The sequence below is a fragment of the Lepidochelys kempii genome, chromosome 24, assembly GCF_965140265.1.
Source record: "Lepidochelys kempii isolate rLepKem1 chromosome 24, rLepKem1.hap2, whole genome shotgun sequence".
Lineage (NCBI taxonomy): Eukaryota > Metazoa > Chordata > Testudines > Cheloniidae > Lepidochelys > Lepidochelys kempii.
The window spans coordinates 13852848-13918039 of NC_133279.1; the positions used below are offsets into that span (position 1 = coordinate 13852848).

Sequence of the window (65192 nt, forward strand, 5' to 3'; positions counted from 1 at the left end):
CCTGGGGGCAGATCCCCCAGACAGTGCACGTCCCCGTTAGAACCCCCAGGTTAAACCCCCCTCCTGGAGGGCGGTGTCCCCCCTGTTAGACCTCCCCAGGGTTAGACCCCCTAGTTAGACCCCCTGTGGTCAGAGCCCACTTTTTAAGCCCGCCCCCCTCCCGGTAAAACCCACTCCCTGGGGGGCACAGAACCCCTGTTAGACCCTTCCCCCATGGTTAGACCCCCCCCGTGGTTAGACCCTTCCCTGGGGGGCAGAGACCCCCTCTCCCGTTGCCCAGATCTCAGCCGATCCGCCCCCTTCCCCCCACAGGACTTTCCCTCCTCCCCCTGCCGCGTCTCCCCCGGGCCCCCCGGCCGCCCCTTACCCCGCTCCCCTCGCAGCTGTCAGCCCGGCCGAACGCAGAGTGCGGGACCGGACAGCGGGGAGCGCCCGGCCCGGAGAGGGGCGGGGGCGGGGTGGGACTGAGGGAATGGGGGAGGGGACGCGGCAGTGGGTGGGGGTGGGTCTGGAGGAAGGGGGCGGGGGGTGTCAATTCAGGCAGAATTTCGTAACTGCCCCCCCATGGCGGGATCTGGGTGGGGTGGGGCGAAGCAGCCCCCTGGAGGGCGGGTGTGGTTCTGTCCGTGGGTTGGTGCCCCCGTGTCAGTGTGTCCATGTGGCTGTGTGGCGGGTGATGGTGTGTGGGTGGGGCTGTGTGGGACTTGGCTATAGGGACTTGGCTTGGTGTGTTGGAGTATCCGTGTGGCTGTCCGGGTGACTGTGTCAGTGTGTCAGGGTATCAATGTGGCTGTGTGTTGGGGTGACTGTCAGTGTGGCTGTCCGGGTGACTGTGTCAGTGTGTCGGGGTATCAGTGTGCCTGTGTGTTGGGGTGACTGTCAGTGTGGCTGTCCGGGTGACTGTGTCAGTGTGTCGGGGTATCAGTGTGGCTGTGTGTTGGGGTGACTGTCAGTGTGGCTGTCAGGGTGACTGTGTCAGTGTGTCGGGGTATCAGTGTGGCTGTGTGTTGGGGTGACTGTCAGTGTGGCTGTCCGGGTGACTGTGTCAGTGTGTCGGGGTATCAGTGTGGCTGTGTGTTGGGGTGACTGTCAGTGTGGCTGTCCGGGTGACTGTGTCAGTGTGTCGGGGTATCAGTGTGGCTGTGTGTTGGGGTGACTGTCAGTGTGGCTGTCCGGGTGACTGTGTCAGTGTGTCGGGGTATCAGTGTGGCTGTGTGTTGGGGTGACTGTCAGTGTGGCTGTCCGGGTGACTGTGTCAGTGTGTCGGGGTATCAGTGTGGCTGTGTGTTGGGGTGACTGTCAGTGTGGCTGTCAGGGTGACTGTGTCAGTGTGTCGGGGTATCAGTGTGGCTGTGTGTTGGGGTGACTGTCAGTGTGGCTGTCCGGGTGACTGTGTCAGTGTGTCAGGGTATCAATGTGGCTGTGTGTTGGGGTGACTGTCAGTGTGGCTGTCCGGGTGACTGTGTCAGTGTGTCGGGGTATCAGTGTCGCTGTGTGTTGGGGTGACTGTCAGGGTGACTGTGTCAGTGTGTCAGGGTATCAATGTGGCTGTGTGTTGGGGTGACTGTCAGTGTGGCTGTCAGGGTGACTGTGTCAGTGTGTCGGGGTATCAGTGTGGCTGTGTGTTGGGGTGACTGTCAGTGTGGCTGTCTGGGTGACTGTGTCAGTGTGTCAATGTATCAATGTGGCTGTCAGGGTGACAGCGTGTTAGTGTGTCAGGGTATTGGTGTGGCTGTCAGGTTGACGGTGTAGCTGTCAGGGGGACAGCAGTGTCAGGCTATTGGTGTGGCTGTCGGGGCAACAATGTGTCAGTGTGTAAGGGTATAGGTGTGGCTTTCAGGGTGACAGCATGTTAGTGGGTTGGAGTATCAGTGTGACTGTAAGGGTGACAGCATGTCAGTGTGTCAGGGTATTGCTATGGCTGTCAGGGTGTCAGTGTGGCTGTCAGGGTGATAGTGTATCTGATTGTCGGGGTATTGGTGTAGCTGTTGGGGTGACAGTGTATCCGGGTGTGACTGGGTGTCGGGGTGACGTGTCCCTGTGTATAGCCTGGCTGGGTGGATTCTGTTTCCTGGTTGCAGGTTGGCCAGGGGGGAGCTGGGGGTCATTAAACTGGGGCAGAGGGCTGGGGCGGGCCCTGGGGGAAGAAGGGGCTGCTGCAGGGCAGCTCCCTCTCTCTGGGTCCCACTGCTGCCCCCATGTGGAATTGAACTGTGGGTGGCCACTGGCCAGGATCGTCCCTCCTATTCCACGCACCCCCCTGCAGGGCTGGGACAGACGCTTCATGGCCAGTAAAGATCCCAAGGCCTGAAGGCAGTTTGATAGGCCAAGCTGGAGTGTGAACCCCAGTGTCTGGGCCAGAGCCCAGTTCAGACTGCCTCTGTTCTAGCTCCTGGTTGACACAGGTTGGTTAGGACTTCCTGTCCTAAATGGCTGTTCCCCAGCTGCCCCGACTCAGAGGTGGCTGCATCTCAGGGCGGACAAGCCATCCCCATGCAGTGTGATGTGCGTCTTTTCCCCAGCTGCCCTGCTCCAGAGGTGGCTGCGTATGTGGAATCATAAATCCACGCAAAGCACAGAATCCAGCAGATTCCAAAGAGGGGAGAGGTCGTGTTTCTGGGGCGGGGTGGGGCGGGGCAGGGAGGGGGATGATGTTATAATGTTAATGTCCTGGCACTTTGGGATCCTGAGCAGGAAGAAGAGGAGTCAGGTGGTCATTAAACCTAACAAGATTTCTGCTATTCCTTCACACACATACACAGTCACTGACTAGTGTAGCACAGCCAAGTTACAAGTGAGCTCAGACTCTGGGAGGGGAGTGGGGTCTAGTGGTTACAGCAGGGGGGCTGGGAGTCAGGACTCTTGGTTCCTGATCACAATTCTCACTCGGGAAGAAAGCACAGGGTGCCACCTCCCCCGCCCTCCCTCCAGCAGGGCTTGTCCCCTCCAGCAGGGGGCAGCAGGGACACACTCTCTCTCTCTCTCTCTCTGTTCTAGCCTTACTCCAGCTGCGGATCCCATTGTTAGGGCCCATCCCCCCCAGCCACACTCACACCTCCAAGCCCTCTGCCCAGCTGCAGCCTCCTTCCCCCTCACCCCCCAGTACCCCCGGCATCTCCCTGCAGGGAGTGTTTCCACCACCCAGATTCCCACCCCCCATCACAGGACAAAGGCCCCTGTGTGAGGGGAAATGCCAGCTCCGGGCTGGGATCCCACTCCCAGGGACTGGCGGGCAGCCAGACAGCTGGGCCCATTGTCCCCCAGCCCCCACAATCCACCCCTGGTCCTGAGCATCTGAGCAGGCATTTCTGGGTGAGGGGGCACAGCTGGGATAGCAGGAAGATTAGGAACCAGCCTGGGAGGGGGAAGGCAGAGTCGGGGAAAGAACCCAGGAGTCCTGACTCCCAGCCCCCCACCAAACACTAGACCCCACTCTCTTCCCAGAGCCAGGGATAGAACCCAGAAGTCCTGGCTCCCAGTACCACTCCCCGCTCTAACAACAAGCCCCAATTGCCCTCCTAAAGCTGGTGCCCCCTAGAGGGGAAAGGCTCATGTCCCATTTCCTGCCTGGAGCAGAGGGATGGGATGTGGGCAGGGGAGGTTAACTAGCCATAAGCCCTGCCCTCTCTGGGCAGACAGACACGGGCCCTGTCTACAGTAGGAGTTGCGACGATCCTGCACCCCCCCAGTTCCCGCCATCTATGAGGCTTTCTTTGTGTCTGGGGCAACTCCAGGGATCAAAGCAGGGGAGGCTGGGAGTCAGGATTCCTGGTTTCTCTCCCAGGCTCTGGGAGTGGGGTGGTGTCCTCTGGTCCCGGGAGTACAGGGTAACTCTGGTAACTGGCGGCAATGGCAGATCATTATCCTGCTCTGCGGCTAGCAGAGGGTTAACAGCAGGTGTAGGATGCGATCATGCAGTCCCAGCCCTTACTGGTCATCGAGCACATGGATGTTCACTCTGAACCCTACTGACACCACCTGTTAGCTCTTTGTAATGGCGGTGACCTGGGGTTGTGGGTGGGGCCTGCTTCTGTAAGTGGAGCTTGGTGATGCTGGGTGGGGTACATGGTTAGTTGGTGGGGGGAGGTGGAGCCAAGTTGCCCCACCAGCTAACTCCCCCCACCAGGGGTGGTGAGTTATATGGGCCCGTGGTGCCCGGGCTCCAGGAATATTCAAGGCCCGGCAGCCTGGCTCCACCAATGTTCAGGGCCGGGTATCTCCCCAGCCCTGCCTGCTGCCCCAGATGATTTTAAAGGGACTGGGGGCCCCTGCCGCCATCACCAGATGTGCAGCGGGCCTAAAGCAACTTCCTGCCTGCCCTTGCTTCGCACGGCACGCCACTCCCAGAAGCAGTTGGCACGTCCCTGCGGCCCCTGTGTCTCCATGCATGCCCCTGCCCTGAGCGCCGTGTCCGCCATTGGAACTGCGACCTTTGGGAGAAGCGGAGGTGATCCCTGCAGCCAGCGACATGCAGAGACCTCCCGGCCCCCCAGGTAGGAGCCACTGCCGTAGGGGCGTGCGGGTTGCTTTTGGGAGCCGCCTGAGGTATGTGCTGCACCCCTCACCCCCTCCTGTACCCCAACCCCCTGCCCCAGCCCAAAGCCCGCACCCAGCACCCACACTCCCTCCCAGAACCTGCACCCTGCACTTCCTCCTGCACCCCAACTCCTTCCCCTCCCTCCCAGAGCCCATCCCCCTCTTGCACCCCAACTCTCTCCCAGAGCCCGCCCCCTGCATTCTCTCCTGCACCCCAACCCCTGCCCCAGCACAGAGCCCACACCCAGCACCCATACTCCCTGCCAGAGCCCGCACCCCCTCCTGCACCCCAACTCCCTGCCCCCGCCCAGGGCCTGCACCCCACACCCAAACTCCCTCCCAGAGCCTTAGGCAGGTGGGGGGGCAGGACTTGGACCCGTTCTGGGCACCACCAAAAATTATATAACCCTGCTGCCCCCGCCCTCCCGTCACCCCAGGGTGACCCCCACCCCCTCACTCCAGCCACATGGTTTGCTTCCATGACACACAGAGCTTCACTTTTTGGCACAAACAGGGAATGGCCCAGGCAGCTGCTGAGCCCTCCCACGGCCAGGACAGAACCCAGGAGTCCTGGCTCTCAGCGCTCCCCAAGTCTAACCACCAGACCCCAGTGCCCCCCAGGGCTGAGGTAGAACCCAGGAGTCCGGGTGCCCGGCCCCTTCTCCCAGCCCCTGGGCTGAGCTGCCCCCCTCCTTTTCTTTACTTATGGCTCCGCCCCTGGTCAACACCCCCCTCCCCAAGGTTCCCCATCTCCGGCTCGCGATTGGCTGGCAGCACTGCCACTCACAGAGGAAGGGACGGCCACAAGAACTGCGGGACGGGGGAGCACCGACAAGCGGACTGACCGAGATCGCAGGGGGACAGCGGGACAGAACCGGGGATGGATGGAGAGACACAGGGTTAGACAGAAAAATAAAGGGACAGATACAGGGTAGATACAGGGGTGACTAGGGGGAGAGATACAGGGGTGGATAGAGGGAGAGATACAGGGGTGGATAGAGGGGTGGATACAGGGGTGGATAGAGGGAGAGATACAGGGTGGACGGAGAGATACAGGGGTGGATAGAGGGGTAGATACAGGGGTGGATAGAGGGGTGGATACAGGGGTGACTAGGGGGAGAGATACAGGGGTGGATAGAGGGAGAGATACAGGGTGGATGGAGGGAGAGATACAGGGGTGGATAGAGGGAGAGATACAGGGTGGATGGAGGGAGAGATACAGGGGTGGATAGAGGGAGAGATACAGGGGTGGATACAGGGGTGGATACAGGGGTGACTAGGGGGAGAGATACAGGGGTGGATAGAGGGGTGGATACAGGGGTGACTAGGGGGAGAGATACAGGGTGGACGGAGAGATACAGGGGTGGATAGAGGGGTGGATACAGGGGTGGATAGAGGGGTAGATACAGGGGTGACTAGGGGGAGAGATACAGGGGTGGATAGAGGGGTGGATACAGGGGTGACTAGGGGGAGAGATACAGGGTGGACGGAGAGATACAGGGGTGGATAGAGGGGTGGATACAGGGGTGGATAGAGGGGTAGATACAGGGGTGACTAGGGGGAGAGATACAGGGGTGGATAGAGGGGTGGATACAGGGGTGGCTAGGGGGAGAGATACAGGGGTGGCAGAGAGCTGCATAGCAAGAATCAGGAATTCAGGGATAGGTAGAAGGACCCCAGCGTGGAGGGGGTCCCAGGGTTGTATAGGGGGGAGCAGCCCAGGGCCCCTGGGCCAGACAATGGGCTGGGGGGGACCATGGGCCTGTGCCCCCCTGCTCATGCTACTGCTGCTGGCGGCTGGGGGGGGTGAGCGGCGCCGGGCCCCCCGGCGGAAATGCCCCATCGGCTGCAGCTGCACCCAGGACAACGCACTGTGTGACAGGACAGACGGGGTCCCCCAAGGACTGCCCCCCGACATCACCTCCCTGTAAGATCCCCCAGCAGCCCTCTGCCACCCCTGCACCCCCCTCCTCACGACCCTGCCCTGTCACACAATCCCTTGTTACTGGAAGCTGGAGCTGTGATTTGATTCTGGTTCTGATTCAATGGTGCTGGGTTTATCGGTCACTGGTGCCAGTTCTGTTGCTGTGGCTGGTTCTGGTCTATTTGCCGGCTGGGGTGGGTGACTGCGTTGTGTCTGGTGGGACACTGGTGTCAGCCCTGGTAGGGGGCCTGCTGAGAACCCGATTCTGGCACCGGTTCTGGTACTGGTTCAGTGTCACCGCTGGTCTTTGTGCCACTTGGATCTTTGTGCTAGTTCTGGTTTGACATTGATGCTGATTCTGGCATTGGTTCTGGTCCTCATTTGATATTGGTGCTGGTTCTGGTTCTGGTGCTGGGAGCAGCTCTGATTTGGGGCTGGTTCTGGTTCTGGGAGCAGCTCTGATTTGGTGCTGGTTCTGGTTCTGGTTCTGGGAGCAGCTCTGATTTGGGGCTGGTTCTGGTTCTGGGAGCAGCTCTGATTTGGGGCTGGTTCTGGTGCTGGGAGCAGCTCTGATTTGGGGCTGGTTCTGGTTCTGGGAGCAGCTCTGATTTGGGGCTGGTTCTGCTTCTGGTTCTGGGAGCAGCTCTGATCTGGGGCTGGTTCTGATGCTGGTGCTGGTCGGAGGTTGCTGGCTGTTCTGGTTAAGGTGCTGGTTCTGGTGCTGGGCCATTCACCAGCTCCACTACAGCTCTGCACCCGGGGTGGGCGTTGCGCGGGGGCTGGTTTGGGTTGGATGGTGCTGGCGGCCTTGCTCCCGGTGTCCCCTTGGGAAGGCTCTGGGGCTGGTTCTGGCAGTGGTACCAGTCGTGCTGTGATAGAGGTGCTGGCTCAGTGCCAGGGGGCGCCTGGTTCTGGCTTGAGTCCCAGGTTCCAAGGCAGGAGGGACTATTGTGCGCATCTCGTGGGACTCCCAGGTCGGAGAAGGGCCCAAGTCATCCCTAGAGCAGAGCTGTTCGACAATGTCCAACCATGGCTTAAACATTGCCAGTGAGGGAGCATCCCCGACCCTTGGCTAATTGCTCCCATGGTTAATGCTCTCGCCAGTAACAATTTACATCTTGTTTCTAGTCTGAAATTGTCTAATTTTGACTCCCAGCCCTTGGACCATGTTAGACTTTCCTCTGCTGGACTAACGCTCTGTTCTAGCCAGGATCACGTCACCCCTGGACCTGCGCTGTGCTCAGCTACAGCGATGGAGCTCCTGGACTTTTCTGGTCTTATAATCCTCCTCCTGGTTCTTCTCTGGCTCCTCTGCAATTTATCCGCCTCCTTCCTGAACTGGACACAGGAGTCCAGCTGTATACACACCAGGGCCGAGGAACCTCTCTGCCCCTACTCAAGACTCCTCTGTTTATGTGTCCCAGGAGCCCCTTGGGCCACGGAGAAAGATAAATTATGCTCTTCAACATTACCACCAACAATGTGGAGGGAAACATAAACCCACCCCCACTGATACTCACCACTCCCCTTCCTCCCATCCAGGCGCTGTATAGGTTGTAGAACCGCCCTCACGGCCCCTCTAAAGCGGGTTGGTTTTGGAACCAGCACGGCCTTCCTCCACCCAGTGACTGCCAGCGCTTTGGGGTCTCTCCGGGGCTCTGAAATGAGTCCAATTATCAGCCTCCTTTTCCTGATTAACATCGTCCTCCCAGCTGGTTTTAGCTTGGGCCTCCAGGCTGCCTCTCTCAATGGTGCTGTTGAACCTGGGTCTTGGCAGGAGGCTGGTGCTGGTTCTGGTTTATGGTCAGTTCTGGTTCTGTGTTGGCTCTGGTTCAGCTTTGGGTTTGCTATTGGGACTGGTTTGAAGTTGGTTCTGGTCTCATATTAGTGCTGGTTCTGTTCCTGATGGCGGTGCTGGTTGTGATCAGAAGGTGGTGCCGGTTCTGGACTGGTGGTGCTGGTCTGATGGTGCTGGTTCTGGTCTGGTTCTGGACTGCTGGGGCTGGTCTGATATTGATCTGATGGTGCTGGTTCTGGTCTGATGGTGCTGGTTCTGGTCTGGTGCTGGTCTGATGGTGCTGGTTCTGGTCTGATGTTGATCTGATGGTGCTGGTTCTGGATTGGTGGTGCTGGTCTGATGGTGCTGGTTCTGGTCTGGTTCTGGACTGCTGGCGCTGGTCTGATGTTGGTCTGATGGTGCTGGTTCTGGTCTGGTTCTGGACTGCTGGTGCTGGTCTGATGTTGGTGCTGGTTCTGGACTTGGTTCCTCTCCTGGCTCTGGAGCTGCCCGTGGTGCTGTGCCCTCTCTGTGGGAGTCCTGGTGATGGGTGCAGCACCGGTGCTGGTGCCGGTTCTGACCCGTACCCCCCTCACACCCCGTCTCCCCTCCCCAGGTCCCTGGTGCGATCCGGATTCACTGAGCTCCAAGAGGGAAGTTTCCTGCAGACGCCATCCCTGCAGCTGCTGTAAGGAGACCAATGCCCCCAACTCTCTAGTGTGCAAGGGGGAGCCATGTCTGTGCATGGTAGCCCATGGGGGCAGGGAGAGCATGAAAATGGGTGTGTGCTGGCCAGTGTGTATGGGGAGGCGAGTGTGCAAATGGGTGTGTGTCAGCCAGTGCATATGGGAAGGTGCATGTGCAAATGGATGTGTGCTGCTCAGAGGGAGCAGCTGAGGGGGCAGTCTTGTGGGGGGCAGGTGCTCACCGTTAGCCCAGGAATGCTCACAGCCCCGAGCCGGGTGCCGCCCAGGCACAGTGAGGGATGGGCCCTGCCCCACAGAGCTCACCATCTACACAGACACAGGGGGCAAGGGGAAACTAAGGCACGGAGCAGGGAAATGACTTGCCCAGATTTACCCAGCAGGTCTGTAGCAGAGCAAGCAAGGGAACCCAGGAGTCCTGGCTCCCAGTCCCCGCCCGCTCTAACCATAAGGCCCCACTCCCCTTCTGGAGCCAGGACAAGGCTGTCTGGGGGGAGCGGAGGCTGTGGACTGGGATTGAGGGAGGTCAAGAGTTCAGGGTCCCGGCAGGCACTGACTCCCCCTCTCTCCCCAGCTTGTTCACATCCAGCACCCTGGGGCTGATCAGGGGACGATGCCTTCGTGGGACTCCTGCACCTGGAGTATCTGTGAGTGTGCGAGGGGGTGGGGGTGCAAGGGGGAGTCTGCACAGGGGACTTTGTGGGGGCGGGAAGCAGGGGGCACACAGGGCGTGACCCACTGACAGAGGCCCCCCCCTTGCAGGTTCATCGAGAACAACAAAGTCGGCTCCATTTCCAAGAACGCACTGCGGGGCCTCAAGGGGCTTGTGCATCTGTGAGTGACACCCCCCCCCATGGCCTCTCGCCCCCCAGCACCAACAGACCCCAGTGACCCCCCTGGCCCCCGAAAACCGATGGACTCTGGGGACCTCACCAGCTCCCCAGCATCGACAGACCACGATGACCCCCCAGCACTCTAATACCAGACCCCAGGGACCCCTGTGACTGACCCCCTTGGCCCCCCAACACCCCCCACCCCAACACTGACAGACCCCCCCAAGAACCCCCTGACACCCAGCCCTGATATCCCCCTGCGATCCCTGACACCAGAGGTTCCTTGGCACTAACACCCTCCCAGGGACCCCAACATCAGCCTGATGTGACACCCCCCAAGGGGACCCCTCCCCCTGACACTCCTGTCACCCCTAAAATGAATCCCCCAATGGGGCAACCCCCAAGGGAACCTATCCCCACACTCCCCCCCGACCCGCGGACAGCCCGTACCAGTGGAACCCCCACCCCACCCCCCCCCACACACACTGGGACCCCTCTGTCCCCACGGGACCCTGCCCCCGCCCTGTGGCCAGATGGGAGCAAACACCCCACAGAGGGGAAGGGCGCCGGTGTCGAAGGGCCCTCCCCATCTGACGTCTCCCCCCGTCCAGGAGCCTGGCACACAACCAGCTGCAGACGCTGCCACGCCACCTGTTCCGGGGCCTGGATGCCCTCACCCACGTGTGAGTGGGGGGCAGAGGCGGGACTGGGGGGCAGGCGTGGGGGAGGGGATGCGGAGGAGCGGTGGGGGGTAGAGATGGGCAGAAAAGAGGAGGAGGAAGAAATGAAGGGTGAGGACGGGGCAGCAGTGGGGGGGAGGGGCAGAGGAGGGCCTTGCTGCCTGGCTCTGGCCCCCCTGCCCCATGTCCCCCGGCCCCACGCGGGGCGATTCTCCCACCAGGGACCTGCGGGGGAACCCCTTCCACTGCGACTGCCGGATCAAGTGGCTGGTGGAGTGGCTGAGCAGCACCAATGCCAGCGCCGAGCTGGGCGAGTGCCAGGGCCCGGCCGAGCTCAACGGCACCCGGCTGAGCCAGCTGCACCTTCAGGACTTTGACTGCATTACCACCGGTACGGAACCCCTGAGCCAGCTGCACCCAGCCTCGGGTAGCCGGCCCCATGCGGCGTTATGTGCGGCTGTTCCCCAGCTGCCCCGCCCCAGAGGTGGCTGCATCTCAGCCCCGGGTGAACCCATTCTTAGCTCATTGCCCTCGCTGCATCTCAACCCAATTCCTGGTGAGACACAAACTGCTCCAGAGCTGGCTGTGTGAGAAGCCTCAGGACTCCTGGGTTCTATCTCCAGACCCAGGAGGGGAGGGAGGTCCAGTGCAGGGGGCTGGGAGCCAGGACTCCTGGGTTCTATCTCCAGACCCAGGAGGGGAGGGAGGTCCAGTGCAGGGGGCTGGGAGCCAGGACTCCTGGGTTCTATTGTCTCAAGGCTGGCACAGGAAGCAGAAGAGAGCGCAGAGCTGGGGATGAACCCAGGCGCCCAGCTGCTCCCCAGCCCTGGTCTAACCTCCACCCCCACCAGCGCTGGTACTGTTCCAGTCGCTGCCCTTCCAGGCGCTGGCGGTGGAGCCGTTCTGGTACCAGGGGGAGCAGCACGTGGCCATCACCCAGCCCTTCGCAGGGCGCTGCAGCCTGCTTGAGTGGGACCACCTGGACGGGGCCTTCCGGGCCTACGCCTCCATCAACGGTGAGCGAGGGCCCCAGCCCGCCCGGCTACCCCCGAGTCCCCTTGTGCTCCGCCTCCCCACCATGTCCGCCAGTGCCCCCTGCACCCCACCTGCAGGGATACCCTCACAGCCCCCCTGAGCCCTGCCCCAGGGGTACCCCGGAGCAGCCCCCTCCCCTCCACGAGATCACCCACCCCCCCGGCACCCCTACCTTCAGCTGCCCCTTTTCTTCCCACCAGGCAGATCCCCTGACCCCCTTAACCCATCTCCCCACCCCAGGGACAGCCTTCCCCCCAAAACCTCCCCCTGTGCAGCCTTCCTGAACCCCTCTCCCTTCCTCCCTCTTTCTAACCTCTGCCCCCCTTGGGCAACCCCCCGATCCCTGCCCCCCTTGGGTAGCCTCCCAATCCCTGCCCCCTTGGGCAGCCCCCCGATCCCTGTCCCCTTGGGCAACCCCCCGATCCCTGACCCCTTGGGCAGCCCCCCTGACCCCTTGGGCAACCCCCCGATCCCTGTCCCCTTGGGCAGCACCCCGATCCCTGCCCCCCTTGGGCAACTCCCCGATCCCTGCCCCCTTGGGCAGCCCCCCTGACCCCTTGGGCAACCCCCCGATCCCTGACCCCTTGGGCAGCCCCCCTGACCCCTTGGGCAACCCCCCGATCCCTGTCCCCTTGGGCAACTCCCCGATCCCTGCCCCCCTTGGGCAACCCCCCGATCCCTGCCCCCTTGGGCAGCCCCCCTGACCCCTTGGGCAACCCCCTGATCCCTGCCCCCTTGGGCAACCCCCTGATCCCTGCCCCCCTTGGGCAGCCCCCCTGTCCCCTTGGGCAGCCCCCCTGACCCCTTGGGCAACCCCCCGATCCCTGCCCCCTTGGGCAGCCCCCCGATCCCTGCCCCCTTGGGTAGCCTCCCAATCCCTGCCCCCTTGGGCAGCCCCCCTGTCCCCTTGGGCAGCCCCCCTGACCCCTGCCCCCACAGGCTCGTCGCCCGTGGCCTGCAAGCCGCTGGTGGTGGAGGGGCGGCTGCTGGTGGTGCTGGCACAGCTGGCCGGGGGTTCCCATGTGTGGCGCCAGGAGGGGGCCTCGGGGCGCTTCGTGCGGCTGCAGGAGCTGGGCCCGCAGCGCATCCGCAAGCCCAACGCCCTGGCCAGTTTCCGGGTGGACGGCGACTGGTTCCTGGCCGTGGCCGACAGCTCCAAGGCGGGGGCCACCACGCTCTTCCGCTGGGGTGGGCGCGGCTTCTACGCCCACCAGGCCCTGCATGCCTGGCACCGCGACACCCACGTGGAGTTCCTGGAGCTCGCCGGCCGGCCCAGCCTCATCCTGGCCAGCAGCTCCCAGCGCCCCGTGGTCTACCAGTGGAGCCGGCCCGGCCGTGCCTTCCTGCGCCACACGGATATCCCCGACATGGACGACGTCTACGCCGTTAAGCACTTCCGCCTGCGCGGGGACGTCTACGTGTGCCTGACCCGCTTCATTGGTGACTCCAAGGTCAGCGCCTGGCGTGTCCCCAGCGTGCCCTGCGCCCAGCGTGCACCTCCCGTTCCCAGTGTGCCCCCAATGTGCCCTGTTCCCCGCCTGCCCAGCGCTTAGCGTGCCCCCCCGTGCCGGTGTGCCCTGTGCCTGGCGTGCACCTCCTGTTCTCAGCGTGCCCAGCGTGCCCTGTGCCTGGTGTGCACCTCCCTGCTCCCAGCATGCCCTGCATCCGGCATGCACCCCCCTGCTCCCAGCATGCCCTGCATCCGGCATGCACCCCCCTGCTCCCAGCATGCCCTGCATGCATCCAGCAACCCTGCAGTGTGCCCCCGCTGTACCCTGCTAACAGTGCTCCCAGAATGCTCTGCTCCCGGAATGCTCTGACTGGGCCAAGCATGCTCTGCTCCCATAATGCTCTCTGTCTCTGCTCAGCTTCTCCCACCATACTCTTGACTTTGCCTCTGCCCCCAATATGCTCCCATCTTGCTTTGCTCCCACTCAGCCACTCCCATCATTCTCTTCTCTCAGCATGCTTTCTGTCCCCCATGATGCCCTCTGCCTCCAGTCTGGCATTACCCATAGAATCAGAGAATATCAGGGTTGGAAGGGACCTCAGGAGGTCATCTAGTCCAAGCCCCTGCTCAAAGCAGGACCAACCCCAACTAAATCATCCCAGTCAAGCTTCTCATCCACTGTAATCTCCAGCCTCTCTGCCCTGCTGGCATTTCTGGCATAACCCACAGTCCTCTCTGCCTCTTCAGGTGATGCGCTGGGAGGGCTCCATGTTCCGGGACGTCCAGCACATGCCATCGCGCGGCTCCATGGTCTTCCAGCCGCTGGGAATTGGGAACCACCGCTATGCCGTGCTGGGCAACGACTACTCCTTCAGCCAGGTTTACCGCTACGATGCCCGCTCGGGCCTCTTTGTCCGCTTCCAGGAGCTGAACACCCAGGCGCCCCGCTCTTTTGCCCACCTGGCCGTCCACCAGCGGGACTTCGTCTTCGCTGCCAGCTTCAAGGGAGACACGCAGATCTACCGGCACATCACCATCGACCTGAGTGCCTGAGCCCCGCGCCGGGGCAGAGGGGGGCAGAACGGGCTTCAGACAATGTGGGGGAGCAGCACCAGCCTTAGTCACCGGGTGGCACAGAATGGGATGCAGACAATGGGGGTGCAGCACCGGCCACGGCCACCGAGGGCACAGAACAGGCTTCAGACAATGTGGGGGAGCAGCACCAGCCTTGGTCACTGGGGACGCAGACAATGGGGGGGTACAGCACCAGCCGTGGCCACTGGGGCTCAGAAAGAGACACAGACAATGGGGGTGCAGCACCAGCCATGGCCACTGGGGGTGCAGAACAGGCCCCAGACAAGGGGGAACGGAGCAGGAGGAGGCTGTGCCAGTGATGCCCACTAGGTGGGGACAGCAGCAGGGACCGACTTTTCAAACCTATTTCGATGCCAACCCTCCGCCCGCCCGCCCGCCTTTTAAAATCGGTTCTGGAGTTGGTTAAGAACCGTTTCCCCGTTACATTTTTAAAAATGGATTTCAGAGACTTGTTTTTTCCCCACCTCTTTACAAAGGTTTCTGGTTAAGAGCCAGTGTCCTGTGGCTTTTTCATCGTTAGCATTTCCCTTTCAGGTGTGTCTTTTTCAAATTTTTATTCATTTACAATTTTCCTTAACTAAAAAAATTCAATTTTCAGTCAGGTCCTGCTTTTAAACCGCTGAGTCATTTCACAGAGTCATTAAAGAAAACCATTTGCCACCTTTTTCATTCATTTCATGTTTCTTACTTTGATGGCATTTCCTTTTTAGCCTTTAAATCTTTTTCCATCTCCCCTACATTAAATGTTCGGGTTCATTTACTGAGTCATTTTGTCTCAAAGTTTTAAAAGTCACGTTAATTGTTTAATTTTATTTACTCTTTTAAGCCTCCCCCCACAATAATACCCTGTTGCTTTGATTCTGTCACTTTTCTCGGTACCGAGAAAACACTTTGCTTTGTTTTCGTTCCATTGTTTCTTTCCTTTTTAAAAAACATTAAATAGAAAATTCAGGTACCCCCACCCCAACTGCCCTTTGTTTTAGTTCCCGTTTAAGGGGGTCAGTTCCAAGGGGGGGGGGGCGTCCTGTCCCGTCATTCAAAGGGAGGTTTTGTTTGCCTTTTTCCCCGTTAAGTTGGAATTTTATTTACTTTTCTCCAACTAATTTGTCCTTGGTTTTTAATTTTGCTTTTAAAATAAAATTGTGATCAAGGCCCCCCATCCAGGTGGCTCATAGGCTGGATTCTTAGCTGCTGGGCACCCCCTGGGCCTGAACTAGTGCAACAAGATGCCAGGCTAGATGGGCCCATGGGGCTGATGGGAGGGGACAGGATGCCAGGCTAGATGGCTCATGGGCCGGCTCCAGGGGGAAGGGAGGCTATGGGGCTAGCTAGGCCCACTCTGGGCTGGGGGAGTAACACAGGACTTGACAGTCCAATAGGCCTCAACCAGCTGGTGAATTTTAACCCTTGCCACCCCTGCTGGTCACTAACCAGCAGTTTCAGCTACAGGTGCCCCATCCCCACACCCTCCACTGCCCCTGGGGGCAATAGGGACTTCAGGGGTGCCTGTGTAGCTAGTGCCCATGTTGGGATGGGCGGGGGGCACACAGGTTGGAGGTAGCTGCTGAAAAATCAGCATGGAGCATTCCTCTGTCCCCCTCCCCCAGACACGACCAATGCCCCCTGCCCCATTACCCCAGCCAGAGCTCTGTAAATAACACTATATATTGTCCCTGTGCTGCTGTGATGGGGGTGGGGGGCAGAGCAAAGACGAGAAAGGGGGAGACAGCCAGGCCTCCTGGGTTCTACCTCGGCTCTGGGAGGGGTGGGGTCTAGAGAGTAGAGCAAGGCAGGACTTGGAGCCAGGACTCCTGGGATCTATCCCAGGCACTGGGAGCGGCAGAGGGGAGCCAGGACTCCTGGGCCTAGGGGATTTAGCTGTTGCAATGCTGAGTGTGGCAGCACCGACCTTGCCAGGGCCCTCCCCCGCCCCAGTGCCCCCCACTGCACATTTGGTGCCCACAACCATGGGCACATCAGGCACTGTCTGAGCCCCACCAGAGCCAGCAGGCTGAGTGGGGAGGAGCCTAAAGTAGCCAATAGGAAGTGCTGAGGAGAGGGGTGTGGCTGGAAGGGCATTGGGTACCCAGGGCCATCTGGCTGCATACCCTGCGCCCCTTCCTAGGGCAGCCCTTAATCCTCCTCCCCCCTTTGTTCACTGGCACTGCTCCCCTTGCTGAGAGGTGGGGGGCAAAATCACCTTCCCCTCTGTGTGTGTTGGGGGGAGGGTGCTTGATGGCCCCCTCAGGCTCCCACGGGCCTTCTGACTCCACCCTTGAGCGGGCAGGTTTCAGCTAGTCCCATTCAGGTCCCCATCCCCCAGCTTTGGGGCACAGACCGCGGGTTCCTGGCTCCTGGCACAGCGTTAACTGTTTCGCACCCCTGAGGTAACAATGCAAAGTAGAGAGAGAAACTGAGTCACACAGGCTCCCTACAGTTCCAGAACATTCCCCTTGGCCCAGTGGCTCTGGCGGCAGTCCCCCCTGCCAGGACTCGGGCTGGAAGCCCAGCCATGCCGGCCTAATGCTGCACTGGAATATGGCTAAGGACACGGCCTGGCTCCTCCCCCTTCAGCCCTGTGGCTACAGCAGGCAGCTGGGCCAGGGGAGAGCAGGTTCCCTGCGGCCAGGGAGAAAGGATGGGCACAGGTGTTGCCCAACTACCCCCGGGGCAGGCCTGGCTCAACTGAGAGGGAAGCTGTGATGGCAGGGCAAGGGCAGTTTAACCCAGGCAGCCTGGGTTTAGGAGCCCCAGAGATGGGGTAGCCACTGTTTAGCCCTGGCTGCTGTGGGGCGTAGGGAGCTAGGCTCCCAAGAGTGCTGGTGGCCAGCCGTGGCACCCTGTCTAGCGGGACCCAGGCGAGCTAGCCAGGGCTGCAAGAAAAGGACGCTAGGGGGCAGGGAGGAGAGCCTTTGAGAGCTGGAAACCCCTCTCCCAACCCTGTCTTCCCCTGCGGCACAGTGGGATTGGACCCAGGGCTCCCCAGGGCCAGCGGTGTGCCCCGCCCACAGGGTTACATGGAGGGCAGAAGGGCTGGCTGCTTGGCACTGCCTGTGTGAGCAGCTGGCAAGGGCCCAGCCAGAAGCGGGAGTTGGCACAGAGCAGCTGAGTAGGGGCAGGATGCCTGTGGTTCATCCCATGCCCAGCCCGCAAACTGGGGGCAACTTGGGCCTTTCTTGGCCAGTAGTTAGGTGTGCACTGAGTGCAGGGCCTGGCCCCCAGGCTTCTGGCCAGCCCAGCCAGGGTTTCATCAAGAGTTCAGCCAATTCAACGCATTTTCACGGGACGCTGCAGGTTCCTCACACTCTGCTGGAACTAGGAGCTTTCCTGGGGTTCTCCTGCTGGTTTTCTGCCCCATAGCCACCGGGGCCTTCCCTACACCAGAGCCAGCGCCCCCTAGAGGGGGAGAGCCCACTTGTCCTACCTCCCTGCCCTGGGGCCAGATGGGAGCTGGCGCCCTCTAGAGGGGAAAGGCCCCTTGTCCCATTCCCTGCCCCCCCTCAAGTCAGCCAGTCCTGTCCCCCCGCCGGGCCGGATGGAAGCTGGTGCCCCACAGTGGGGAAAGGCACCCATGACTTGCTCAGGGTTTCAAGCTCAGGAGACTTTTATTCCACAGCGTGGAAAGTTCAGTTAAAAAACTTCTCCCCCTCCCACTTCCCTAGATGGGGAGGGTGGGGGGACGGGATGTCCCAGCAAGGAGCCAGCGCCCCGGGCGAGACCTGGCACCGGGACCATCCTGGTTCAGCAGTTACTGGTGCTGCCTGCGGAGAGATGGGGGTGGGGGAAAAAGAGGAACAGACCCGCTTACAAAGGAGCCATGGGAGCAGTCTGTGGAGCTGGGGGTGGGGAAAAACATGCAACCCACTAGCCCCACATAGGACCCCCTCCCCTCTGCAGCCTGAGAGGTCTCTCCTGCCAGCAGCCAGTAGGGGGCGACACAGGGAAGCAGGAGGCGGCCCACAAGGGTCAGGGTGACAAGTTTAGAGATCCCCTTCCCACCCCCCAGAATCCAATGCATCCCCCCTGGGCCAACCAGGAAAGGGAGAGGGGTTGGGGGACTTACCAGGAGTGATGAGGTGCAGGGGCTCATTTGGTCGCCGGCTGAGGAGGAAGAGAGGGGGTTATGGGCATTTGGAACGTTACCCCCCCCCCAACACCACGACCTCCCACTGCCCCAGCCTGACCCCTCCACCCACACACCATGCCCCCTCCTCACTACCCCACCCCCACTGGTTCCCCCAATTCACACCACACACCCCCAGCAGAACCCCCTGCATCCCCAGCCACAGCATGACCCCACCTCTTCCAAAGTGTAGCATGACCCCCCCCCCCTTGAACCCCCCAGACCCCACCCCCTACCTGGCTTTGCGGTTAAATTTGCATTTGCATTTTCCACCTAGGGAAAAAAAAAGCGGGGGGAGGGTTAGACACAAACCTGGTGGGGGAGAAGCAGTGATCCCCTCCACCCAGGAACAGCTGCCCCCCTATCACTGCCCCCCCCACTGCTAGTGACAGATGCTCAGTGCAGACAACCCCCAATTTCCTCAGGTGCCAGAATATCCCCACCCCACCTCCACCCTCCTGCTGCCGAGACACCCCTAGGGCACAGGGACACCCCCCTCCCCATCACCCCATGGACACTGGGACACCGTCCCAGTTCTGAGGCCCCCCCACCTACCTTCCTAGGGCCCTGGGACACCCCCAGCCAACCCTCACCTGCTGGGTGATGAGACCCCCTCCCCAGTCCCTGCCCCCACCCCACTCACTGAGCAGCACGACAATCCCCAGGGTGCAGAGAACGGCAGCGGCGATCAGCCCCCCGACCCGCAGGCGGTGCCAGTCTGGGGGAAGAGGAGCCGTAAGAACCTGGCCTAAGGGGACCCCTAAATCATCTCCCTCTGCTGCAGAGGGGCAGCTCAGCTATACCCCCACCCCCATGCTCCCAGATCCACCCCCAGAACCCCTCACCCAACACCACATTCCCTGAACCCCCCATCCCCCCGCCCAACACCACATCCCCCCATGTCCCCCAACCCCCCCATGAAATCCCCCCACCCAATCATGTCCCCTGAATCCCCACCAAATCCCCCCCAAATCCTTCCACTTGACACCACATCCCCCAAATCCCTCCATCCCCCTGCCCCCCAATTCCTCCCCGCCCAACACCACATCCCCTGAATCCCTCCCATCCCTGACTCCCCTAGCCTCCCACACCCAGAACCCCCAACTAGATCCCCAAATCCCTCCACTCCCCCACCCTCTTCCCCCCATCCAATCCATCCTCCCTCCCTCCCCCACCCCTTGGTCCAGTGCAGGCTCTCCACAGCCCATCCCAGGCTACTTCCCAGCTCCCCATGAGAGGGCAGGAGACTGGCCTGGCTAGTCCAGCCCCTCCCTGTGCCAGGCTCAGCTGGCGGGGTCCTGCCCCGGGAGATGCCAGCGGAGGGAGATGGCAGGAGCAGCACTTACCATAAAAGAAGGGGCTTGCTGGATCTGGCATGGGGCAGAAAAGAAAGAGTTAGGGTCATGAGGCCAGGACTCCTGGGTTCTACCCCCAGCTCTGGCAGGGGCGTGGGGTCTCCACTGGGTTAGAGCAGGCGTGGGGGCTGGGAGTCAGGACTCCTGGGTTCCTTGGACCAATCCAGGCTGGTATCCTTCCCCCAGCTGCTCCATTTTCCTTAGGCCTCTACCCTTCCCACCCCATCAGAGGAGTGACAGCCCAGGCTGAAGTGCCCCCGCCACCCTACCCCCAGTGAGTCCCCTCTGCTCCCTCCCGCCTCCCAGGGCAGCTCAGGACCATGCTGGCAGCAGGAGAGCAGAGGGTGAACTCACCCATAGGGTGTTCAGCCTTCAGGGCAGGAAACGCTGCTGAAAGAGAAAATAGCATTGGACTCCCAGCAGGGGGCGCTGTGGGGAGCAGGGCAGGAGAGCTGGCAGAGGGGGAGCTCCTGGCTACTCCAGCCCCAGCCTCTTCCAGCAGGGGGCACTGTGGGGAGCTTCTCACCTGCCAAGAGCAGCAGGAGGCCGGTGGTCACTGGCTGCATCCTGGAACCGCGTCTGGGGGGCAGGTCCCTACACAAAGGGGCAGGGCAGTTAAAGCTGAGAAGGGGCCAGCACCAGGACTCCTGGGTCCCCCCCAGACCTCACTCCCCAACGTTAAACCAACATCTGCCTGGGCCCCCGTGTCACATTTCCCGCCCCCTCCCCAAACCACCAGCCAGCCCCGCCCTGGGGCCAGATCAGAGCTGGTGCCCCCTAGAAGTTAAAGGCCCCATTTCCCCGTACCCCTGCAGCTCTCCCCAGCCAGCCAGCCCCCACCCCTGGGGCCGGATCAGAGCGGTGCCCCCTAGACATGAAGGCTTCTTCTGTCAGTTGAGGGCGCTCGCTCTCTCCCCAGCTTGGGCCGTGGGTTCGTAACCGGCAAGGTCAGTCAGCCGAGCGCGCAGAGCCCTGCCTGGGACCCCACCTCGCAGCCGGGACCCCCAGAGAATGGCCTGGAGATGCGGTATCCTAGCAACCAGGAGGCCCAGCCCAGCTTGGCAGGCAGCTGGCTCTGGCCAGTGGGAGGACAAAGGGCTGCGGGGGCCGGAGAGAGGACCCCAGTGACCTGACCAGCCGGTTGCAGCCAGAGGGGAACAAAGGACGGAAGAGAGAGGGGCCCAGCGCCCCGTTTACCTGGGACGGAGGACAAAGGACAGGGGAGGAGCTGTTGGGGAAGGGGATATAGGATGCTCGGCGGGAAGGAGGGGGCTGCTGGACTGGCGAGGGAGCAAGCAGAGCCCCCCTGGATGCAGGAGAGACCTAGATGTGCTTTGCTGGGGGAGGCCAGGCCTGAGGCCCTGAGAGTTTCCTCTGCTGGGTTCAGATGCTCAATAAACCCTCCTGTGTTACGCTGGCTGGGAGTCCCTGCAGGCTAGAGACCGGGGCTGCTTTGCTCCCTCTGGGCGTGGAGGCCCCGGGAGCCCAGAGCCAGTGGACTCCCTGAGGGGCCAATGCAACTGGCCAGAAACGGTCCACAAAGCGTGTGGGGTGGTGGGGAGCATAGCCAGGGCTGGATCAGGACTCCTGGGTTCTATCCCTGGCTCTGGGAGGGGAGTGGGGTCCAGTGGTTAGAGCTGAGGGTGGGAGGGGAGCCAGGACACCTGGGTTCCATCCTGGCTGTGCCACTGGCTTGCTGCACCTCTCTGGGTCAGCATCCTCCCCTTCTGCTCTGAGTGGCCCTTGGGCCAATTCCCCAGTGCTCAGATGGGGGAGTGGGGGCAACGCCAAGCCCGAGCAGCACCAGGGCACACATGCCCCCATCACAGCAGGGCTTGCTGGATCTGGCATGGGGCAGAAAAGAAAGAGTTAGGGTCATGAGGCCAGGACTCCTGGGTTCTACCCCCAGCTCTGGCAGGGGCGTGGGGTCTCCACTGGGTTAGAGCAGGCGTGGGGGCTGGGAGTCAGGACTCCTGGGTTCCTTGGACCAATCCAGGCTGGTATCCTTCCCCCAGCTGCTCCATTTTCCTTAGGCCTCTACCCTTCCCACCCCATCAGAGGAGTGACAGTCCAGGCTGAAGTGCCCCCGCCACCCTACCCCCAGTGAGTCCCCTAGGACTCCTAGGAGTCCCCCAGGGGTCCAAAGGGTGGCACATGGTAGAAGATAGGCTAGGACTGGCAATGGGACAGGGAGCTCCTCCCCCAGCTCTGGAAAGGTGGGAGGGCCTCAGCCAGCTCAACAGGCTCCTCCCCCCAAGCCAGGCACCCAGGGCCCCTTAGCCCTGCTGCCCCAGAGACTAGGCCACCCACCCAGCCCCCTCCAGGACAAGAGAGATGACATCCCTCAGCCAAGCCTTAGCCCACCCCCTTCTCCCAAGGAGGTCATAGCAGCTGGCATTGCTGGAATGTCCTTAACTCCTCCCCGTCATCCTTAACCTTGCCCCCTCTCCTAGGGGTGCTATATCTGCTGGCAGAGCTGCAGCCAGGGTCAGGTCTGTACCATTGGGGTAAGGCACAGAGGGGAGGGCCGGGGGGGGGGGTCATTCCAACACAGGAGACAGTCCAACACCCCTGAACCAGGCTGGGATTGAGCCCTGCCCCACCAGCATCACATGGCCAGGGTTCAGCTCTGCCCCCAGATGGAGAGTGCCTCCCGAAGGCAGGGCTGGGACACCTGGAGCCATTGAACTGCCCCGGTCAAGTCACCCCAGTAGGACATCCCAGGGACTCAAGCCCCAGATGCCCAGTCTGGGTGTCAGGATGGCCCCCAGCCCCCACCTAGCACTTCTCATCAGTAGGGCTCTGAGCAGGCCGATATCACGGTCTCCCAGGACAACTGAGGAAACTGAGGCACAGAGAAGGACCAGGACTCAATCCAAGCTACCCAGTAGGCTGCCCTGTCTCCAAGCAAGGGAGAACCCGCCCAGCCCAGCCCCACCCCAACCCTGAGGCCGTTGTGCCAAAGGTGAATTCCTCTCCCAGGAGCAAAGGGATCCCCTGGCTAGTCTGGATTTGTCTGGTTTCGTCAACCAGCTGTCCGCTCCCGCTCAGCCTGTGTCTGCTGGGCAGGGGGGCCGCTGCGCTCAGCTACCTCCCGCTCCTAGAGCCAGCTGGGGCTGTGGGAGCAGCAGGGAGCTGCCAGGATTCCCCGGGGGCGGGCGGATTCCAGGGTTAGGGCGTCTCCCAAGCCTGAGGCCTCAGAGCTGGCTGATCCCGCTGCACAGGGAGCCAGGCCAGGGTGTGGCCCATAGAAACCCACCTCCCAGGGTCCCCTCTTTCTGCCCTGCCCCAGAGGCGCCTGGGGCAGCAAAGGGTCCAGCCCACCACAGCTCTGCCCTGGGGAGGGGAGGGAGCTGGCTGGGTGCCGGGAGTCCTGGGTTCTTTCCCTGGCCTGGGGAGGAGAGTGGGGTCTAGGGATTAGACCAGGATGCCTGGGTTCTTTCCCTGGCTTGGGGAGGAGAGTGGGGTCTAGGGGTTAGACCAGAGGAGCTTGGAGCCAGGACGCCTGGGTTCTCTCCCCATTGCTGGCAGGAGCTGGTAGGCTGAGGGTGCAGCACGGCTCAGGCTAATCGTGTTTCTAGGCAACCCCCTAGAGCAGTAACCCCTTAGTCCCCAGGTGGGGCAGGATTAATAATTCCAGTAACAATCCCAGTGAACCAGGCCTGCCTCGGGTCATTTTCACATTGCAGTGCAACCCCCTCAGCTGGCACCAGGCATCGCTACCCCAGTGCCAGGCACCTGCCACCGGGACCTCAGAGCTCTAGAACCTCAGTGCTGAGCTGGCCACCCAGAACAGCCATTGACACGGGGCAGGGGCAGCCCTGGCCCCCAGGATCTTTGAGGACGTAATGGGAAATACTGCACCCTCTCCAGGCCCCGCACAGACCCCTTCCCCTCCCCACAGATCAGGGCCCCCCTCTCCCCTCCCAGCACTGCACAGACCCCCCACAATCCAGCATCCCTCCTGTAGCATTTTAACTTGTAGAGGGCAGATCATAGAATCTCAGAGTTGGAAGGGACCTCAGGAGGTCATCTAGTCCAACCCCCTGCTCAAAGCAAGACCGATCCCCAACTAAAGCATCCCAGCCAGGGCTTTGTCAAGCCTGACCTTAAAAACTTCTAAGGAAGGAGATTCCACCACCTCCCTAGGTAACCCATTCCAGTGTTTCACCACCCTCCTAGTGAAAAAGTTTTTCCTAATATCAACCTAGATCTCCCCCACTGCAACTTGAGACCATTACTCCTTGTTCTGTCATCTCCTCCCACTGAGAACAGTCTAGATCCATCCTCTTTGGAACCCCCTTTCAGGTAGCTGAAAGCAGCTATCAAATCCCACCTCATTCTTCTCTTCCGCAGACTAAACAATCCCAGTTCCCTCAGCCTCTCCTCAAAACTCATGTGTTCCAGTCCCCTAGTCATTTTTGTTGCCCTCCGCTGGACTCTTTCTAATTTTTCCACATCCTTCTTGTAGTGTGGGGCCCAAAACTGGACACAGTACTCCAGATGAGGCCTCACCAGTGTCGAATAGAGGAGAACGATCACGTCCCTCGATCTGCTGGCAATGCCCCTACTTATACATCCCAAAATGCCATTGGCCTCTTGGCCTTATCCTCCCCACTTTACAGATGGGGAAACTGAGGCACAGAGCAAGGCCAGCCTGGGATGCCAGCAGCCAAGCCAGGAATAGAAGCCAGGCGCTCAGCACATTCACCCCAATACCCACTCCCAGGGCAACCAGACAATCTGCCCCCGGCAGCCCAGCAACAGGCAGCAGCTCCACACTAGGGCCAGGATCCCCCAGCCCAGTAAGGGCAGTACCAGGTGACTTACCCAGGGCAGAGCAGCAACAGCAGCTAGGCACAGACAGTACAGCTCAGCCCTCTCCTGGCTCAGCTGGTTAAGTAGGGCAGGGTCCAGACCACACCCAGGCAGGTGGAGACAGGTCTGGCTGCCTGGGCTCCAAGGAGGGGAGGGTTGAGCCTAGATCCTCCACCTCAGCCAGTCAGGAGCTGATCCAGGCAGCGCAGCAGGGATCGGGCAGCCCCTCGGGGGCCGGGCACCATGGAGACGAGTTTGGAGGTCTCTGCGTGGTCCCCTCTTGTGTGTCAGTGTGCAAAGTGTCAGAGTGGGAGCCAGGACTCTTGGGTTCTCTCCCCAGCTCTGTGAGGGGAGCGGGGTCTGGTGGGTTAGAGCAGGCAGGCTGGGAGTCAGGACTCCTGGGTTCTTGCCCTGCCTCTGTGAAGGGAGTGGGGTTGGGGGGCCCTGAGTTCCTGGGTGGTTGTGGGTAACAGAATTGCAGGATTATGCAGCATGCTAGAAGTCAACATTCAATGAGGGATTCCTGCGCTAGCAATGGCTGCAGGTTGAGAGTGAGGAGTGCAGGCAGGACAGGCTGGGCCGGCAGGGGCTGTGGGGCGGGAGTGAGGGGCACCAGCAGGGCTGGGCCGGTGGGGCTGTGGGGTGGGAGTAAGAGGGACAGGCAGGACTGGGTCGGTGGGGCTGTGGGGCCGGAGTGAGGGGGGCTGTCAGGGCTCTGGGGCAGAAGTGAGGGAGCTGGCAGGACTGGGCCAGTAGGGGCTGCAGGTCGGGAGTGAGGGGCACCGGCAGGGAGCCCAGGGCCGGGAGCAGGTCCTAGTTGTCTGTGTGTTCAGGACATTCCCTCCCAGCTCTGTATTTGCCGTTCCCAGATGCAGACGTTGCCCAGCAGCGAGAGCCCTGGCACAGCCTGGCCCCTGGAGATAAAGCGGGAGGGCGGGTTGTGACGATGTGAGGCAGCAGGGAGGGGGGAGCGTTGACCTGGGAATGTGCCCTAGGGATGGGAGAACTGAGAGCCTGTCACCTGAGCCGGGAGGGGGAGGTGACACCTCTGCCCAGGAAACTGTACAGAGGCTGCAGAGGGGAACCTGCTGGGGGGGTTTAGTTTCAGTTTGGGGCTGGGTGGAGGAACGCAGGGAACCCCAGGGCTGGGGTCTAAGCTCCCTGCTCCCCCAGAAGAACTTGACTGAGGGGTCCTGGTTGTACCCACAAGCTCTGTTTGAGGCTGTTTTCCTGTGGTCCAATAAACCTTCCGTTTTACTGGCTGGCTGAGAGTCTCAGTGAATCCCAGGAAGAGGGGTGCAGGGCCTGGACTCCCCCACACTCCGTGACACCGGTGCTGCAGCTGATGCTGGGAAAGGTTAAAGAACCGGTGATGGGCACCTCCAGCCCTGCCATGGGGGTGCCAGCAGCAGGACTGGGGACCTCCATTCACTTTAACAGCGAGACCTGGTGTGGGCAGGATGGATCATCAGCTGGGAGCCAAGGCTCCCGGGTTCTCTCCCCAGTTCAGGGCGGGGAGCTGGGGTCTCGTCATAGGTGCTGGAACTAGGGATGCGGGGGATGCTGCAGCACCCTGTCTTGAAGTGGTTTCCGTATTATACAGGTTTACAGTTTGGTTCAATGGCTCTCAGCACCCCCATGATAAAAATTGTTCCAGCACCCTTGAACCTCATAGTTAGATCTCATAGGTCCTGGCTCTAAACACGAGAGCCCAACTCCCCTTCCACAGCAGGCAGGAGAACCCGGGCTCAGCAGGGGGCGCTGGGCTGCAGGGAGCGGGGCGGGGGCTCAGCAGGGGGCGCTGGGCTGCAGGGAGCGGGGCAGGGGCTCAGCAGGGGGCGCTGGGCTGCAGGGAGCGGGGCAGGGGCTCAGCAGGGGGCGCTGGGCTGCAGGGAGCGGGGCAGGGGGTCAGTAGGGGGCGCTGGGCTGCAGGGAGCGGGGCAGGGGCTCAGTAGGGGGCGCTGGGCTGCAGGGAGCGGGGCAGGGGCTCAGTAGGGGGCGCTGGGCTGCAGGGAGCGGGGCAGGGGGTCAGTAGGGGGCGCTGGGCTGCAGGGGGCTCAGCAGGGGGCTGTGATGAAGCAGGGGCTTTTCTTGTTGTTTTCAATGGTATGCATGCAGAGGGGATGGGACTCAGTTTCCCTGGGTGTTACTGGTTTAACGAGGTGGTGGGGGAGCGGGGTTGTTGTTACAGAGGGCCAGCAAGCAGCCTGGAGAATGGACACCCCAGCGACTGGTGACCGGGAGGCCCAGCTCGGGAGTCACCAGTTCCGGTTCTGGCCGGTGGGAGGACAATGGGCTGCGGAGAGAGGACCCCGGTGACCTGACCAGCCGGTTCCAGCCAGAGGGGAACAAAGGACGGATGAGAGGAAAGGAGGCCCAGGTGACCCTGTTTACCTGGAGAAAAGACAATGGACAGAGGTGGGGCTTGGGGCAGGTGATATCAGATGCCCAGTGGGGAAGCAGGGGGGCTCGGGACTGGAGAGAGGGAGCAGGCAGAGCCCCCCTGGATGCAGGGGAGACCCCTAGATGTGCTTTGCTGGGGGAGGCCAGGCCTGAGGCCCTGAGAGTTTCCTCTGCTGGGTTCAGATGCTCAATAAACCCTCCTGTGTTACGCTGGCTGAGAGTCACTCCGGTCTGGAGAACAGGTGGCATTATTCCCTCTGGGAGTGGGTGGTCCCAGGGGTCCAGAGCGAGTGGACTCCCTGAGGGGCCCACGGCGAGAGACAGGCGTGCTAAGGCTCAGAGAGGTGCAGTCCCAGGGGCCGGAGGAGCTTAACCCCCAAGAGAGAGTGGACCCCCGAGAAGGGCTGTCGCACTGAAGGGGGTTCTTCCCAGGGACTGCACGGGCCAAAAGTGGGCACGACCTAGGAGTCCGTGACAGGGGCGCTGTGCTGCAGGGAGCGGGGTGGGGGGCTCAGCCATGAGCGCTGTGCTTTGGGGGCTCAGTAAGGGACACTGTGCTATGGGGACACTGAAGATGGATTGTCCCAGGCAGTGTATTTGTGTCACGTCTAAACTGCAGCTTGTGCAAATCCCCATCAGCTGCAGCTGGATTCCTCACTTCCTACCCTGAACTTTTGCGGCATTATTTGCAGCTGTTCCCCAGCTGCTCCACGCAGAGGTGGCTGCATCTCAGCACCGGGCACGCCATCCCTGCCCATGCAGCCATTCAGTGGATGCTGCTGGCCAGTCTCTGCCCCTCCTCACTGGCTCTTGGCTGCCTGTTCAAGGCGCCTTTGCTGCGGGGGGAGTGGGGCTGGTGCCAGTCCCTTGGGGAAGCACAATGGGGCTTGCGTGGTGCCCGGGCAGGAATTTGGGGCACACTGCCAGCCCTTGCTGTCCTGCCTGGCTCTGCACTGTGGGAACCGCTCAACAGTGAAAGGCAGAGGCCTGGGGTGGGTGGTCCTGCCCTGACAGCTCCCCACAGCCCCCTGGAGGGAGATCAGAGGAGACCCGCCCCAGGCGCCACCACCCCCGCTGCGGGGGGCAGCAGCTGTGCTGGGCCTTCGGCCCCCCCCACACTTGGGGCCTGGATACCCCAGGATTGACTTTCACCTCTCAGTTGCTTCCTTTCCCCAACTTACTGTAAAACCAGGAGCAGCACGGACCCTCAGACCCGCTTCTGGCCATCTGCCTGGCTGTCTGCACTCCCTTGAGGTGCCAGGCAGAGCTGGGGGGAGGGGGAAGCCCAGGGCTGGGCTAGCAGGGGGCTGTGGGTCAGCACTGGGGGCACCAGGCGGAGCTGGGGGGGGCAGGGCTGGGTTAGCAGGGGGCTGTGGGTCAGCAGTGGGGGCACCAAGCGGAGCTGGCAGGGGCAGGGCTGGGCTAGCAGGGGGCTGCGGGTCAGCACTGGGAGCACCAGGCGGAGCTGGGGGGGCAGGGCTGGGCTAGTAGGGGGCTGTGGGTCAGCACTGGGGGCACCAGGCGGAGCTGGGCGGGGGCAGGGCTGGGCTAGCAGGGGGCTCCGGGTCAGCAGTCGGGGCACCAGGCGGAGCTGGGGGGGGCAGGGCTGAGCGAGCAGGGGGCTGTGGGTCAGCACTGGGGGCACCAGGCGGAGCTGGGCGGGGGCAGGGCTGGGCTAGCAGGGGGCTGTGGGTCAGCAGTGGGGGCACCAAGCGGAGCTGGGGAGGGGGCAGGGCTGGGCTAGCAGGGGGCTGCGGGTCAGCACTGGGGGCACCAGGCGGAGCTGGGCGGGGGCAGGGCTGGGCTAGCAGGGGGCTGCGGGTCAGCAGTGGGGGCACCAAGCGGAGCTGGGGGCGGGCAGGGCTGGGCTAGTAGGGGGCTGCGGGTCAGCAGTGGGGGCACCAAGCGGAGCTGGGGGGGGGCAGGGCTGGGCTAGCAGGGGGCTGTGGGTCAGCACTGGGGGCACCAGGCGGAGCTGGGGGGTGCAGGGCTGGGCTAGTAGGGAGCTGCGGGTCAGCAGTGGGGGCACCAGGCGGAGCTGGGGGGGGCAGGGCTGGGCTAGCAGGGGGCTGTGGGTCAGCACTGGGGGCACCAGGCGGAGCTGGGGGGGGCAGAGCTGGGCTAGCAGGGGGCTGCGGGTCAGCAGTGGGGGCACCAGGCGGAGCTGGGGGGGGGCAGGGCTGGGCTAGCAGGGGGCTGCGGGTCAGCAGTGGGGGCACCAGGCGGAGCTGGGGGGGGCAGGGCTGGGCTAGCAGGGGGCTGTGGGTCAGCAGTGGGGGCACCAGGCGGAGCTGGGGGGGGCAGGGTTAGCAGGGGCCTGGGCTGTGGGGGAAGGGGGGCAGTGGGGAATCCTGGCTCCCATGGCTGCTGCCCTGTCCCCATCCCGGGCACACGCTGGTTTCCGCTGACCCCGGCCCCATGGGGCTCCCCCGGCCCAGCCGCGCACAGAGGCCCATTGTCCAGCGCTGGCGGCCACACAAGGCTCCATTGAAAGCCAGGCCTGGGGGGTGGGGGGGGGGGGTCCGGCCCAGGCTTTGTTCTGCCTCCACAGGAAATTCTGGGAGCCGATGATAAAACCTGGCAACAATGTGTGGCCCCTCCCTGCCCCGGGACCCGCCTGCCCCACACAGAGCCAGCAGCCCCAAGGAGAACAGGCCAGGGCGGGGACTGGCTGGCTCGGGGTGGAGGAGGGGGAAATGGGGCACGGGGCCTTTCCCCTCTCGGGGGCGCCGGCTCCGATCCAGTCCCAGGGCGGGGACTGGCTGGCTCGGGGTGGAGGAGGGGGAAATGGGGCACGGGGCCTTTCCCCTCTGGGGGGCGCCGGCTCCGATCCAGTCCCAGGGCGGGGACTGGCTGGCTCGGGGTGGAGGAGGGGGAAATGGGGCACGGGGCCTTTCCCCTCTCGGGGGCGCCGGCTCCGATCCAGTCCCAGGGCGGGGACTGGCTGGCTCGGGGTGGAGGAGGGGGAAATGGGGCACGGGGCCTTTCCCCTCTAGGGGGCGCCGGCTCCGATCCAGTCCCAGGGCGGGGACTGGCTGGCTCGGGGTGGAGGAGGGGGAAATGGGGCATGGGGCCTTTCCCCTCTAGGGGGCGCCGGCTCCGATCCAGTCCCAGGGCGGGGACTGGCTGGCTCGGGGTGGAGGAGGGGGAAATGGGGCATGGGGCCTTTCCCCTCTTGGGGGCGCTGGCTCAGGGACAGGGCCCATGATTTTGCTCTGAGCTCAGTGAGTCTCTGCCCAGCTCTGCGGAGTGGGTCCCCTGTTAACAGTTAAAAGCTCTCCCTTCCCTCACCCCACCCCCCCTCGAGGGGACCCTCCAGGGCAGAGCTGGGGCAGATCGTGTGGGAGCAACTCACCCACTCCTTCGGCTCTGCTCTCTGAGCCCCAGCCACCCCCTGGCAACAGGATGTGGCAGCCAGTTAGGTCTCGAGAGGGTGGCGGACACATGGAGGGGAGTGGGGTCTAGTGGTTCGAGTGGTGGGGGGGCTGGGAGTCCGGACTCCTGGGTTCTGTCCTTTCAGTTCTGTGTGACCTGTGAGACCCTCCCGTCTCATGCCTCAGTTCCCCAGTACTTTGGGGTCCCGTGACTCCCGCTGTCTCCGGGTCACGCTGGGGGGACGCTGTGCAGGCAGCTCTGAGCACAGGACGTGGCAGAGGGGAGGTGCCCAGCCCAGCCCTGAGCCTGGAGTGCCGCCATTCAGAGCCCAGTGCCCACCCGTGGGCCCAGCTGGGAGGCCAGGGCACCCGGAGTTCAATGGCCGGGCAGTGCGCTGCCCCCTGCCCTTTACCCCCCTGTGACTGCTCTGGGGGCAGCTCGTGGCATTCCTGGCTGTGGGTATTGCACAGGAACGGGGGAGCTGGTGGTATCCAAAGCAGGGGGGTTGAGAGCCAGGATTCCTGGGTTCTATCCCCAGCTCAGAGAGGAGAGTGGGGGTCCAGTGGCTTAGAGAGGGGGAGGGGGGTGAGTTCTCTTCCCACCACAGACAGGGACTCAATGTCATATTGGGCAAATCTTAGCCCCTTCATGCCTCAGTTTCCCTTTCTGTTCTATGGGCCGATGATTCCCCTCCTAGCTGACCTGAATTAACATCTATAAAATGTGTTCAGCTCCCACCATGCAGAGGGGTAGGGTCAGAACTGGGGCATGGGCAGGGCAGGGCAGGGCACTGTGTCTGGGCATGGGGGAAGCCCAAGGCTGGGATAGCAGGGTTTGTGGGACACTGACAGAGCTGGGGGCGGGGGGAGGCGCTGCAGGTCAGGAGCACGGCTCTGTGCGTGGGGGGCTGCAGGTCGGGAGTGAGGGGCACCAGCACGGCTCTGTGGGTTGGTGGGGGCTGCGGGTCGGGAGTGAGGGGCACCAGCGCAGCTCTGTGCATGGGGGGCTGCGGGTCGGGAGTGAGGGGCATCAGCACGGCTCTGTGGGTGGGGGGCTGCGGGTCGGGAGTGAGGGGCACCAGCACAGCTCTGTGGGCTGGTGGGGGGGGCTGCGGGTCGGGAGTGAGGGGCACCAGCACGGCTCTGTGGGTTGGTGGGGGGGCTGCGGGTCGGGAGTGTGGGGCACCAGCACGGCTCTGTGGGTTGGTGGGGGGGGCCTGCAGGTCGGGAGTGAGGGGCACCAGCACGGCTCTGTGGGTTGGGGGGGGGCTGCGGGTCGGGAGTGAGGGGCACCAGCACGACTCTGTGGGTTGGGGGGGGGCTGCGGGTCGGGAGTGAGGGGCACCAGCACGGCTCTGTGGGTTGGTGGGGGGGCTGCGGGTCGGGAGTGTGGGGCACCAGCACGGCTCTGTGGGTTGGTGGGGGGGCTGTGGGTCGGGAGTGAGGGGCACCAGCACGGCTCTGTGGGTTGGGGGGGGGCTGCGGGTCGGGAGTGAGGGGCACCAGCACGACTCTGTGGGTTGGTGGGGGGCCTGCGGGTCGGGAGTGTGGGGCACCAGCACGGCTTTGTGGGTTGGGGGGGGGGCTGCGGGTCGGGAGTGTGGGGCACCAGCACAGCTCTGTGGGTTGGTGGGGGGGCTGCGGGTCGGGAGTGAGGGGCACCAGCACAGCTCTGTGGGTTGGTGGGGGGCCTGCGGGTCGGGAGTGTGGGGCACCAGCACGGCTCTGTGGGTTGGTGGGGGGCCTGCGGGTCGGGAGTGTGGGGCACCAGCACGGCTCTGTGGGTTGGGGGGGGGGCTGCAGGTCGGGAGTGTGAGGCACCAGCACGGCTCTGTGGGTTGGTGGGGGGGCTGTGGGTCGGGAGTGAGGGGCACCAGCACGGCTCTGTGGGTTGGGGGGGGGCTGCGGGTCGGGAGTGAGGGGCACCAGCACGACTCTGTGGGTTGGTGGGGGGCCTGCGGGTCGGGAGTGTGGGGCACCAGCACGGCTTTGTGGGTTGGGGGGGGGGGCTGCGGGTCGGGAGTGTGGGGCACCAGCACGGCTCTGTGGGTTGGTGGGGGGGCTGCAGGTCGGGAGTGTGAGGCACCAGCACGGCTCTGTGGGTTGGTGGGGGGGCTGCGGGTCGGGAGTGAGGGGCACCAGCACAGCTGTTCTTTCCCAGCACTGTCCCCTAGTTTCCAGCCGGCCTGGTTGCTGGGGGGGCAGGGGGGCAGGTGGTGCTGGAGCTGTGGGGAGGGGCTGGGATCCTGGCCAGGGCTCGCTCAGGCTGGGGCAGGCAAGGCCTCAACCCCCTGGCGAGCGGGGCCCACGGGCTGCCTTGGGGTCTGGGCATCAAGCCCGTCCCGGAGGGCACTGGGACAGCAGAGGCCCCAGTTGCCACCGGAGCCTGGACCCGGGGGCTGCACCAGAAAGTCTCCCCCCCACCCCGGGGAACAAACAACGTGGCCACCCCCCCACCCCTGCTCGGCTCCCGCGGCCGCTGGTCCTGACACAGCCCCCGTCCCTCCCAGCTCATGCTCAACGCCCCAGCACAGGCTGTGTCCCTCCCTGCCTGTCCCCGGCCTGAACTCTGGGCTGGGCTCCGGGCCCGGCTCCTGCACCCAGGCCTTGGGCGGAACGACTCGCCGGCCCCGGCCTATTTCCCCTTCCCTGGCCGCAGGGAGCTCGAGCAGGGCCAGGCCTGCCGCTGTGTCCCCGGGGCTGGGGCTCCCGGACACCCCGGTTCTTCGGCAGGCGGCTTAGCACAGGTGGGTCATTTGGGAGCCTGGGGACACGGGCCCTGTTTGTCATTGTAGGGCCTGCGATACATGGCGAGGCTGCACCGCTTGGTCGCTGGAGGGCTCTGCACCGGGGCTTGTTATTGCAGCGTTGCTGGCAGGTGCTAAGCTAGGCCAGGGCTGCCCAGGCCCGTGGATTTGTTAGGGAGGGGTTCCTGAGGCGGAGAGCTTCTCATTGCAGAGCTGCTGGGGGGCGGGTCTGTGTAGCTGGGGGAGGGGTTGGTTCGTGTGGGGCTGCTGGCGGGGGGGGGGTTGTGTTGCTGGGGGAGGGGTTGGTTCGTGTGGGGCTGCTGGCGGGGGGGGGGGGTTGTGTTGCTGGGGGAGGGGTTGGTTCGTGTGGGGCTGCTGGCGGGGGGGGGGGGGTTGTGTTGCTGGGGGAGGGGTTGGTTCGTGTGGGGCTGCTGGCGGGGGGGGGTTGTGTTGCTGGGGGAGGGGTTGGTTCGTGTGGGGCTGCTGGCGGGGGGGGGTTGTGTTGCTGGGGGAGGGGTTGGTTCGTGTGGGGCTGCTGGCGGGGGGGGGGGTTGTGTTGCTGGGGGAGGGGTTGGTTCGTGTGGGGCTGCTGGCGGGGGGGGGTTGTGTTGCTGGGGGAGGGGTTGGTTCGTGTGGGGCTGCTGGCGGGGGGGGGGGGTTGTGTTGCTGGGGGAGGGGTTGGTTCGTGTGGGGCTGCTGGCGGGGGGGGGGGGTTGTGTTGCTGGGGGAGGGGTTGGTTCGTGTGGGGCTGCTGGCGGGGGGGGGGTTGTGTTGCTGGGGGAGGGGTTGGTTCGTGTGGGGCTGCTGGCAGGGGGGGGTTGTGTTGCTGGGGGAGGGGTTGGTTCGTGTGGGGCTGCTGGCGGGGGGGGGTTGTGTTGCTGGGGGAGGGGTTGGTTCGTGTGGGGCTGCTGGCGGGGGGCGGGGGGGTTGTGTTGCTGGGGGAGGGGTTGGTTCGTGTGGGGCTGCTGGCGGGGGGCGGGGGGGTTGTGTTGCTGGGGGAGGGGTTGGTTCGTGTGGGGCTGCTGGCGGGGGGGGGGTTGTGTTGCTGGGGGAGGGGTTGGTTCGTGTGGGGCTGCTGGCGGGGGGGGGGGTTGTGTTGCTGGGGGAGGGGTTGGTTCGTGTGGGGCTGCTGGCGGGGGGGGGTTGTGTTGCTGGGGGAGGGGTTGGTTCGTGTGGGGCTGCTGGCGGGGGGGGGGGGGTTGTGTTGCTGGGGGAGGGGTTGGTTCGTGTGGGGCTGCTGGCGGGGGGGGGGGGGTTGTGTTGCTGGGGGAGGGGTTGGTTCGTGTGGGGCTGCTGGCGGGGGAGGGGGGGGTTGTGTTGCTGGGGGAGGGGTTGGTTCGTGTGGGGCTGCTGGCGGGGGGGGGGTTGTGTTGCTGGGGGAGGGGTTGGTTCGTGTGGGGCTGCTGGCGGGGGGGGGGGTTGTGTTGCTGGGGGAGGGGTTGGTTCGTGTGGGGCTGCTGGCGGGGGGGGGGTTGTGTTGCTGGGGGAGGGGTTGGTTCGTGTGGGGCTGCTGGCGGGGGGGGGTTGTGTTGCTGGGGGAGGGGTTGGTTCGTGTGGGGCTGCTGGCGGGGGGGGGGGGTTGTGTTGCTGGGGGAGGGGTTGGTTCGTGTGGGGCTGCTGGCGGGGGGGGGTTGTGTTGCTGGGGGAGGGGTTGGTTCGTGTGGGGCTGCTGGCGGGGGGGGGTTGTGTTGCTGGGGGAGGGGTTGGTTCGTGTGGGGCTGCTGGCGGGGGGGGGGTTGTGTTGCTGGGGGAGGGGTTGGTTCGTGTGGGGCTGCTGGCGGGGGGGGGGTTGTGTTGCTGGGGGAGGGGTTGGTTCGTGTGGGGCTGCTGGCGGGGGGGGGGGTTGTGTTGCTGGGGGAGGGGTTGGTTCGTGTGGGGCTGCTGGCGGGGGGGGGGGTTGTGTTGCTGGGGGAGGGGTTGGTTCGTGTGGGGCTGCTGGCGGGGGGGGGGTTGTGTTGCTGGGGGAGGGGTTGGTTCGTGTGGGGCTGCTGGCGGGGGGGGGGTTGTGTTGCTGGGGGAGGGGTTGGTTCGTGTGGGGCTGCTGGCGGGGGGCGGGGGGGTTGTGTTGCTGGGGGAGGGGTTGGTTCGTGTGGGGCTGCTGGCGGGGGGCGGGGGGGTTGTGTTGCTGGGGGAGGGGTTGGTTCGTGTGGGGCTGCTGGCGGGGGGGGGGTTGTGTTGCTGGGGGAGGGGTTGGTTCGTGTGGGGCTGCTGGCGGGGGGGGGGGTTGTGTTGCTGGGGGAGGGGTTGGTTCGTGTGGGGCTGCTGGCGGGGGGGGGGTTGTGTTGCTGGGGGAGGGGTTGGTTCGTGTGGGGCTGCTGGCGGGGGGGGGGTTGTGTTGCTGGGGGAGGGGTTGGTTCGTGTGGGGCTGCTGGCGGGGGGGGTTGTGTTGCTGGGGGAGGGGTTGGTTCGTGTGGGGCTGCTGGCGGGGGGGGGGGTTGTGTTGCTGGGGGAGGGGTTGGTTCGTGTGGGGCTGCTGGCGGGGGGCGGGGGGGTTGTGTTGCTGGGGGAGGGGTTGGTTCGTGTGGGGCTGCTGGCGGGGGGGGGGGGTTGTGTTGCTGGGGGAGGGGTTGGTTCGTGTGGGGCTGCTGGCGGGGGGGGGGTTGTGTTGCTGGGGGAGGGGTTGGTTCGTGTGGGGCTGCTGGCGGGGGGGGGGGTTGTGTTGCTGGGGGAGGGGTTGGTTCGTGTGGGGCTGCTGGCGGGGGGGGGGGTTGTGTTGCTGGGGGAGGGGTTGGTTCGTGTGGGGCTGCTGGCGGGGGGGGGTTGTGTTGCTGGGGGAGGGGTTGGTTCGTGTGGGGCTGCTGGCGGGGGGGGGTTGTGTTGCTGGGGGAGGGGTTGGTTCGTGTGGGGCTGCTGGCGGGGGGGGGGGGTTGTGTTGCTGGGGGAGGGGTTGGTTCGTGTGGGGCTGCTGGCGGGGGGGGGTTGTGTTGCTGGGGGAGGGGTTGGTTCGTGTGGGGCTGCTGGCGGGGGGGGGTTGTGTTGCTGGGGGAGGGGTTGGTTCGTGTGGGGCTGCTGGCGGGGGGGGGGTTGTGTTGCTGGGGGAGGGGTTGGTTCGTGTGGGGCTGCTGGCGGGGGGGGGTTGTGTTGCTGGGGGAGGGGTTGGTTCGTGTGGGGCTGCTGGCGGGGGGGGTTGTGTTGCTGGGGGAGGGGTTGGTTCGTGTGGGGCTGCTGGCGGGGGGGGGTTGTGTTGCTGGGGGAGGGGTTGGTTCGTGTGGGGCTGCTGGCGGGGGGGGGGTTGTGTTGCTGGGGGAGGGGTTGGTTCGTGTGGGGCTGCTGGCGGGGGGGGGGTTGTGTTGCTGGGGGAGGGGTTGGTTCGTGTGGGGCTGCTGGCGGGGGGGGGTTGTGTTGCTGGGGGAGGGGTTGGTTCGTGTGGGGCTGCTGGCGGGGGGGGGGTTGTGTTGCTGGGGGAGGGGTTGGTTCGTGTGGGGCTGCTGGCGGGGGGGGGTTGTGTTGCTGGGGGAGGGGTTGGTTCGTGTGGGGCTGCTGGCGGGGGGGGGTTGTGTTGCTGGGGGAGGGGTTGGTTCGTGTGGGGCTGCTGGCGGGGGGGGGGTTGTGTTGCTGGGGGAGGGGTTGGTTCGTGTGGGGCTGCAGAGTGGGTTGTGTTGCTGGGGGGAGGGGTTGGTTCGTGTGGGGCTGCTGGCGGGGGGGGGTTGTGTTGCTGGGGGAGGGGTTGGTTCGTGTGGGGCTGCTGGCGGGGGAGGGGGGGGTTGTGTTGCTGGGGGAGGGGTTGGTTCGTGTGGGGCTGCTGGCGGGGGGGGGGTTGTGTTGCTGGGGGAGGGGTTGGTTCGTGTGGGGCTGCTGGCGGGGGGGGGGTTGTGTTGCTGGGGGAGGGGTTGGTTCGTGTGGGGCTGGCTGGCGGGGGAGGGGGGGGTTGTGTTGCTGGGGGAGGGGTTGGTTCGTGTGGGGCTGCTGGCGGGGGAGGGGGGGTTGTGTTGCTGGGGGAGGGGTTGGTTCGTGTGGGGCTGCTGCGGGGGGGGGGGGTTGTGTTGCTGGGGGAGGGGTTGGTTCGTGTGGGGCTGCTGGCGGGGGGGGGGGGTTGTGTTGCTGGGGGAGGGGTTGGTTCGTGTGGGGCTGCTGGCGGGGGGGGGTTGTGTTGCTGGGGGAGGGGTTGGTTCGTGTGGGGCTGCTGGCGGGGGGGGGGGGTTGTGTTGCTGGGGGAGGGGTTGGTTCGTGTGGGGCTGCTGGCGGGGGGGTTGTGTTGCTGGGGAGGGGTTGGTTCGTGTGGGGCTGCTGGCGGGGGGGGGGGTTGTGTTGCTGGGGGAGGGGTTGGTTCGTGTGGGGCTGCTGGCGGGGGGGGGTTGTGTTGCTGGGGGAGGGGTTGGTTCGTGTGGGGCTGCTGGCGGGGGGGGGGGGGTTGTGTTGCTGGGGGAGGGGTTGGTTCGTGTGGGGCTGCTGGCGGGGGAGGGGGGGGTTGTGTTGCTGGGGGAGGGGTTGGTTCGTGTGGGGCTGCTGGCGGGGGGGGGGGTTGTGTTGCTGGGGGAGGGGTTGGTTCGTGTGGGCTGCTGGCGGGGGGGGGGTTGTGTTGCTGGGGGAGGGGTTGGTTCGTGTGGGGCTGCTGCGGGGGGGGGTTGTGTTGCTGGGGGAGGGGGTTGGTTCGTGTGGGGCTGCTGGCGGGGGGGGGTTGTGTTGCTGGGGGAGGGGTTGGTTCGTGTGGGGCTGCTGGCGGGGGAGGGGGGGGTTGTGTTGCTGGGGGAGGGGTTGGTTCGTGTGGGGCTGCTGGCAGGTGGTTTGTTGGGGAGCGCCTGGCAGCTAATTACGGGCGCGGGGGCACCCAGGGCAGGGACGCCCAGTCGTGGAGCCCCCGGCCACCCCTGCCGCAAGGGGACTGGCAGCCCGAGCCCCACTCCCAGGGCGGGCGAGGGGCCCAGGGCCAGTCACAGGCAGCCGCGGAGCCTCCCCCACCCCCCACCAAAGACGGGTCCGTTCATCATCCTCATGTCACAGAGGAGCAGAGAGGCACCCAGGGGAAAGGACCTGACCAAGGTCACAGCCAGAGCTGGATCAGAACCCAGGAATCCTGGGTCCTAGCCCCACCCCCCACTCTGACCATCAGACCCCCTCCCCTCCCAGAGCTGGAGAGCGAACCCAGGAGTCCTGGCTCCCAGCCCCCTCCCCTGTTGTGGCGAAGCCAGGCTACTAGTCACAGCCCAGAGAGTCTCGCACTCACTTTATTCACCCCCTACCGTAGCGGGGGGGGGGGGGCAGGCTCGGGGCACTGGGATTCCCTTGGTTCTCCCAGGCTCCTCCTTCACCTGCTAGGGCTGTGGCCTCACTGGGTCCCCGTGAGGGTGCTGGGGGGCAGGGGACCAGCTCAGCCCCTCTTCCCAGAGCACTGACTGGCCGCCTGCCTGCCTGGCCACCCCCTGCCTGCCCTCCCAGGGCTCCCTGAGGCCTTGCACCTCCAACCCCCTGCCCAGGCCTGGCCCTGGGCCCCGGCTCAGGGGGCTCCAGCAAGGAGCAGGCAGGAGGAGCTGAGCAGCAGCTGCAGGAGTGGGGAGCAGGTGGGTGAGTCAGGGCTCCCGCTGGCCAGCTGCAGACCTGCAAAGAGAGAGGCAGAGATGTCATTTCACATCACCGGGGGGGAGGGGCGCTGTGAGGGGCAGATTCCCCCCTGGGCTGGGGTCCCAGCAAGGGCCTGAGCCACCAGGGATGGGGGAGTGGATCAGAGAGAGGGGGAAAAAGCCAGGCCCATAAGGCGCTTGGCCTGAGGGTGGCACGATAACGAGACCCTGCACGGCTGGTGCCCCTCACTCCCGACCCGCAGCCCCTGCTATCCCAGCCCTGGGCTCCCCCCAGCTCGGCCGGTGCCCCTCACTCCTGACCCGCAGCCCCTGCTATCCCAGCCCTGGGCTCCCCACAGCTCGGCTGGTGCCCCTCACTCCCGACCCGCAGCCCCTGCTATCCCAGCCCTGGGCTCCCCCCAGCTCGGCCGGTGCCCCTCACTCCTGACCCGCAGCCCCTGCTATCCCAGCCCTGGGCTCCCCCCAGCTCGGCTGGTGCCCCTCACTCCTGACCCGCAGCCCCTGCTATCCCAGCCCTGGGCTCCCCCCAGCTCGGCTGGTGCCCCTCACTCCTGACCCGCAGCCCCTGCTATCCCAGCCCTGGGCTCCCCCCAGCTCGGCCGGTGCCCCTCACTCCTGACCCGCAGCCCCTGCTATCCCAGCCCTGGGCTCCCCCCAGCACGGCTGGTGCCCCTCACTCCTGACCCGCAGCCCCTGCTATCCCAGCCCTGGGTTCCCCACAACAGCGCGGCTGGTGCCCCTCACTCCCGACCCGCAGCCCCTGCTATCCCAGCCCTGGGCTCCCCCCAGCACGGCTGGTGCCCCTCACTCCTGACCCGCAGCCCCTGCTATCCCAGCCCTGGGTTCCCCACAGCGCGGCTGGTGCCCCTCACTCCCAACCCGCAGCCCCTGCTATCCCAGCCCTGGGCTCCCCCCAGCACGGCTGGTGCCCCTCACTCCCGACCCGAAGCCCCTGCTATCCCAGCCCTGGGTTCCCCACAACAGCGCGGCTGGTGCCCCTCACTCCCGACCCGTAGCCCCTGCTATCCCAGCCCTGGGCTCCCCCCAGCTCGGCCGGTGCCATTCAGCACGGCTCTGTGGGTCTCTCTGCACCAGAGACCAGCCAATTGGCTGGTCCGACACATGGCCAAATGGGGGCTCCTGGCCCCAGGGCAGACGCCCCAGACTCCTGCTCTGATCTCGGGGCTGAAAAGCTGCGTGTCCCCTGCCCTCTACTGGCGTGTCCTGGGACTGCAGGTAAACTCACTGAGCAGCTGTCCCTTGCACACTCAGCTGGGTGCTCCCAGCCCCAGGGAGACCCTGAGCGTCAAACCCAGATGGCATCTGGCAGCACCAGAGCCTGCGCCAGCTGCAAATCACCTTGGTCGGCAGCTTCGTCGTACTTCAGGAAAGGACCAGCGGACACAACCCCCGATGGAGGCTTCCTGCCCTGCACAGCAGAGCCCGGCCTGGCGCAGTGCTGCAGGGGGAGAACAGAGCCTTGTCACCGCACTGAGCACTAGGGGGCACTCTGGAGTCACCCAGCACGGGGGTAGCAAGAGGCTCCTTGGCACAGAGGCTCAGACAGCACTGCAAAGGACCTTGCAGCCTGTTTATGTGGGAATGCAGCCACCTCTGGGGAGGGGCAGCTGGGTCCCAGCCACATGGCAACGCTGCTGGGGACAGCTTGCCTGGCACTGGGATGCAGCCACCTCTGGGGTGGGACAGCTGGGGCACAGCAGCATGAGAGTGCTGCACGGGACGGCTCACAAGGCACAGGGATGCACTGCAGGCCCCATCCTACCACACAAGGGTGGCAGGAGCTGCTCCCCTCTACACCAAGGGGGTTTCCACAGTCACACTCAGCCCCACATCTGGACAGGGCCCTGGTCTGGGTTTGTCCCTTGGTGCTGCATGTGGACCAGGCTGAGAGCACGGTCTCTTGCCCACCCAGGGCTGCCCTGTGCTGCACCAAGCCACTTAGCACCACTGGGGAGGTTTCCCAAGGAGTCTCAGAGCAGATCCCCTCCCTGGTGTGGAGGGGGAGGGTCCCATTACCCCTGGCTCGTCTGCCCACGTGCTCACTCACCATGGTGCATGTGGCCGCCTGGGGGCTGCAGAGCCGGACCCGGCAGTGCAGATACACCAGCTCTAAGTCTGGGATGAACTCGAAGACATTGAAGGAGAAGCGGCTGATGGTGGAGACGCCGTCCTCCTCGATTGTCACTGTGCCATCTCGCAGGCTGGGGCACCTGGGTGAGGGACAGGGCACAGGGGTCAACCAGACATGGCACTAAACAGCAAGCAGCAGGTTGGACACTGTTAGCCAGCTCTACTTGGCTACTGCAGGTTCCTCCCTGCCCAGCGTAGTGTTAGAACCCAGAAGTCGGGACTTTCAGCCTCCTCACCCCAACCCACCATGCCCCATTCCCCTCCCAGAGCTGGGCATAGAACCCAGGAGTCCGGACTCCCAGCTCCCCCTTCTAACCCACTAGGTCTCACGCCCCTCCCAGAGCCAGGGATAGAAGCCAGGGGTCCTGTCGCCCAGACCCCCTGTTCTGTACCCCACATCCCCTCTCTGCTAGGTGATGTGAAGCAGAAGGGCCAGCTGCTCACTGGTTGGTGATGAGATCCCATCGGATGCTGGAGGAGGGGTCTCGGTCCGGAGTGGCCCAGCACGATGACAAGGTCAGCACAAAGTGGCTGGGGTCCAACCCCGAAACCCTGATATCCACGTAGACCCTGTGGTTGACAGTGAGTGGGATGGGGCTCTGGGTGAAGGGTTTGCTGTATCGAGGGTCTTGGTACAGGACCATGGTGGTCAGGTAGCTCCCTTGGCCGGAGGGGAGGGTTGTGTTAACGACACTATGGAAGAAGGTGAGAACAGAAGAGAGAGACAACACTCGATGGAGGCTAGAGAAGAAAAGTAACGTGTCTGCGGCAGGGTGGGGCATTAGTGGCACCAGTGGGCAAATGCAGCTTTAAGAGGTTGTGGGAACTGATGAAGTGCCAGGAGCTGCAAGGAACGGGGGGCAGGAACCAGCATGGTGCAAAGGGGCAGGAGAATAAGGGGTCACAGGAACCAGCACGGTTCAAGGGTACATGGGAATCAGCAGGGTGCTAGGGGAAGTGGGAACCAGAGGTCACAGGACCAGTGTGAGCAAGGGGATGTGGGAACAAAGGGGCATGTGAACCAGAGTGGTTCAAGGGGATGTGGGACCAAGAGTCATAGGAATGGCACAGTGCAAGGCAGGTGCACCCAGGGGTCACAGGAATGGTGCGGTGCAAGATAGGTGGATTCAGGGGTCATGGGAACCAGCACAGCGCTAGAGGGGCGGGACCCAGGGGGTTGCAGGAACTGGCACAAGGGGGCAGGACCCAGGGGTCGTGGGAACCGGGGCAGCCAAAGCGGGGCGGGACCCAGGGGTGGTGGGAAGTGGTGCTGTGCAAGGAATCCTGCGAAGCCGCAGGGTGGAAGCAGTGCTGTGGGGTGTGAGGTGGGGCACTGAGGGCCAAAGGAGAAGGCTGCTGGGGGCTCTCGAAATCAGCAGCAACAGGTGGCACTGAGGAGGGGCGCCCAGTCTCCTGCTGGCTCCTGCGGCCCTACTCACTCCTGTATGGGCTGGATGGCCATTGGGACGGACAGGTTGAAGCTCAGTGGCTGGGCGCAGGAGAAGTGCAAGAAGAGGAGCCTGTCCCGGCTGATCACCCCTCCATAGGCGTTGCCCACCCGGCCCTGCACCTCGTTGGAGTAAGTGGCGTGGGTGGCATTGACCTGTGGGGGCACAGAAGCAGCAGCAGTGGTGAGAGTCGAATCCCTCCATGCCCAGGATCCACGTCACTCTTCCCGCCACGACAGGGCACCCGTGGCCCTGGCACACTCCTCTTTTGCACAGAACGCACATCACTTGTCACCGCCCTTCTCTCTCCTACCCGCCTGGTGAGTGCCCACTGGACTGGGGGAGGGGGGTGCATGCCAGAGCGGGGGGGCCAGCGTGTTGACTCATGTTTGAAGATGTGCTTGGCTGTGTGACCCTATGGAGGTGAGCATCCTCATGCAGGCACTCGTGTGACACCATGTCGGCGTGCCCTGCTGCAGGTGTGGGACGGTGTGTAGGGATGACTCGTTCCAGTGGGTGTGGGTTTGTGCGTGTGAGAGCTAGTCTGTGGGGGCAGGGGGCGGTCTGGATATGTGGAAGCGTGTTCGGGTTTGTGTCTATGCACCGGTGGCACTGTGCATGTGTGCCGGGGGCAGTGTGTTGGCAGGGGATGTGCACAGCGCCATGGGTTGGTACGTGTGGGGGTGTACATGTGGCCACGTGTTTGTGCACATGGCTGTGTGCTGCTGCATATTCATGTGGCCATGTTTTGGTAGGCGCATGTGGGTGTGTTACGTGGTCATATGTTGGTGCACGTGCACATGGCTGTGTGCTGGTCGGGGTGCACAGGTGTGCACATGGCCATGTGTTGGTACATGTGGCCGCGGACGGGGCGGGGCAGGGCGGGCGGGCCCGTGGCCGCGGACGGGGCGGGGCGGGCCCGTGGCCGCGCGCGGGGCGGGGCGGGGCGGGCGGGCCCGTGGCCGCGCACGGGTAGGCTGGTAGGAGTGGGCGGCCGTGCCCGTGGCCGCGCGCTGTGACCAGTCGCCAGCCTCCTCCTCACCGTCACCGTGGTCCCGCAGCTCTGTTGTGTGCTGTCGAAGTAGAAGACAAGTCTCTCCCTGACGAGGGTGCCGGTGCAGCTGGGGTCAGCCAGGTGCAAGGCCTCCGAGGGGAAGCCGTCGGAGAAGAGCAGGCAGCGGGACAGGGACACTGAGCTGTTACCGCCACTGCAGGCCAGCTGGTAGTCTGGAAGGGAAGTGAGAACAGGTACATGGCAGGGACCGTCCCACGGGGCCTCTCTAGGCATGGCTGGGGCTGTGCCCTGGTTCCTGGCATGCCAGGCGGAGACCAGCTGCGCTGCGGAGCTGCAAGCCCACAGGACAAGAGGAGACTCTCCGTGTGCCTGGGAATCCCACGTCAATGAGATCTCCGAGAACTCGCCCACTGTGGCTGAGAGGCCAGGCACGCGCTGGGCACTGCAGGGAGACCCCTAACAGCCAGGATTGGGAGCCAGCTGCAGAGGGGGAGCGGGCAGACGACGGGGGCTTGGAGGGGGAGACAGCTGGCTCCCAGTCTGAATCTGGAGGTCCCACCTCCTCCCCTCCCCCAAGCAGCCTCGCCTTCTACCCTGTTTTCCGCCTGGGATGACAAAGGCTCAGGACATTTAGGAGACACATGGGGAGCTGGGGCCAGAATCAGAGCCCAGAGTCACCTGTGTTGCCAACTCTTTCCCCAGAACAACCCCATGCCAAGCTCCTTGCCCCCTGCTCTTCGGCTCAAATCACTGCCCTCACACTGTGTGATGAGAGAAGTAACCTTGGGAAATCTGCTGTCCCAGTGCTGCCCCAGTTCACTGAGCCATGGCATTCGCAGCAGACATAGCCCGGCCGGCGATGGTTCCCCTGGAAAGCATGGATAGATTTCCGTGCCTTGAGTGTCAGCGGAAATCTGGACAGAGGAAGGGACCAGAAATTGCTCTTTACCATAGTCAGCCACTTGGATGGGCTCAGAAGCTCTGTAGCAGTAACAGCCCCATCTCCCTGCCTGCTCTCCACACCACTCGTTCTCCCCGCAGGCCAGAGCAAGGCACGGGTCACTCGCAGCTGCAGAGGGAATCAGAGTTTAGCAGCAGCAAAGCCGGCCTGTTGATTGTATCTGCAGCTGTTCTCTGATCTGCCCAACCCCCTGTATTTCTAAGGGCAACCTCTACGTCTCTCGAGCCTTTCCAGTTCAACGCATCAAAAACCACTTTGCAAATTACACAGAGTTCCCACAGCTCATGCTGGCATACAGCCTCCCCTGGGCTGGGTGCAGGCAGCAGATTAATAGCCCAGGGACCGCTCATTGGGGCTGAAACATGGCCACTTCTGGGGAGGGGCACAGCGGCAGGCTAGCAGCCACAGAGCAACGCAGCTCTGTCAGCGCTGACATGCAGCCAGTTCAGGAGTGGGGCCCAGCGGTTGTTTTAGCAGCCACACAAATACTGTACAGGGATTGTTCCCGCGGTGCTGCAATGCAGCCACCCCTGGGGTGAGGTGCAGCCACTACGTGACAGCCCACGGAAACGCTGCACAGTATTTGTGGCAGGAAGGGAAGGAGAATCCTTGTTTGAGGACGGAGGAGGAAGAATGTAAATACCCAAATGGGGATGTGACTAGGACAAAACCCAAAAAGGGTTTTAATGACTACGGGGGATCAGGTCATTGGCTTTATGGCTCCTCCACAATTTCAGGCTCAATCTCAATATTGCCAACACCTCACACTCCCAAATTCCCCAACCCAGTGCTCTCCCCCCGGGCCTGCAGGTGGGACTGGTGCTCACGGCACTGCGCAGATGATCTCCACGCGCCAACACGTATCCCCTGAAGGCTGCACAGCTCTTCGTAGGAGGCGATGGCCATGCACAGCATCCCATTGGCCGTCCCGTAGTGGCATATGTCGTACAGGCAGGAGGAGTAAAATGGGGCAGGGTCCACATGCCAGTGGCACTCGGCAAACGGTCCCGATTGGCTAGTCAGGGTCCCGCAGAGCTCTTCAAACTCCAGGGGGTCGCTGCAGGGCTCGGGGGAGCCGGTGTCATCCAAACACCTGGAGCAAAGGGAAGTTAGCAGTACTCATGGCAGGGCAAAGGGACTGGCTCTCTCTAGTATCACCTAGGGAGTGGGGGAGAGGGATAGCTCAGTGGTTTGAGCATTGGCCTGCTAAACCTGGGGTTGCAAGCTCAATCCTGGAGGGGGCCATTTAGGGATCTGGGGCAAAAATTGGGGATTGGTCCTGCTTTGAGCAGGGGGTTGGACTAGATGATCTCCTGAGGTCCCTTCCAACCCTGATCTTCTATGAGTGTCTGACCCGCCCCTCCCAACCCCGCCTCCTACCAGGGGACCTTCAGAGCTCAGTAGTAAGCTTTGCCTCCCAGTAACATGCACTGGACCAACCTACAGCGCATCTCCCAGGGCCACTCCAGCTTGTGATTTCTCATGCACACGAATAAATGAGGCCCAGCTGTAGGTGAGGGGATGGGACTCGGGTGAGAGGCAGGGGTGGGGAAAGAGGAGCCTGTCACAACATACGTGCAGACATGCACACGGAGGCACACACACAGATTCATAGGCACACCCAGACACACGCATACAGGTCCTGCCCTCAACCTACAGTGAAGTGAACAGGAAATAATTAGTTTTTAAAGAGTAATTGACTAACAGTTTGTCACCTTCTCTCTCTGCCCCCACCTGCTCCATTCATCTGTTCAGCCAGCTCTCCCACCTCACTCCACTCCGTTCATCTGCCCGTCCCACCAGGAACAGGCCTGAGACCCAAACTCATCTCCCACAGGAGTCACCAAGCAGCAGTCCCACCACTGCCAATTTCCAGAGCCTCGTTTGTGAGCTCTGCCTCCCAGCCCAGTCCAGCAGTTTCACTCCCACAACGATCTGTCCCAACACCAAAGCCTCGGTTAATTTCTCTGGTAAACAGCAACCCAACGTCCTCAGGGATCCCACTGCTCCGTCAGGATACCAGACCTGGCCGGGCTGGGCTCAGACTTCCAGGCGTTCCCAAACTCTGCGTCACTCCGGGCTCTCTCCCCGCTGGGCAGGACTTTGTCGTCCCTGCGGATGTCGTTGAAATTCCCACACATCCCGCACAGCCGCGCCCGATACTCCGGGCCCACGCGGACGAACAAAGTGTGGCGGCCATTGAACTGGATCTCCACATTGGCTGGGGTCTGTATGGTCACCAGGTTTCTGATCCTGGTCACACTGCCCAGAGGGCCCAGGGCGTGCGGCAGGCTCACCCTCTCCCCGTTAACCTGAAAGAGCAGAGGACTCAGTGCAGTGAGCACCACCGGGGACACCACCTGCCAGGCGCAAAGCCCCTGGGGGGAGGCCAAAACCTCGCCCTCTGCAATCAGGGAGCCCCTGGCCTGTAACAGCCCTGGGGGCACCAAGCCACCAGGGCTGAGTTTAAGGGCGGGAGGGGGCTGGAAGGAAAGACGTTCAGCAGGTTCTAGGTTGAGGCCCCGAAAGCTGATTTCACTCCTCAATATTTATGTATATTGTAGGGGCGCCTTTGAGCCCAGTGACAGGCCAGGACCCCTGCCCCTGCCCCAAGAGCCGTCTCTTCCCAGCAGAGCTAAGGCACATTCTAGCTCCTGATGGGAGTCCTGGCCCCACACAGACCCAGCTGCTAACACAGCCCCCCTGAAATCCGGATGCCGACTAGTGCCACTTCAGTGCCGTCAATCCTCCCATGCCTTCCCTACACCACGCAGGCCTGCCCAGGAAGGACAGACGCTCTCCTGCAGCGCACTGGGAACAAATGCATGGAGCGGCTCAGTTTCTTGCAGCGCTAAGGGCCATGGGACATGCCCAGAAGTCTTAGCGCCACAGACCGGGGTGCTGGAATGTGGGGGGGGGCTCAGGGGGCCATGGCCCCCCTCACTTTTTACTGGCCTTGAGGCCGAGCGATAGGCTTGAGGGGCGGAGAGGAGCGAGCAAGGAGGTCTTGGGGGGAAGAGGAGGGCGGTGCAGCAGCAGGCCCTTGGGGGAAGAGATGGTGCAGGGCTGGTGGCTCAGGGGGCAGGGCCACGGTTCGGGCACTTGTGGCCCCCCACTTTTAGGGTGCTTCTGCCGTTCCTGCCGAGGCTCGGGCGCTGGCGTGCTGTTTTGCAGCATGGCTGTTCTCATGCGAGTGTCGCTGCCTGGGGGAGCCCTCAGTAATCTATAATCCAGCGCAGACCTGAGCCCTGCCAGCAGGTGAGCAAATTGTGCCACCCCTAGAGAGTCAGTTTAAGGCCAGAAGGGACCATGAGATCCCCATCCGACGTCCTGGATCTTCCTGGGCAGCCGCCCACCGACCCACCAACACAGAGCAAACGAGGCCAGCAGGAGACTCAACTGCTCCATGCCACAGGCAGGGAATAGGAGGGACCAAAGTGTACCGGTGCAATGGCAGAGCAGTGACCCAATGACATACAGGTGCCTCGTCTAGCAGGCGAGTGGGGACCCCGATGACTAATTCAGTTTGCAAACACCAGGTGCTGAGGGGACAGGTCAGAGCCCCCGGGGTTTCGGAACAGCCACCCAGGTGCTGTTAACCTCCCCACTTTAAATAAGATCATTGAGTTATTTACCCATGTCGCGCTCTGCCGGGGGAGCAACGCTCACTAATGGAGCAGGTGGGGAGGGGCTCCTTGGGCCTGGGATCCCCTGGGGAGCAGCATTCACTAGCAGGGGCTGTGCTGGGGTCGGGGGAGGGGGCTGGGATCCCCTGGGGAGCAGCGTTCACTAGCAGGGGCTGTGCTGGGGTCGGGGGGGGCTGGGATCCCCTGGGGAGCAACATTCACTAGCAGGGGCTGTGCTGGGGTTGGGTGGGGCTGGGATCCCCTGGGGAGCAGCGTTCACTAGCAGGGGCTGTGCTGGGCTCGGGTGGGGCTGGGATCCCCTGGGGAGCAGCGTTCACTAGCAGGGGCTGTGCTGGGGTCGGGGGGGGCTGGGATCCCCTGGGGAGCAGCGTTCACTAGCAGGGGCTGTGCTGGGGTCGGGGGGGGCTGGGATCCCCTGGGGAGCAGCGTTCACTAGCAGGGGCTGTGCTGGGGTCGGGGGGCTGGGATCCCCTGGGAGCAACGTTCACTAGCAGGGGCTGTGCTGGGGTCGGGTGGGGCTGGGATCCCCTGGGGAGCAGCGTTCACTAGCAGGGGCTGTGCTGGGGTCGGGGGGGCTGGGATCCCCTGGGGAGCAGCGTTCACTAGCAGGGGCTGTGCGGGGGTCAGGTGGGGCTGGGATCCCCTGGGGAGCAGCGTTCACTAGCAGGGGCTGTGCTGGGGTCGGGGGAGGGGGCTGGGATCCCCTGGGAGCAACGTTCACTAGCAGGGGCTGTGCTGGGGTCGGGGGGGCTGGGATCCCCTGGGAGCAACGTTCACTATCAGGGGCTGTGCTGGGGTCGGGGGGGGGGGGGGCTGGGATCCCCTGGGGAGCAGCGTTCACTAGCAGGGGCTGTGCTGGGGTCGGGTGGGGCTGGGATCCCCTGGGGAGCAGCGTTCACTAGCAGGGGCTGTGCTGGGGTCGGGGGGGGCTGGGATCCCCTGGGGAGCAGCGTTCACTAGCAGGGGCTGTGCTGGGGTCGGGTGGGGCTGGGATCCCCTGGGGAGCAGCGTTCACTAGCAGGGGCTGTGCTGGGGTCGGGGGGGGCTGGGATCCCCTGGGGAGCAGCGTTCACTAGCAGGGGCTGTGCTGGGGTCGGGGGGGCTGGGATCCCCTGGAAGCAACGTTCACTAGCAGGGGCTGTGCTGGGCTCGGGTGGGGCTGGGATCCCCTGGAGAGCAGCGTTCACTAGCAGGGGCTGTGCTGGGGTCGGGGGGGGGGGCTGGGATCCCCTGGGGAGCAGCGTTCACTAGCAGGGGCTGTGCTGGGGTCGGGTGGGGCTGGGATCCCCTGGGGAGCAGCGTTCACTAGCAGGGGCTGTGCTGGGGTCGGGGGGGCTGGGATCCCCTGGGAGCAACGTTCACTAGCAGGGGCTGTGCTGGGCTCGGGTGGGGCTGGGATCCCCTGGGGAGCAGCGTTCACTAGCAGGGGCTGTGCTGGGGTCGGGGGGGGGCTGGGATCCCCTGGGGAGCAGCGTTCACTAGCAGGGGCTGTGCTGGGGTCGGGGGGGGCTGGGATCCCCTGGGGAGCAGCGTTCACTAGCAGGGGCTGTGCTGGGGTCGGGGGGGCTGGGATCCCCTGGGGAGCAGCGTTCACTAGCAGGGGCTGTGCGGGGGTCGGGTGGGGCTGGGATCCCCTGGGGAGCAGCGTTCACTAGCAGGGGCTGTGCTGGGGTCGGGGGAGGGGGCTGGGATCCCCTGGGATCAGCGTTCACTAGCAGGGGCTGTGCTGGGCTTGGGTGGGGTGGGATCCCCTGGGGAGCAGCGTTCACTAGCAGGGGCTGTGTGGGGGTCGGGGGGCTGGGATCCCCTGGGGAGCAGCGTTCACTAGCAGGGGCTGTGCGGGGGTCGGGTGGGGCTGGGATCCCCTGGGGAGCAGCGTTCACTAGCAGGGGCTGTGCTGGGGTCGGGGGGGCTGGGATCCCCTGGGGAGCAGCGTTCACTAGCAGGGGCTGTGCTGGGGACGGGGGGGGCTGGGATCCCCTGGGGAGCAGCGTTCACTAGCAGGGGCTGTGCTGGGGTCGGGTGGGGCTGGGATCCCCTGGGGAGCAGCGTTCACTAGCATGGGCTGTGCTGGGGTCGGGGGGGCTGGGATCCCCTGGGGAGCAACGTTCACTAGCAGGGGCTGTGCTGGGGTCGGGGGGGGCTGGGATCCCCTGGGGAGCAGCGTTCACTAGCAGGGGCTGTGCTGGGCTCGGGTGGGGCTGGGATCCCCTGGGGAGCAGCGTTCACTAGCAGGGGCTGTGTTGGGGTCGGGGGGGCTGGGATCCCCTGGGGAGCAGCGTTCACTAGCAGGGGCTGTGCTGGGGTCGGACAGGGAGGGCTCTCTGGGGCTGGAGCTCCTGCTCTTGAGAGAGTTGATGGAAGCCCCTTTCAAATGCCTCCACCCTCACCTCAGCAGCCTTGCTGTCCCCCAGGACAATGTGAGTGTCCTGATCCCCTTTCTCGAGCCAGACGTCCACCCGGGAGACGAAGGAGACCCGGCGATTCCTGCGGTGCCTGTTTGTGGCCACCACCCGGAAGGAGAAGTCGAGGGAGGAGTTGCAGGTGTGCGAGATCTCGTAGGCGCATGTGCCCTGGAAATGGGCCACTGCCCCATCGAAGGTGAAGTAGTGAGGGTCCCCTGTCACCGTGCAGGTGGTCAGCTGGCTCTGGCAGCCCAACTTCCCGTCCTTCACAGCACACCGCTGGCTGGGGTTACAGCTGGCGGGGACACAGTGAAAATTTAAATGGCCATCACAGCTGCACCTTTCCTGGCAACCGGAGATCCAGACCCGGTCCCCAACCTGCAGGGGTAACAGACAGAAACCAGTCAGCAGAGTGTAACTGTAGAAGGAAGCATGGGTGGAAAGAAGGGAAATACCCCAAATTGTAAGACAGAGATTTGATCCCAGTCCGAGAAGGTGCTGCAGGTGACAGGTGACTCGCCCCTTAAAGGCTGGGGCTAGTCAGCCCTGGCGACAGAACGAGGCCCACCAGGGGTGAATTGGGTTGTTCTCTAGAAAGGGCAGCCATGGCTGCAGCCAAGGGGGAAGCTCAGGGAGCTGTGAGAGTCTGCAGAGAAGGAGGAAAGGCACCTACCAGGAAGACCAGGGGAGTTGGTCCTGGCAGCGAAGCCTGGGAGAGACCCTGACCAAGCAGGGTCCATGCTGGGGTCAGAGGAGTGGGGGGCTGGGATCCCCTGGGGAGCAGCGTTCACTAGCAGGGTCTGTGCTGTGGTTGGGGGGGTGGAGGGGCTGGGAAGAGCTGTAAAAGGCCTGGAGGGAGGAGGAGAAACCCTGCATTGTGTGGACTTAGCAATGGATTCTGTTTGGGATTTTGATTTTTATTTGTGGTTCTTTTACATTAATAAACCTAGTCCCCAAGGAGGGGCATTTTCAACCAAGCAAAAACCTGAAGGGAAGTTTTATTGGAACAGTCTAAGAGGGGAAACTGAGGCAGGCTGCCTGTAGCATGATCCTAAATCATGAGGGGGGTGCATGGGAGTTGGCTGGCCCAGGTACATGGGTAGATTAGCACATCCACATGAAATCCCATTTGCTCTACAAGGGTGCACTTAGGCCATGCAGATGTCGGCTGTATCCCCTGGTTAAAAGATCTGGTGATGTGACTGAAGCAGCCACAGAGGTGAGTGAAGTAATGTTGGCCTAGCACAGAGTTTATCCAAATTTCTCTGGGGCTTTCCTTGTCAATTTGACACCTCCCACAGGGCTCAGTAGCAGAGCTGGTCGGAAAACGGGATTTCCGTTCCATGTGAAAGTCCAACATTTGGACCTTAGTTTTCATTCCGAACTGAGCTAAAAGCTGAAGTTTCCTGCAAAATAAAAATTCCAGAAAAATGGATTTGGAGCCATCAAAATGTTTTGTTTGGGTTATGTCAAATTGTATTGTTTCACTACGATAAAAACATTTTGTTTAGATCATGTCAGAACCTCATAATACCTTTATCACAATAAATATTATAAAGGTGAAGGCATTCAGAGAAATAGGTCCCTGTATGTCAAAATGAAATGAACCAGCTGATGAAGTAGCCAATGCAGTTTTTTGAAATCGACATGTTCCCACAAAACATTTTGATTTTGACAAAAAACAGTGAAAACTGCATTTTCTGATGGAAAAAACCCTTTTTCCAAAAGGTCTCCTCAGTACACCGGAGCCAGGAAAGCACCTGCCAGGAAACTCACCGGGTAATGCAGCCCGTTGCGCACGCAGCCGCACTCCTTCTCTGGAACGCAGCTGGCCCCGCTGCGCAGGTACCCGTCGGTACAGAAACAGCCTTCGGCACACAGGTGGCTGCAGTGAGCCTGGACCAAGCTGCGTGCACAGGAGTCCCGGCAGGCGGGCTCGCAGAGCTTGTAGTGACTGTGTGCTGGGCATCCTGGGTCTGGCAAACAGGAAGGAGCAGGAAGAGAAAAGATCCAGTGTTAATCCTGGGGAGAGGCACTTAAGAGTTTCCAGAACAAGATATGAAAAGGCCCCAGCTGGGGAGCCCAGAATTCACACCAGGGGCTAGAGGGTCTTGGCAGTCCTGCCCAGTTCAGGATGTTTCCGGGAGATGAAACCAGTGAGCAAAGCCACTAGGGCAGGGCAGGAGAACTTTGCTAGACACCTACCAGCCAGGGGGCTAAACCAGCTAGTAGGTACAAAAGAAGCATCCCATCCTACCCCCACCCACTACTGCAAGGCACCAGGGCAACACTCTGGTAGGAAACCGTCCCCCACCTGCTGGGAAAGGGAGCTTGGATTCCTACCAGGGTGCTGTCTGTGGGCTCCACCTTTTGTAACAACTGCTGACATTGGCATCTGATAAATGTGAAGCCTCCCTTGCAGAATGCTGGAAAGGAATCATAGAATATCAGGGTTGGAAGGGACCCCAGAAGGTCATCTAGTCCAACCCCCTGCTCGAAGCAGGACCAATTCCCAGTTAAATCATCCGCTCGCGCTCTCGCTCCCTCTATTTCCTTCTCCTCTTCCTCAACTCAGGTATCCTTGGACTGGGGGGCTCCTGCCTCTCCTCCTCCCCTGGCAAATAGCCCTGGTGCCATTTTTCTCAGGCAGCAGGTGGGTAAAACTGACCTAAATTTGGTCGTTCTGTTGACGGAAGCTCAAGCTAAGCTGGGATTTGGCCACTGATGTGAAGCTGGTGGCAGCTGGGCACTCACTACTGGGATCAGATGTTTGCGGAACAAGCACTTGAGTTCTGTGTTCTTAGGAGCCAATGGCTCCTGGCAGGTGGCGCCATCAGAATGTGGCGACATCTCAAGTCGCAAATGAGATACTTTCCATTTAAAAAGCAAACGCAAACTTGGTCTCTGCTTACCACAGAAAGACTCGCTCCTCCAAGGTGAGATGGTGACATTCGCTCTCTGGCAGGCGGCTGCGTATGTCTGAATGGACTGGCACAGGACACTGCTCTCCCCTCCTGACACACACAGGTCAAAGATGCAATCAGACAGATAGGGGCCTGGGTCAATCTGGGAGTGGCAAGAGGCGAACGGCCCATTGAGATCCTGGATCACCCAGCACCGGGACTTGGACTGCACCAGACTTTCCTCCTCTTCGCACCCAGGGCAGGAATCAGAGCAGCCGTTGTCACAGCCAGGGACATCCTCCGACTTCCAGTCTGCAGCGAAGTGGAAGGCGTCCTTCCCTAGGGAGCCGTTACGCGTCACAAAATCATCCTCAGCGGCACCATTGAAGTTCCCGCACAGCCCGCAGGTCTGACCTCGGTACTCAGGAGCGAGGCTGACAAAGAGGCTGTGGGCCAGGTCGTAGCTCACACTCAGCCCAAAGGGAGTCTGCAGTACTGTATACAGCCCATGCTGATAAATGGCAACTCCTAGTGTTTTCACATTCACTGGGAGGGTCACCGTCACTCCAGCGATCTGATTGGGAGAAAACAGCACCAAAGAGATTAATCCGGGGATGGATCCCTCACACACTGTAAAACAACAGGACAGTAGCATGCAGAGTTTGTGATGGGTGAGGAGTTTAGGGAAAATCCCACTGTAATCTGCTCAGGACAGAGCTATTAACCAGCTTCTCCCTGTAGCTGTGTATTGTTGTATTGGCCATTTAAACTGGATAACACCCAGCACAATTTTCTGTAAGAATCAACCCTGGAGCATCTGAAGGGGGAGGTGTGGGCAGGGAGGGTGTAGGTAGGAGAATTAAGCTTGGATGTCTTTTTGTTTTGTAAAAAGAAAAGGAGGACTTGTGGCACTTTAGAGACGAACAAATTTATTAGAGCATAAGTTTTCATGAGCTACAGCTCACTTCATCAGATGCATACGCATCCGATGAAGTGAGCTGTAGCTCACAAAAGCGTATGCTCTAATAAATTTGTTCGTCTCTAAAGTGCCACAAGTCCTCCTTTTCTTTTTGCGGATACAGACTAACACGGCTGCCACTCTGAAACCTTTTTGTTTTGTGTTTGTATAGCACGTAGCACAACATGACTAGGGCTCCTAGGCCCACAGCCATACGAATAATGAAGACATCTTTCCCCTTCCTTTTTAATTTCTATTGCATAAAAACGACGGGGGTAGGGAAGGATGCACAGTAAGGCACTGCCATGCCAGGGAGTGCAAAGCTTCGGGGTGTATGCGCAAGCCAAACTACACTCCCTCGGGCATATGCCGGTTCATGCAGCCTTTAATCACTGCTTCTCATCATTCAACCTTCTTAGATACAGTATCCACATGTGGCCTTCCTCTCCCAGAGCGTACTGACCTTTGTGTGCCAGGCGGGGTCCATGAAAGTCATTCGTATGCCAGATGTGAATCAAACTGAGCACTGGCCTCTTTCATTTCCCACCTGAGCCCTGCTTTACGATGTGGCCTGAAGAAGACCTGGCACAATCCATTCCATGTGCACCCGAGTAGGTGGCACTGTCATTTCCACCTTGGCCAGTGCGCTCCTCTGAACGCTATACAGCTGAGACCGTGTAAAGCACCGCTTTCCTTGGTTTGGGGCATTGATAAAAGGAGCAAAATCATCCCGTGGGGACTGAATGTGGGTGAGGGGCCATTTTCAGACTACTAAAGAGCTAATTTCATCCATACTCTCCAAGACAATTCTCCTCAATGGCGACTAGTGCCCAGGTCAATTTCACTCTTCTCTCCCCAGCTGCTTTGACACTAGACATGCTCAAATCAACTCTGAAATAACTGTTGGTAACAGGCAAATTCTCGGGGGGGGGGGTTCATTCTTCTTGTTTGGATAAATAGCTAAGCTTTTTCAGATCAAATGTTACCCCAGCAGTTCGCCCTCAGGCAGAGATAGGCATGGAGTATGTCTACACAACCACTTATGTCCGAAAAACTTATTTCACTCAGGGCTGTGAAAAAAACTCCCCCTTGACTGACATAAGTTACACTGACACAGGCTCTGGTGAGGACAGTGCTATGTTGGTGGGAGAGCTTCTCGTGCCGACATAGCTCCTGCCGCTGGTTGGGGCTAGTTCCATGATTTCAATGGGCGAGCGCTCTCCTCTCAGCATACAGCAGCTGCATCGGTACAGCTGGGTCACTGTAAGCTTGCTAGTGGAGACATGGCATGAATTGTGACCGTTTCAGGAAGTTCTGAGTGATGGTGCTGGTTAAATCTCCCCAGATGGTGATACCGTGCTTTCCCAGGGAGAACTAGCCCCATGGAATTACCTTGACTGTCCCCTGCTGCCCTCTCTGCAGATGGATCTCAGTCTTGTTCACAAGGACAAAGACCTCCGAGGTCACAGCCACAGGAACATGGGGCAGGTTTCCGTTCTTCACTTCCACTCTGAAGAAGGGTAAGGACTTTGATGTCCCACACAGTTCAGCAAACACGTATTTGCAGGTGCCCTGGAAATCGTATCGCTTCCCATCAAACGTAGTGTAATGGGGCAGACCAGAAGCCCAGCAGATGCCGTTGGTTCGCTCATGGCACCCATAAGCCCCCTTTCGAGTGCCACAGAATTCCCCAGGGGTACAGGCAGAGCGGGAGCACTGGACAGCGTGGGAGGAGCCGTCACATCTGCACAATCTCCGGCAATTTTCTCCTTCCCAGAAGCTTTCCCCTGCCAGGTGGTATCTGCCATTGTGGGTGCAGCCGCACTGCTCTGGAGGCACACAGTCAGTGCCACTCCGCACAAAGCCAGGGTCACACTGGCACCCTTCTTCACACGCAGTCCGGCAGCGGGAGGGCACAGCTGGGTGGGCACAAGAGGCCGGGCAGGAAGGTCCACAGAGCTCATAATGGCTGTTGGGGGGGCAAGTTAACTCTGAATGAAAGAAATGAGTGTTTAGAAATATGGGAGAAACACTCAAAATCTTCCTAAGCAGGAATAAAAATGGAGGAAAGATAAGAGCAGAGAGTGGCCAGACCACTAAGGCCCAGCCCAGTGCTCAAGTAGGTACATAAAGGACAAAGATTTTGGGGGTACAGCTAACAAAGATTCTTCTAGTATTTGGAATCATCTACTTACCGCACACAGCCCGCTGTCTCCATGGCTCAATGGCAATGCCGCGACTTTGGCACTGCTGGGCATAACTGCGAAGCACTTCACACAGGGTCTCCCGGCTGCCCTGAGTCACACACACATCCCTCACGCAGTTCTCCAAATGGATCTGAGCATCAACCAGCTGGTTACACTCTTTAAAAGGCCCAGCAATGTCTGCGATGACCCCGCAGTAGCTCTGAGATCTATACTGGGCTTGTTCTGCTTCATTACATGGGGCTGGGAGCCCAACTGCTGTGCAATGAAAAGGGGAATCAGCATCCTTCCAGCTATTGCCAAAGGTGACAGCATCATGGACCACAGAACCGTTTGGGGTCCGGAAATCATCACTCTGGTTCCCATTGAAATCCCCACCGAGTCCACACAGTGACCCAAAGTAGATCTCAGAAACAGAAACCGACACAGAGTGGGACCAGTCGTAGGACACAGAGAGGCCAAAGTCGGTCTGGAGCACAGCAGACGAGCCGCTGTAATAGGCGTAGAGTTTGCCCGATGCAAGGACCAGGGGCAGATTGACCAGGGATCCATTCACCTAGGGGGAAAGCGAGACATGGGCCATTCACTGTCATGCCAAACCCCACTGTGCATTTCTGGCTCTCAGCAATTTCACAGCTGAGCTGTGGTCTGAGCCCCTGGATCAAAGTGTGATTGGGACATTGGGTTTGGCTGCACTGTTTGCCTTTCAAGCAGGGACTGTGCTGAGCTTGGCATTCATACCTTCAGAATTTCTCTACCTGTAGGCTGGGGAATTACCTGAAAAAGCACAAAGCTGCCTGCAGCAGACAGGGAAGCTCTGGTTTTCTCTAGGCAGCAGCCCCAGGTCCCTGTGGGGTCGGTTTAGAGACCCTGTTGATGGCAGTGCAAGGGTTACTATTTTGCTGCACATCTCTAGGCATCCTTAGTCACTGCACACACTTGTGTCATAGAATCATAGAATATCAGGGTTGGAAGGGACCTCAGGAGGTCATCTAGTCCAACCCCCTGCTCAAAAGCAGGACCAATCCCCAATTAAATCATCCCAGCCAGGGCTTTGTCAAGCCTGACTTTAAAAACTTCTAAGGAAGGAGATTCCACCACCTCCCTAGGTAACACATTCCAGTGCTTCACCACCCTCCGAGTGAAAAAGATTTTCCTAATATCCAACCTAAACCTCCCCCACTGCAACTTGAGACCATTACTCCTTGTCCTGTCCTCTTCTACCATGGAGAATAGTCTAGAACCATCCTCTCTGGAACCACCTCTCAGGTAGTTGAAAGCAGCTATCAAATCCCCCCTCATTCTTCTCTTCTGCAGACTAAACAATCCCAGTTCCCTCAGCCTCTCCTCATAACTCATGTGTTCCAGACCCCTAATCATTTTTGTTGCCCTTCGCTGGACTCTTTCCAATTTATCCACATCACATCACACATGTGTCACATCACATCTGTGTCTGGGTCCCTGCACATCTGCGGCCAGTGAGAACTGATGCCTCACTGGGCCTTTACCTTTCAAGCTGTCAATGAACGGTCTGCCTGTCGCTAACGAGGCACTATGTTCATGGCAGCGTGGGAGATGTGGCAGGGTGCAGCGTGGATGCAGGGTTCACCTGCACAGCCCTGTACGGCTTTGATCAAAGTTGCTGCCCTTCTAATGGCTTTGGGACACAAACCCACTTTCACTTGGACAGGATCTCAAAATCACAGTGAGAGGTAAGACTCACCTCAACATCCTGCATTCCCCCCAAAACACATCTAAGGGGACAGTGACCCCTACAAGACTGTCCAGGGCTTTTGCTTTCTCACCTGATCATTTCTGTGCTGAGCAGTTACTTTCTTCAGAGCTATGAAATGCCCTTACCTGCACCTGGCCGTACTGGCCCCCGGCTATAGCAATACGCTCCCCATAGACGTCTAGCTCCACCAGGCGCGTCCAGGACACCGCAATGGAGCTTTTCAGCTCATTCACCACTTGGATGGTGAAGTTGGGGAGGCTCCCCGGGGGGCCACAGTACTTGCTCAGGGTGTATTTGCAGGCTCCTTGATAATCAAACATGACTCCATCGAACGTGGTGTAGTGGGGGTGGCCGAACACCCATAAGGTGCCAAACGTCACAGGGTAACAGCCTCGGATGCCACCAACAACGCGGCATGTCTCCAGAGCCCCGCAGGCATGATCCTGGCACTGCATGGGCTGGGCAGGCTGCCGGCAGCTGCATTTCCTGCGGCAGGTGTCTGTCAGGATCACCTCCTCTCCCAGCCGGTGATACTGACCCTTCAGCGTGCAGCCGCACCGGCTCACAGGCACACAGCGTCCAGCGTCCAGAGCGTAGCCTTCCCTGCAGAAGCATCCCGCCACGCAGGGCTTTGTGCAGAGCAGGGGTGCACTAAGGTTGGCACAAGTGGCAGGGCAGGCAGGGCCACAGAAGTCATAATAACTACTGGCTTGACAGGTGGTATCTAGGATAGAGGAAAGAGTCACCAGAGGACAATGCAGAAGGCCCAGAAGACTCTTGTCCCATTTGCTCGGGTTAATGCCTAGTGCACAGGGTTTGGTAACTTCCAACCCTATATTGGCAATCACCTGCTAGGTGTAAAAAGCTGCTGTAACACAGGAACACGAGCTGGGCGCTCAGGTGGCTGCAGGGTTTGCATCTCCACCTTCTGACTACAAAGCTGGAGTCATTGGTGTAGGAGACACAGAATGCTGATGCTTTAAGGGGAGGCAGCCAACACCTTGCCCCCTGTCCTCTCTGGGTGAACCTGGCCCCCGTGCGGGGGTCAGCCCAAGCATTTAAATCAGTCATCCCCAAACTGCAGGGCGCACCCTCCCAAGGGGGTATGGAGCAGCAGCCAGGGGGGGCACGGGCCAGCCCCCACAGAGGAGCAGGGAGGGCGTGCCACCCAGCCCGCTCTGCCCCAGCCACAGCCATGGCTTTGCTCTTGGCTGTGGCTTGGTCACCAGCTCCTGGCCCCTGCCCCTCCGGCTGCAGCCCCGGGCCTGGCCACGACTCTGCTCCCGAGCTGTGGGAGCCCAGACACATTCCATTACTAGCAGCAGGAGCCGCAAAAGGAAAAGTTTGGGCACCACTGACTTAAATCCTATTTTGAAGGCGTCGGTGGGACACAAGACGGGTCTAGGCCTTGGGCAGGTCCATCACATCCGGGTGAATGTCTCCCAGAGAGTGCAGGGAAGGAGCAAGCCAGCTCTGCTGACAATGCCCTGTGCCAATAGAGGACCCTTATATTCATAGAATCATAGAATATCAGGGTTGGAAGGGACCTCAGGAGGTCATCTAGTCCCACCCCCTGCTCAAAGCAGGACCGATCCCCAACTAAATCATCCCAGCCAGGGCTTTGTCAAGCCTGACCTTAAAAATATCTAAGGAAGGAGATTCCACCACCTCCCTAGGTAACGCATTCCAGTGTTTCACCACCCTCCTAGTGAAATAGTGTTTCCTAATATCCAACCTAAATCTCCCCCACTGCAACTTGAGACCATTACTCCTTGTTCTGTCATCAGCTACCACTGAGAACAGTCTAGAGCCATCCTCTTTGGAACCCCCTTTCAGGTAGCTGAAAGCAGCTATCAAATCCCGCCTCATTCTTCTCTTCCGCAGACTAAACAATCCCAGTTCCCTCAGCCTCTCCTCATAACTCATGTGTTCCAGGCCCCTAATCATTTTTGTTGCCCTCCGCTGGACTCTTTCCAATTTTTCCACATCCTTCTTGTAGTGTGGGGCCCAAAACTGGACACGGTACTCTAAATGAGGCCACACCAATGTTGAATAGAGGGGAACGATCACGTCCCTCGATCTGCTGGCAATGCCCCTACATATACATCCCAAAATGCCATTGGCCTTCTTGGCAACAAGGGCACACTGCTGACTCATATCCAGCTTCTCTTCCACTGTCACCCCTAGGTCCTGGAGCCTCTCCCTTCTATATCACTGAGATGCAGAGACCAATGCTGGGGCAGTGCACCCCATGTCTCTTGGTCACTTGCAGCAAGTCCCCCACTTCCCTGATGTGTAATGCCGGCCTCTGCCCTACCCAGACATAACAGCTCCCTCTGCAGCCCCAGAGGAATGGCTGCTAACCCACGCCACGGGCTCAGAGAGCCGTTCTTTAGCTTACACTGTATAAAAACTCTTATTTGGGACAGGGAAGGTCTTTTCCCCCTGCTCTCAGCTGCGGAATTTTGGGATTGGTGCATTTGCATGCACATGTGCTGCGTGGAGCTTCTCTTTGTACCGCTCCATGTTATGCAGTTTGGAGTCCTGCAGCCCCATAATGTTGGGGTGTGAAGACAGAACCCATCCTGACATTCAAATTAGCAGCCCCATAACCTCAGGCAGAGGCACTGGGGGCCCAGTTAGACTGCACCCTGCATTGCATGGATAAAGTAGGCAGCTCGTTCTAGATCTTGTCTGTTCCAGGATGTTAGGCAGAGTATAACTAATGCTGAATAGAAACAAAGGCCATTATTGCTTACCACAGCCAGTCGCTTCTCCCCAGTTACCTATCTTCACACCGTGAATAATACACATCTCTTCGTAGGAGTCGATGGCTGCACACAGCATCTGATTGCCCAGTCCGTACTGGCAGAGGTCGTAGACACAGGCCTCGTAGTAAGGGGCTGGGCTCTCGTGCCAGTGACACTCAGCAAACGGTCCGGTGCGGTTTGTTAGGATCCCACATGCTTGCTCAACCTCGTACAATTTTGGACAGGGCTCAGTGAAGCCAGTGTCATTCTTACACCTGGAAGTGTCACATCGGTAACAGTTACATGGCAGTTCATCAAGAGGCATTTTGCTAAAGGGTCAGGACATGCACAAGCACAGAGGCCAATTCCTGACAATGGTCCTTGTCTTACTGCATCAGTTCCTCTCTCTGTAGCTCCCACCTGTGATGTGGAGGAGCAGATTCAGTGTGGGGGGAGGAAGGAAAAGAAGAACTGTGTCATTATGGGAGTTTCCCTAATACAAGCTGTTCCTGATCCACAGGCCTGCTCTTTTCAACCAGCTGATAGGGCTCATTTCTGAACTGGGCTGTTAAAGGGAAACTGGGGCTTCTGCCACAAAGTGCAATTCCTCTGCAGGGGGAGCTGGTGAGAGCCTGTGATATCTTGCAAGAGACATTGGAAGTCCTCTTGCAGTGAGGGGGAACCTTGCAAAACAAGAGACCTTTCCTTTGCTTCTCCATCATAAGCAGCCAAGACATGGGAATAGGAATAAATGCTGTTCTCTGAAGTTTTGCAAGGGTAACATTCTTCTATAGAGTAATGCTGTGCCTGACACAAGAGGGGAGCGGACAGTCATGGCGGAAGGTAAGTGAGATACGCAGTTATAATCCGGAGCACCAAATAACATCCTGTAGAACGGCCATACTGGGTCAGACCAATTGTCCATCTAGTCAAGGATCCTTTCTGACAGGGGCCGGTGCCAGACACTTCAGAGGGAGTGAACGGAACAGGGCAATTATTGAGTGATCCCCTGTCGTCCAGTACCAGCATCTGGCAGTTGGAGGTTTAGAGACACCCAGAGCATTGGGTTGCATCCCTGACCATCTTAGTTATTAGCCATGGATGGATTTATCATAGAATCATCTAATCTAATCGCCTTTTATGATGAGATTACTGGTTCTGTGGATGAAGGGAAAGCAGTGGATGTATTGTTTCTTGACTTTAGCAAAGCTTTTGACACGGTCTCCCACAGTATTCTTGTCAGCAAGTTAAGGAAGTAGGGGCTGGATGAATGCACTATAAGGTGGGTAGAAAGCTGGCTAGATTGTCGGGCTCAACGGGTAGTGATCAATGGCTCCATGTCTAGTTGGCAGCCAGTATCAAGTGGAGTGCCCCAAGGGTCGGTCCTGGGGCCGGTTTTGTTCAATATCTTCATAAATGATCTGGAGGATGGTGTGGATTGCACTCTCAGCAAGTTTGCAGATGATACTAAACTGGGAGGAGTGGTAGATACACTAGAGGGGAGGGATAGGATACAGAAGGACCTAGACAAATTGGAGGATTGGGCCAAAAGAAATCTGATGAGGTTCAATAAGGATAAGTGCAGGGTCCTGCACTTAGGACGGAAGAACCCAATGCACAGCTACAGACTAGGGACCGAATGGCTAGGCAGCAGTTCTGCGGAAAAGGACCTAGGGGTGACAGTGGACGAGAAGCTGGATATGAGTCAGCAGTGTGCCCTTGTTGCCAAGAAGGCCAATGGCATTTTGGGATGTATAAGTAGGGGCATAGCGAGCAGATCGAGGGACGTGATCGTTCCCCTCTATTTGACATTGGTGAGGCCTCATCTGGAGTACTGTGTCCAGTTTTGGGCCCCACACTACAGGAAGGATGTGGATAGATTGGAGAGAGTCCAGCGAAGGGCAACAAAAATGATTAGGGGTCTAGAACACATGACTTATGAGGCGAGGCTGAGGGAGCTGGGATTGTTTAGCCTGCAGAAGAGAAGAATGAGGGGAGATTTGATAGCTGCTTTCAACTACCTGAAAGGGGGTTCCAAAGAGGATGGCTCTAGACTGTTCTCAATGGTAGCAGAAGACAGAACGAGGAGTAATGGTCTCAAGTTGCAGTGGGAGAGGTTTAGATTGGATATTAGGAAAAACTTTTTCACTAAGAGGGTGGTGAAACACTGGAATGCGTTACCTAGGGAGGTGGTAGAATCTCCTTCCTTAGAGGTTTTTAAGGTCAGGCTTGACAAAGCCCTGGCTGGGATGATTTAACTGGGAATTGGTCCTGCTTCGAGCAGGGAGTTGGACTAGATGACCTTCTGGGGTCCCTTCCAACCCTGATATTCTATGATTCTATGATTCTATGATCATGGAAGATTAGGGTTGGAAGAGACCTCAGGAGATCATCTAGTCCAACCCCCTGCTCAAAGCAGGACCAATCTCAACTAAATCATCCCAGCCAGGGCTTTGTCAAACCAGGCCTTAAAAACCAATAAGGATGGGGATTCCACCACCTGCCTAGGTAACCCATTCCAGGGCTTCACCACCCTCCTAGTGAAATAGTTTTTCCTAATATCCAACCTAGACCTCCCTCATTGCAACTGAGACCATTGCTCCTTGTTCTGTCATCTGCCACCATGGAGAACAGCCAAGCTCCATCCTCCTTGGAACCCCTCTTTATGTAGTTGAAGGCTGCTATCAAATCTCCCCTCACTCTTCTCTTCTGGAGACTAAACAATCCCAGTTCCCTCAGCCTCTCGTCCTAAGTCATGTGCCCCAGTCCCCTGATCATTTTCATTGCCCCCTGTTGGACTCTCTCTAATTTGTCCACATCCTTTCTGTAGTGTGGGGCCCAAAAGTGGATGCAGTACTCCAGATGTGGCCTCACCAGTGCTGAACAGAGCGGAATAGTCACTTCCCTCGATCTGCTGGCAACGCTCCTACTAATGAAGCCCAATATGCCGTTAGTCTTCTTGGCAATAAGGGCACATTGTTGACTCATATCCACTTCTCGTCCACTGTAATCCCTAGGTCCTTTTCTGCAGAACTGCTGCTTACCCTTTCAGTCCCCAGCCTGTAGCGGTGCACGGGATTCTTCTGTCCTAAGTGCAGGACTCTGCACTTGTCCTTGTTGAACCTCATCAGATTTCTTTTGGCCCAATCCTCCAATTTGTCTAGGGCCCTCTGTATCCTATCCCTACTCTCCAGCGTATCTACCTCTCCCCCCAGCTTAGTGTCATCTGTGAACTTGCTGAGGGTGCAATCCACGCCATCCTCCAGATCATTAATGAAGATATTGAATAAAACAAGCCCCAGGACCGACCCCTGGGGCACTCCGCTTGATACCAGCTGCCAACTAGACATGGAGCCGTTGATCACTATCCGTTGAGCCCGACAATCTAGCCAGCTTTCTATCCACCTTATAGTCCATTCATCCAGCCCATACTTCTTTAACTCACTGACTTATCCTCCAAGAATTTATCTAATTCTTTTTCCAGTCCGGTAATACTTCTGGCCTTCACAACAACCCCTGCGTGCTGTGTGAAAGAGGAGTTCCTTTTTTTTTTTTTAAACCTGACACATCTTAATTTCATCAGGTGAGCCCTAGTTCTTGTGTTATGGGAAGGGATAAATAACACTCCCCCATTCGTTTTTGCCACACCATTCATGATTTTCAAATGCCCCTTTAGCCATCTCTTTTCTAAGTGGAACAATCCCTGTTTTTCAATCTCCCCTCATTTGAAAACAGCCCTAATCATTTTCTTTGCCCTTTTCTGGACCTTTTCCAGGGTAACATTTAACCTTCTCAGATTCCATAGGGATGCTTTACACCTTGGTCAGGTAAAGATATTTTCTCTCTGAGAAAAGAACAATGAGTAGAGTACAAACAAACAGAGATCAATAATTTATTGGAAAAAGCATGTGTTCTATGGTGGGAATGGAAGGGGGGATGCTGCCATGACAATATACTGAACAGAGAAAGAGGCGATAAACTAGAGCAACAGAGTGTAGGGAGAAGAACGCATGTGGCCATGGAGACAGGCATTCACTGACAAAGAAGGGAAGATCAATAGATAACAAACACACCTTGGTGGGCTGATGTCAGAGGTCCAGGCATTCCCAAACTCTGCGTTGTTCGAAGCTCTCTCCCCATTGGGCAGGATTAGATCATCCGTGCGATCCCCATTGAAGTTCCCACACATCCCGCACAGCTGTTCCCGATACTCTGGGCCCACACGGACAAACAAGGCATGGCGGCCGTTAAACTGGATCTCCACGTTGGCACCTGCTTTCAGAGTCACCATGTTTTTCACCCTGGTGATGTTGGCCACAGGTCCCAGCTGGGCCGGTAAAGGCGTCTTTGTCCCGTCAACCTGAAACAGGAAGGGAGGTGGGCTGGGACTGGGGTGTATCCTCCTGAGTAGGTAATAGAACTATTCCCAAGGGATTACAGAGGGGATTTTCCATGGCCACACCATAAAGAATATTTCCAGCCATAAAACTGCATGGAAGCAGCTGTACAGTGGCAGCCATGGCATTTGAGGAGCTAGCTCAGGGGCTGGCGGCCTTTCAGAAGTCATGTGCCGAGTCTTCATTTATTCACTGTAACTTAAGTTTTCACAAGCCAGTGATACACTGTAATGGTTTTAGAAGGT

The 65192-nt window shown here is 60.9% G+C and overlaps 4 protein-coding genes across 5 annotated transcripts in view; 1 reads left to right on the forward strand and 3 right to left on the reverse strand.

Moving 5' to 3' along the window:
- The window catches only part of FXYD1 (FXYD domain containing ion transport regulator 1), a 10786-nt gene extending 10342 nt beyond the window's left edge, over positions 1–444 (reverse strand). The window contains exon 1 of the mRNA XM_073322833.1: positions 368–444. The gene's annotated coding sequence lies outside the window, so the exon portion shown is untranslated. The remainder of the gene's footprint in view (positions 1–367) is intronic.
- A 5704-nt stretch (positions 445–6148) lies between these two features.
- LOC140902572 (leucine-rich glioma-inactivated protein 1-like) lies at positions 6149–14867 on the forward strand. Its single transcript, XM_073322787.1, is given in 10 exon segments — positions 6149–6463; positions 8854–8925; positions 9516–9546; positions 9548–9588; positions 9704–9775; positions 10386–10457; positions 10676–10845; positions 11306–11470; positions 12429–12940; positions 13687–14867. Coding segments are annotated over 10 exon segments (1629 nt in total). The 5' UTR covers positions 6149–6275; the 3' UTR covers positions 13993–14867.
- A 2753-nt stretch (positions 14868–17620) lies between these two features.
- On the reverse strand, positions 17621–25225 carry FXYD3 (FXYD domain containing ion transport regulator 3). Of its 2 annotated transcripts, none has more exons than XM_073322836.1 (8): positions 24343–25225; positions 20039–20106; positions 19867–19899; positions 19504–19527; positions 18801–18875; positions 18394–18430; positions 18098–18135; positions 17621–17795 (listed from the first exon to the last, which is right to left on the reverse strand). In XM_073322836.1, the coding sequence occupies exons 2-8, from the start codon at positions 20076–20078 to the stop codon at positions 17776–17778; spliced, it is 267 nt and encodes an 88-aa protein (XP_073178937.1). In that variant the 5' UTR covers positions 20079–20106; positions 24343–25225; the 3' UTR covers positions 17621–17775. The 2 variants fall into 2 exon arrangements, with proteins under 2 accessions (XP_073178937.1, XP_073178936.1); XM_073322835.1 differs by having other exon boundaries at positions 19867–19902; positions 24343–25220.
- Positions 25226–38011: 12786 nt separating this feature from the next.
- LOC140902936 (alpha-tectorin-like) lies at positions 38012–45283 on the reverse strand. Its single transcript, XM_073323519.1, has 8 exons — positions 44776–45283; positions 43937–44056; positions 43015–43199; positions 41964–42127; positions 40969–41217; positions 40442–40604; positions 39733–39832; positions 38012–38389 (listed from the first exon to the last, which is right to left on the reverse strand). The coding sequence occupies exons 1-8, from the start codon at positions 44861–44863 to the stop codon at positions 38289–38291; spliced, it is 1170 nt and encodes a 389-aa protein (XP_073179620.1). The 5' UTR covers positions 44864–45283; the 3' UTR covers positions 38012–38288.
- Between the last annotated feature and the right edge of the window lie 19909 nt (positions 45284–65192).

Bases quoted from the DNA above. Each gene is read 5' to 3' on its own strand.
- FXYD3 (XM_073322835.1), bottom strand. From the start codon at position 20,078: ATGCAGCCAGTGACCACCGGCCTCCTGCTGCTCTTGGCAG. The intron at 19,903-20,038 runs GTGAGAAGCTCC...TTTCTCTTTCAG, and splicing joins CCTCCTGCTGCTCTTGGCAG to CAGCGTTTCCTGCCCTGAAG. The intron at 18,136-18,393 runs GTAGGGGGTGGG...CTTCCTCCTCAG, and splicing joins AAATTTAACCGCAAAGCCAG to CCGGCGACCAAATGAGCCCC.
- LOC140902936 (XM_073323519.1), bottom strand. From the start codon at position 44,863: ATGCTGTGCATGGCCATCGCCTCCTACGAAGAGCTGTGCAGCCTTCAG. The intron at 43,200-43,936 runs GTAAAGAGCAAT...CTTCCCTTCCAG, and splicing joins CATCCAAGTGGCTGACTATG to ACTACCAGCTGGCCTGCAGT. The intron at 38,390-39,732 runs GTGATTTGCAGC...CTCTCTTTGCAG, and splicing joins CGACGAAGCTGCCGACCAAG to GTCTGCAGCTGGCCAGCGGG.